Source organism: Ipomoea nil, unplaced genomic scaffold, assembly GCF_001879475.1.
Source record: "Ipomoea nil cultivar Tokyo-kokei standard unplaced genomic scaffold, Asagao_1.1 scaffold2510, whole genome shotgun sequence".
Lineage (NCBI taxonomy): Eukaryota > Viridiplantae > Streptophyta > Magnoliopsida > Solanales > Convolvulaceae > Ipomoea > Ipomoea nil.
Genome location: NW_017618938.1, coordinates 513,352 through 585,440, shown reverse-complemented (window position 1 = coordinate 585,440; position 72,089 = coordinate 513,352). Strand labels below are relative to the sequence as shown.

Here is a 72,089-nt window from a genome sequence, read left to right as displayed (position 1 = left end):
TCTGATCCATCTCAGCTTTAACAGAAGTCGATGACGGGCTGCTCTAAACACGAATGTTCTCATGAAGCGTGCAGCGATTCACCAACTTTTTATTAGCTATGACAATAGAATGTTTTCCAAGCAAAGCAATACTCTCCATGTCATTTGACCAAACAACATACCTAACAAAAGATGCTTGAAGATCTCCAAGTACAATCCGCTGCTGGAGATCAAATATCACAACCCTGTCCTCTGCCCGGCACAGTACATTTCTAGTCCCAGCATAAAATATTGCATCAGTAGCAATTGGAAGAATACTTTTGTTGACTACAACTTGATTGGTACTCTTCTCAAGCACCGCAAACCTCTGTCGAGCAATAAACACGGTTGATCCTCCACTTCCTCTCTTTGCATCTTGAACTATACCACCCCTCCCATAACTGTTTTTGGGCACAACATATAGTTCATAAGAACCACCATCCACATCTGAACATATTAGGACAGCATTTTGAGTAGCACTGTATGAAAGGGTTCGGGGACCTTGATTTAAGCTGTTTGAACCAGGCCTACGAATTGGTATCAACTGTGTGTCTTTCTGAGTTGAATACTCATAGATACGAAGGAACCGGTCTTTAACATAAAACAGAGAATCTCCACTCATAGAAAATGCAGGGCGCTATCTCTCTAGCTTGAACACTATCATCCCACTGTCATACCCAGTTGCTTGAACACTATTCTCTGAAACCTACCTTGGTCTTTTCCTCTTCGAAGCTGAAATTATTACCAAAACAAAACAAAAAAGAAGAAATCAGAGAAAAAGAAAGGAATGGAAAAATGAAAGACTGTTTTGCTAAGCTCACCAACAGCAGAAAAGGGAGCTGCCGACGAGGGGTTCGGCACCGTAGGAAAAATCACCGGCTACGGAGAGCCAGAAACCGGCGATGAGACACGGGATTTAGCATCTCCACAGTGGAGAGCCAGAAACCATCGATGAGATGGCGACAATGGGGTGCCGGCGAAGGCGTCGAAGTTGAAACAGGACCCTGTCTCGCTGGCGAAGTCGAAGCCTGAAAATTAGTGAAATGTCTATAATCCCCTCGCATTAAACCGCTCAAATGGGAAACACTAACGGCAGGACTATTGCAAGTCATTTTTTAAACTTGGAGGATCAGGTAGGGTTGAGTTGAAAGCTTAGAATTATAGATGGCGGAACCACTATACTCAAGGGGCCTTGGCTGGTATTATATATATATAGTTGCGTTCACACGAGGACAATAATATATAGAGGACTGTGCGGACAGATAATGGACACACGACAAATTAGTATTATGCACACAATTTCTAAATTTTATTTTATAAATTCCAAAATAGCTATTTTCACTCTTTCAAAAATTTTATTTCGAAAATGGTGTTGAATTAAATATTTTAAATTGAGTTTTTAAATAAATTCGACACGGGAGTATTCTATTTCAAAAATCCTAAGTTTTGGGTACACTTATGTACCAAGTTTTGACCCAAAAAGTCAATCTGAGTGAAACCGGAAAGGAACCTTGTGAAACCTGAACCAAGTGTTTTAACTAGAAACTATTTTCAGAAAATCTATTTTGACCCCAAGTTATCCAAACTCACTTTTTAGACTATGGTCCATGATGCAAGGTGAACCATGTGATTTCTACACCTTTGTTTGATCTTTTAGAAATCAAGCCAAAATTCCTTCTTTACCCTCAACCAATCATTGAAGATCATCCTAGGGTTTTGAACCCATATAAATAGAATAGTGAATCCTTTGTTTCTCCTGATCCCATTCTTTGCCTCTCAATCTCTTGAGCTCTCTGTAGAAGGAAGAAGAACAACACGGTAAGATTTCTAAGTTTTATTCTCATCCATTCATTCCATTTTCCTTCTAGTTTTCGTTTGTTGTCTCCAATCTCTGGGAATATCTCCTTAAGCTATGTTTGTATTGCTTATTAGAGGTGTTTAGGTGGTGAAGGTGGTAGTGGTTGAGTAGAGAGGATGAAGGGATCCACACAAGAAGAAGAAGAAGCTAAGGTATAACTCATGGACTCCCAACTACATTTTGACTCTGTTAAAATACTAGAATGAGAAATAGATTCTTAGAAATGTTAGATAAATGCTTCTTTGTTGAGCTATTGGTGTGTTGTTGTTGATCTATGATTGATTTATTGAGGTTTGGGAGTGTTGGATTGCACTGGTTTTGTGTACAGGTGAAGAAGAAGGTGTCTGGTGCACACAGATGGTGCACCAGATCATCCAACAGAGCCAACCAACGGATCCTGGCATGGTCCGTTGGTCAGCCCCGTTGAGTGGCGGACCAAGGCAACGGTCCTTGGCATGAATTGTTGCCTTGCACCGTAGCTTGGCGGAGCCAAGTGGCGGGGCTTCCCAAGCCCCGTCTCCAAGCTCTACTAAGCCAAAGTTAGTTCAGGTCGGGCCCTCTGTAGCTCAGGTACACATTGTTTGGACTGGGACTCATGAGCCCTTGAGACTCAGACACTCGGGCTCGTTACGACGAACTAGTAGAAGTTAGTTTCGTTGAATTTGGAGTTAGAAAACATGTTTTACAGTTAGAATTGTGAGAATTGAGTTCTCTATTGTTGTTGTCTATGAAGTATTTCAGTAAATGAATTGAAGCATCTGAGTATTACTATTTGATTTGAGAAGCATGTATGAATACTTGATAGTATTTGTTGAGATGTTTTGCAAAGTATTTGAGAAAATGGGCATGAGCAGTGCATGATTTGGTTTCACAGTGAATGAGAATGAAATGTATATTTTCAAAGCAAAGAGCATGTTAGTAGATTTCATTGCCTAAAGTGCATTATTGGCTCTGAGTAAGCCTAAGATCTATTTCAGAAAACCTATATTTATTTTGGAAAATCATTATCTAGTTGCATTGAGAAGATTGCATGATATTTGATTTCCAAAATGTGAGAAAGAGAAGTTGAGAATTATGTGCATAAGCTTGCATAAGTTAGAATTGTTGCATGAGGTATATATGTATGCTATCTGTTGTGAGAAAATAGTATTTTCTAGGCCCGTTGGACTACGTCCTTTCGAAAGAAAAAGAGAAAGAAAGAAAGTTTTAAAAGGAAAGAAACGGACATTGCGAACTGACAGATTATATGAAGTAACGAGGTCGATATTCCCGAGTTACTAGGTTGGATACTACCCGCCGGGCTTGGAATCCTGGTTAGGAGGTGTGCACACTGACAAGTACGATACCTGATTCCACAGAGATTGAGATAAGAACTAAGAGAGTGGTTATGTTGGCTAGATGAGTATTAGGCCAGCTACATGCCGAGCCCGGATAGGTTCGTTCACACTTTGGTGAAGTTCCTACCTCGCCCACGAGTAAAGAAAGAAATAAAGAAAGAAAGAAAGAAAGAAAGCGAGTCAAGAGACTCAAGAGAAAGAAGAGAAAAGCGAGTCAATGTGACTCAACAGAAACCTCCACAGAATAGGTTGTGTTAAGTTGATTACTTGCGAAAGCTTGATTATATGTTGAATAGGTTGCAAGCATATAGAATTTGTTGATGAGCATGTTTTGAGAATGTTGTTTAAGTGTGAAAGTACTTGAGCTTAACTGTGCTTGCCAAATGATTTTTAAAATTTATATCAATAATACTTTACAGGGTTGAGTGGCTTTATACTTAGCATTCGTGCTAACGGGTTAGTTTCTACATGTTTTCTTAACCCCTTTCAGGTGGGCCCAGTGTTTGAGCGCGCACGAGTTAGATTAGTGCGTAGATATTGAGATAATAGATTCTAGATTAGTTTCTAGTTTAGATTATACTTTGATGATTGACTGTTAAATACTTAGATTGATCTTTTGTTGGTGCTGAACATCGAGGTTTGTTCCTCAAGTGTTAAGGTTGTTTTGATAACTGTGGTGGTAACACCCGTTGTTGGTTTTGGATAAATTTAAGTTATTTAATCTTACTTTTTATATTGTTTAGTTTATCTTTTGAAGTTAAGTATTTGGGATTTAGTTTAAGAAAAGTGGGGTGTTACACTAGCATACATGTAAACATCAGGTTTCGAACTAAGACTGTAACACCCCCCCAAACAAGACCTATATAAAAGCCTTAACACATGCAGATTAAACGACAAAACTAGCACAGCGGAAGATAAAACGAAACTGGATAAACGAAATCCAACGGGGTGTCACGCCACGTCTACCAAACACGGTAAACGCTACGGCAAACAATCTGCAAGTGTATACATCTATCCCAAAACATCAGTCTAACTACATCGGCGCACAGGCCACAAAAGCAAGGGTAAAGGTGCTAAGCTACCAGGCTCTAGACATCGTGCTCGTCTAAACATCACCTGAAAGATACAAAGATAAACAATGGGACGACGCCCGGTCAGCGAATAATGCTGGTAACCCACCAATACCGTTAAGTATCATATATAGATAGATATAAGTCATAAAAACCATTTTCGAAACGAAATACATATATATAAGTCAAAAACCAAGATCAACAGTCAACACAAGACTCATCGCTCTCAAAGATAACACGGGAACACATCCCAAACCACAAAGGTTAACCACACGCAAAGAATAAAGACTCGCCCAACGGCAACACATGCCAAAACAACACAAGCCTCCGTGACTACACACGTCACGAGAGAAGATCACACAACGCCGGCTTTACAAGCCCTCGCAACATCACCCATCACGAGTTGGTATGCCTTCCTTATGCCCTGTTCCAACCTTATGGCTACCCCCAACCTTGTACCTTCTTTCCAACCATTACCTCCAGGACCCCTGTACTTCTTAGTCCAACCTTATTCCCCCGGGACCGTCGTCCCCCACCAACGACCACCAACGAAAACCACCAATCACGGCAACACATGCCCAGATAACACATGTTATCTCCCAAAAACGTGGACCCATCACTCAGGCCACAACACCATAATCACGTCACGGCCACCACGAGGACCGCTGCAATACCTTGGTGAGTAATGTCTCATACCACTAATCGTGCAATCCAGGTAAAGCCACACACGCACCACAACTCAACAAGAGTCAAACAACGGATCACAACGAAGGTATGAAACATACTCAATCAAGGAACGGGTCACAGCCCAACAACAACAACGATGGATAACACAAGTTATCATCAACCAAACGGAAGGTACAAACCACACACACGCTAGCATTTAGACAACAAACTAGCATGCTTATCAACGGGGAAACTCAAGATAGTTCCGAGGAACACACAAGACACCTCTTGGTCCAACGAAACACAATGTTGAACACTTAGCACGATTCAAGACACCAAAGTCCTACATGGTTACCTACCATATGGTTCTAGACGTACGAAACATCAAGAAGACACTAAAATAGTTCCACAAAAGAACAACGGGAAGTCAAAAGACCAAATACAGAGTCAAACAAATCACGGGGAACAAATCCCGATTCAACTCCACTCGTGTACCCACGGGTGGACCCACGGGTAGTGCCCCACCCGTGGTTCCGCCCGTGGGAACACATTCCCACAGGGCCTTGTACCCGCGGGTAGGCCGGCGCGTGGTGCCCCGCCCGCCGTTCCGCCTGTGGGAACATTCCTGTTCCAAAACAAATCCCTTTGGGGATTTTCTTCTCCAAACACAAATTCAAGTCCAAAACATGCCAAATCTCACCAAACACAACAAAATGACTTGAACCATGGAAAATGCCAAGCAATGGCACAAAGGAACCCTAAACACAAGCTCTAGATATGCAATATCAGAAGACAAATGCATAAACCCTCACATTTCATAGCAAAGCACAAGTAGAATCCAAGAAATCACATATAGGCAAGCAAAATAGGTTTTGTAGAGCATGAGTTACCTCTTGAAGACCAAAAGACTTCACTTTACACCACAACAAGTTCTCCACAAGGCTTACTTTCCAAACCCACTTCAAGATTAAACCAAAAGATCATAAAGATCCTACCTTTAAGAAAAAGACAACTAAGATGGAACCAAAAACACAAGATGAACTTAGATCTTACCCTCCTAGATGCCCAAATAGGTGAAAGGTTGAATCTTGGAAGCAAATCTTGGAATCTTGACAAGGGTCTCAACTTGTCTTGGAGAATAAGCTACATTTCTTTTCTAGAGAGAAGGTAGAACTAATTTCTAAGAATTGTAGGGAATGAAATGAAGAAGTCTTCTAGGTTAGGTTACAATACTAACTCTTGGTGAAAAGACAAGGATACCCTTACTAACCCTTAGAAAGTGTAAGGAACAAGGGAACTCCCCTCAAAGCACAAGGTACAAGCACAACTTTAAGGTTGACTAGTCAAATACTAGTCCTTGAGTATTAAAAATCAGGATTTTAGAAATTAATTCCTCAAATAAAATAGGATTAATTACTCAATTAATCCATGGATTGAATGTGGACTTTTGGGGTGTCACAAAGACCCTATTAATTAACAAACCTATGCACACGACATACAAATTGTGGCGCACGACTACATTCGGCCACGCACACGACCTACAGACTAATGGCACACAACTACTTCTATCCTCACAGTCCTCTATAATATAGTTGTCCTTATTTGAATACACTTATATATATATATATATATATATATATATATATATATATATATATATATATATATATATATATATATATGGGTGCACTCTCATGCGAACGCCCCTCCAAGAGTGAACTAAGAACCATCCCGCACGCGCCACGTGTCCTTATGTGCATGTAAATGTGTTATATGTGCAAGTAGTTGGTGCACATTTACAAGTAAAAAAGAGCATGCAAAATCATTTACAAGTGCACCTACTTTCACCTACAAGTGCATGTAATTTTGCATTGTTAACATTCATTGATCTAAGTTCATTCTGTTTGGCATTGTTTTTGTTCTTGCGGAGGAGTTCAGCGGGTATTTAGTACCCATGAAAACCACCCGCAAACATTCATGAACCTAGGTGAACCTACTTATAACTATGGGTGAACCTAGTTATAACGTCAGGTGCACTTAGATCTGGACACGTGGCGCGCACTGGATGGTTCTCAGTTCTCTCCTGGGCAGGCAGCTCGCACCTGAACGCGATCCTATATATAAATATTGCCATGGCAACAAAGCATGACGGTTTTGCCATGCTTTGTTGTCATGGCTGCTTGCATGCTAAGTTCGCCCATGTGACAACCCAAAAATAATTTTTCTAATTCTATTTTATAAATTCCAAAATAGCTATTTTCACTCTTTCAAAAAAAAATTATTTCGAAAACGGTGTTTGAATTAAATAATTTAAATCGAGTTTTTAAATAAATTCAACACCGGGAATATTCTATTTCGAAAATCTTAAGTTTCGGGTACATTTATGTATTAAGTTTTGACCCAAAAAGTCAATCTCAGTGAAACCGGAGAGGAACCTGTGAAACCTAAACCAAGTGTTTTAATTAGAAACTATCTGTTAGAAAATCTAATTTTGACCCCAAGTTGTCTAAAATTATTTTAAGACCATGGTTCATAATATAAGGTGAACCTTGATATTCCTACAAGGCAAAGCATTTGTTGAGATATTTTAGAGCAAGCAATTACCCTTCTACCTTCAAACCCTAGCTACACTTATATATTATCTCCTTGTAGAATGCTTTGTTCATTCCTCTAAAAGAAAAATCAGCAGCACAATATTTTTCATTCCTCTCGTGAAGCTCTCTCTCATATTTCTTCCTCTTCATTGAAGCTTCATCTCCTAAACCCTAGGTCCAAGACTTGGTAAGATTCCATCTCTTCTTCTTCCATTTTCCTTTGTTGGCTTGTTTTTAAGATGAGGTTTTCTAAGCTAAACGCTTATATTTGGGTTGTTGTAGTTGCTTGAGAGATGGAGATGGTGGAAGAATATGAAGCTAAGGAGATGAGCTTAGAAATGGTTTTGACCTAAGCTATGTGATTTAGTTGTTCATGTGTGTAGATATTTATATATTGGATATTTATGTAACACCCCCCAAAAATAAGACCTAAAAACAAGTCTTAACACATGCAGATTAACAACAAAACTAGCACAGAGGAAGATAAAAGGAAACTGGATAAAAGAAATCCAAACAGGGGTGTTATGCCACGTATACCACACTAGGTAACGCTAAGGCGACAATCTGCAAGTGTATCATACTAACCCAAAACATCAGTCTAAAAACAATCTAAAACCATTGGCGCGCAGGCCACAAAAACACAACGGTGCTAAAGATACAGGTGCTAAGCTACCAGGCTCTAGACATCGCGCTCGACTACTCAACACCTGAAAGATACAAAGATAAACATCGGGGCGACGCCCGGTCAGCGAATAATGCTGGTAACCCACCAATACCGTTAAGTATCATAAATAGGTAGATATAAGATATAAAAATCATTTTCGAAACGGAATACATATATATAAGTCAAAAGCCAAGATCAAAAGACAACACAAGACTCACCACTCACAAGGATAACACCGGGAACACATCCCAACCACAAAGGTTAACCACACACAAGGATAAAGACTCACCCAACGGCAACACATGCCAAAACACCACAAGCCTCCGTGACTACACACGTCACGAGAGAAGATCACACAAAAACCGGCTTTAAAAGCCCTCGCAACATCACCCATCGCGAGTTGGTATGCCTTCCTTATGCCCTGTTCCAACCTTATGGCTACCCCCAACCTTGCATCTTCTTTCCAACCATTACCTCCAGAATCCCCTGTACAACCAAGTCCAACCTTATTCCGCCGGGACCGTCGTCCCCCACCAACAGACCACCAACGAACCACCACCAATCACGGCAACACATGCCCGGATAACACAATGTTATCCCCCAATCACGTGAACCTTTCTCGAAGGAACACAACTCCATAATCACGTCACGGCCACCACGAGGACTGCTGCAATACCTTGGTGACTAGCGTCCCATACCACTAATCGTGCAATCCAGGTAGAGCCACACACGCACCACCACTCACACGAATCAATCAACAGATTGCAAAGAACGTATGAAACACACTCAATCAAGGAACGGGTCACAGCCCAACGACAACAACGATGAATAACACAAGTTATCATCAACCAAACGGAAGGTACGAACAACACCCACGCTAGCATTAAGACAACGAACTAGCATGCTTAACAACGGGGAAACTCAAGATAGTTCCGAGGAACACACAAGACACCTCTTGGTTCAACGAAACACAATGTTGAACACTTAGCACGATTCAAGACACCAAAGATCCTACATGGATACCTACCATATAGCTCTAGACCTACGAAACATCAAGAAGACACTCAAATAGTTCCACAAAAGAACAACGGGAAGTCAAAAGATCAAATACCGAGACAACCGAATCACGGGGAACAAATCCCGAACCAAACGCCACCGCGTACCCCGCGGGTGGACCCACGGGTAGGCCCCTACCCGTGGTTCTGCCCGCGGGTACACAACCCACATTCCCATGTACCTGCGGGTGGGTGGCGGGTAGGGCTCTCCCCGCCGTTCCGCCCGCGGGTACATGCTCCTGTGTAAAACAATCCCTTCGGGGATTTTCTTCTCCAAATACAAATTCAAGTCCAAAACATGCCAAATCTCACCAAACACAACAAAATGACTTGAACCAAGGAACATGCCAAGCAATGGCACAAAGGAATCCTAAACACAAGCTCTAGATATGCAATATCACAAGATAAATGCATAAACCCTCACATTTCATAGCAAAACACATGTAGAATCCAAGAAATCACATATAGGTAAGAAAAATAGGTTTTGTAGAGCATGGGTTACCTCTTGAAGACCAAAAGACTTCTCTTACACCACAACAAGCTCTCCACTAAGCTCACTTGCCAAACCCACTTCAAGATCAAACCAAAAGATCATAAAGATCCTACCTTTAAGAAAAAGACAATTAAGATGGAACCAAAAAGACTAGACAAGCTTAGATCTTACCCTTCTAGATGCCCAAATAGATGAAAGATTGAATCTTGGAAGCAAAACTTGGAATCTTGACAAAGGTCTCACTTGGCTTGAAGAACAAGCTACTCTTCTTTTCTAGAGAGAAGGTAGAGATATTTTTCTAGGAATTGTAAGGAATGAAATGAAGAAGTCTTCTAGGTTTAGATTACAACACTAGCTCTTCGTGAAAAGACAAAGATACCCTTACTAACTCTTAGAAAGTGTAAGGAACAAGGGAACTCCTCTCTAAGCACAAGGTACAACACAACTTAAAGATTGACTAGTCAAATTCTAGTCCTTGAGTATTAAAAATCAGGATTTTAGGAATCAATTCCTCAAGAGAAATAGAATTAATTACTCAATTAATTCATGAATTGGAGTGTGGATTTTTGGGGTGTCACAATTTAGAATGGTGAAATGTATATTGTTTGATGCTTAAAATGATGAATTTTGGTGTTGTGATACTATGTATTTTAGTATGGATTTTTGGTGTTTTTCTGAAACCAAACAAACCAAACTTCATTAAGAACTCAAAAGAGCAGAGATACTCAAGGGCGGGTGAGTAAACAACGACCCCAGGACAGACGAGGAACCAGTTGCCCGTGCAAGCACATGAGCGACGTGATTCGTTGACCTCTTGACATGGTGAACTTTGGCGTTCCCAATGTCACTAGCAAACTGCAAACATTGCTTTACAACCGATCCTACGTAAGAAAAATCGCAATAACGGGAATTAAAAGCCGTAGAAACACTCAAACAATCAGTTTCTACGATTACATTATTTAGACCAAGACTCTTGAGCCAACTCAATGTTCTAGCAACGGCCGTCGCTTCTGCCAAAAGAGGATCACGCACATGCCCCAATTCTCCGCTATGCGCCGCGACAAAAAGGCCTGCATGGTCGCGAACCACTGCACCAAAACCCGCACCATCACTGAATAAAGCAGCATCGACGTTGCACTTGACCCAACTCTGCGGTGGAGCCTTCCAGAGAGTAGCGGTCACACCTGGTGATGATGTCTTCCTAGGATTCGTGTGAACAGCAGCCCAGGTCTCTTGCGCCGCTTGAACTTGATTGCGGAGATTTTCTGGAGATTTCGTCTCCTCCCTCCAAACTCGATCGTTACGCGCATTCCACAAGACCCAGAACACGGCAGCCATGCAGATAGCTGGCTTTGCATGATCGCTTCCCAGCGTAGCCTCCATGAAACCTTGCAACGCTCGCCCTCTCAGAATGTCGTCAACTTCCCACACTTGCCTCGCGGTAGCGCACTCGCATAACAGGTGCTCCATGGTTTCTACCGGATGGTTACAAAGTGGGCAGCCTCCTCCAATCCACACTCTTCGAATATTCAAGATCTCCTTTACTGGGAGGATACCACGAGCACATCTCCACAGCAAACTTTTCACCTTAGGTGGCACCGGTAGACCCCATAGTCGCTTCCACTCCGTGAAACCGTCGACCGGACCCAAATCAGTGATGGATTCCGTGAGCAGCTGGTAGCCGTGACTAACCATATACATGCCTCGGATGTCGCCCTTCCACCTCCAGGAATCTTGATGGGTAATGGACAAGGGTGTTTCCATGATTCTGGTAATATCACTTTCAAGAATGAGATCACGCAAGATGTCCACGTCCCAGGTTCCATGCGATGTGACCAGTCCATCTACAGTTACCTCCTTCAAAGCTTCGATGCATGGAGTATTAAGAGCCGGGGCCACCGAGTCTGACAACCACGACTAACCCCAAATCTTAGAGTCCATGTCGTTACCAATGCGTCGGGCAGCACCTTGCTTTAAGAGAGATTGACCTGCCATGATGCTACGCCAAATGTAGCTCGGATTGCCGCCTAGCTATGCCTCGAGAAAGTTGCAGTGCGGATAATATTTGGCCTTCAAAAGTGTACCCACCAGAGAATTTGGATAAATCATCAAGCGCCAATGTAACACCCCCATTTTCCATTAACCAAAATAACTTATAAAAATGAATTTATTTTATTAAAAACCATTTTTAGTTGCGGAAGCTAAACAAAACAAAAGGAAAAAGGGATGCTACCGCCACGTTTAGATAACAACCTATATCCAAACGCACAGGCTAAAAACAACACTACTAAAAACAACCCATAATTTGTTCTATTACAACGCATTAAATACAATTGTCTAAGAATTCACTTCTAGATTTTTATAAAATAATATAAAACTTCAAAGTTCTAAAAGATGAATCGCTCTCATGCTCCAGATACTCGTGCCACATTACCTGCAAAATAACTAAAGGGGGAACAAATTCAGCATACAACCGCTGGTAAGACTTACTCCACCCTGTAAAACATTTTACACATAACACATAACACCTTGGAGCATATAATTCCACATTAACCCCTTAATCATATTATACTTGCAACATTCCCTAATACCACTTCTTCACATTTAATTACCAATTAACAAATCAACCACATAATAAATATAATTTATAATTTCATATAAAATTTCACAACTTCCACATTTTACCACTTTTCTCAACATTAGGATTTAATCCTTTATTAACCACCAAGTCAATGAGGAGGAAAAATACAAGGCAAGGACCATTACTTCGGCCCCAGTGACCAAAACCAACCAACCAGAGACCAACCCAGTTGGCACGAGATCAATCCCTTAAGTATGCATACCCCCATTGAGAGACCAACCCCAATGGGTAGAATGAACTCGATTGTGAGAGACCAACCCCACAAGGTATATAATAATAATTCAGAACCAATGTGAGAGACCAACCCCACAAGATCCATAACCAAATGTGAGAGACCAACCCCACAATAAAAATCCAAGTACAAATCCTCCATGACCAAAGTTAATTAAATATAATTTCTAACCAAATAATTTCCATCTTTTCACCGTTCAAAACATAATAGGTCTTTCACCACTCATCCAAGTATACACAATGAATATAAAATTACCCCAAATTCATCACTTAGCATACCATGTATCAAAATCCAAATACATGCTCAATATACCATATACTATTATCTTATAGCCATCTATCCAGTAGACATACTAAATACATAATCTGTATATATATAGTACGAGAATTGTGACTTAATACAACAATTCAAAAAACACAAATGCTGATGGCACTATATTACGTACACAATGTATATATAATTATATAAAAAGACTACAAAACCAAATAATTTTTTTTAATCATTCTCTTATACAGTGTAGTCACGCACAATTAAAACATATATAATTAATCCTTTAAAATTGACATATTAAACATAATATTCACCAAAATCAAGAATCATATAAGAAATTTCCACATAAATATCGAATAATAAATTTAGCACATAAACACTTAGCAAAACAATTTTTATTTTAATTTGGGGTAAATAAATTTTAGATAGACATAAATCTTACCTGGATTCCAATGAATTGCAGAGAAGAATAAATTTTGCTACTGACGCCGAATTGAGAAAATAGAAGAGTTTATGGCGTCGGCTGTGAAGATGATGATGACGACTAAGTTTTCTCCACTTTTTTTAATAGAAGCAGCGTGTGGTTTAACTAGGTTTAGGAACTAGTTATTAAATTCATTTAGGCATTAGTATTGGATTTAGGAATATATATATATATACACGTAATACCCTAGAAGAGATTAGGAATATATTTTTACACATGAGGACGTAAGGGTTTAGTAATTACCACTTTTACCAGCACATATATATACGTACGTAATATATAATTAGGGAAAATATATATATTAGGATTATGACATTATTAGGCTCAAGTAATAATAGAGCTCAAAGAATTAAATAAATTACAAAATAAGGATTATGAAATATACATACATGTCCAAAAATATGGGGTATCACAGCCAACCTTGCTTAGCCACAAGCGCTACATTAAATTCGTGTAGACGTTTAAAACCCAAACCGCCAAGCTTCTTTGGAACACAAAGTCTTGACCAACTCAACCAGTGAATACCTCTGTGACCCGATCCACCCCCTCCCCACCAATACCGATTAAACAATTTTTCGATGGTGGAGCACAAACGATCAGGCAAAAGGAAAACGGACATAGTGAAGATGGGAAGAGCCTGTGCAATGCTTTTCAGAAGTACCTCTTTGCCCGCTTTGGATAGGAGCTTCTGGTGCCATCCTCCAATTCTCTCCCGGACCTTCTGTTCAATGTAACAAAACGTCGCTATTTTATTGCGACCCAGTGCCGAAGGCAGGCCTAAATAGCGACCCAAATCAATGGTTTCCCTAACCCCCACACAATCTTCCACTAAGTCTCGCGTATCCCGGGCAGTATTCATGTTAAACATAGCATTAGACTTCTCGTAGTTAGTTACCTGCCCCGAGGCGGCGCTGTAGATCTCTAGACACTCTCTTATCTTCTACGCTTCCCCGCGAGTGGCTCTGAAAAACAATAGGTTGTCGTCCGCGAAGAAGAGGTGTGATACAGATGGAGCTCCCCTCGCGATTCTGACCCATGGATATCCCCTCGTGCCTCAGCCTGTTGTAATAGGATGGACAGACCTTGAGCACACAAGATAAACAGATAGGGGGACAGCGGATCTCCTTGCCGGATGCCACCGGTAGGACAAATCGAGCCCACCGAATCACCATTAACCTGAATGTTGTATGTCACGGTCGTAACACACATCATTAGCAGTTTTATCCATCCACGATCAAAACCCAGTGCCGCCAACATTCCTTCCAAAAAACCCCATTCCATCCGATCGTAGGCCTTGGCCATGTCGAGTTTAAGAGCAGTCCAACCCATTGCCCCGCTTGTTTTCCTTCTCAGAAAGTGGCCCACTTCCCCAGCAACAATGATGTTATCGGATAAAAGTCTGTCAGGCACAAACGCGCTTTGAGATGCCGATACAACTCTCTAAAGTACTTCCTTGAGCCGGTTAGCCAAAGTTTTCGCCCAAACTTTGTAAGCCACGTTGCACAAAGGAATTGGGCGTAAATCAGAAACCTTCTCCGGGACCTTTTTTTTTTTGGATCAATACAATGTTGGATTCGTTGAGGCCCTGTGGCAGTCTACGGTTTGAGATACAATTCATAATGAACAGAGAGAGATCATCCCCAATTATAGACCAGTAATGTTGGTAAAAAGCGGGTGACATCCCGTCCGGACCCGGCGCTTTCTCCGGGGCCATTGTAAACAACGCAGCCTTGACTTCATCCATAGTGACCGGTAGTAACAACACCGCATTCATGTTTGCTGTGACTCGACATGCCACTCTACTTAAAAAACCGGTCGTGGTGCCCGACGACTCAAAAATGGCATTGTAATATCTGAGAATCTCTGTATTCAACCTCAGACCCTCCACCTAGTGGTCGTCCGTGTCCTTAACCCAAAGCAGCAGATTCCTACGCCGCCGTGATGAAGCCGCCTTATGGAAGTATTTCGTGTTCATATCGCCGTGTTGCAACCAGAGTTATTTCGACCGTTGTTTCAAAAAAATCTCTTCTTGTCGTAACAGTGCTAGTACCTCCCTTTCCACCGCCAAATATTCTTGCACTGCCTGTGGTTCCCTAGAATCCCTGAGAATGTCCAACCTGGCACGAAGCTGTTTCATGTGTGTGCCAAAACGTCTGAAGAACTCCTCTCCCTAGCGACCCAACCGACGGCCACATTCATAAATACGCTTTTGGAATTACATACCGGCGGACTGCCTCCACAATTGCTCAATGACCCTACCGCATCCCTCCTTCGAAGAGTAACATGGGTTGCGGATGCAGCCCACGTTTTTCAGATTGACAAGCAACGTCATTGAAATCACCAAGGACGACCCAGGGAAGATCTTAGTGACCCTTGAGCGCTCAGAGTTGATCTCAAGACATGTATCTTCGTGACTAATCAGGATTACCATAAAAACACGTAAGCCTCCATTCTGGTTTGCCCGGCAGTGAGACACTCACGTCAATGTGGCTTGAAGAGTAGCTAATCAACGACGCCATACCTGAATCTCTCCACAGAAGTGCTAATCCCCCACTTAGTCCTATTTGATCCACACATAACAGGCCTTCGTACCCCAACTTCACCCTAACTCGCTCCACTTGACTTTGAATAGCTTTCGTTTCCATTAAAAACACAAAACTGGGTTGCTTTCTGGACACTAAGGCCAGTAATTCTTGAACTGTTCGGTCGCTACCCAACCCCCGGCAGTTCCAGCTCAAAGTACTCATAGGGCAGGGCGAGTCTGAAGCACCAGACCCGCCGTAGATGAGTTTTTTGAATTGTTAGCCATAACAACGTCGATTCCCTCCGTACTTCCACCCCTACATCTCTTCAGATCCCCTTGCAAACCACCCCCTTCCTCCACTGCCACCACATCCCAAGACACAGCCCCCGAACTAGAGACCATGTGATCGCGCTGGAGCCTGTGGGAGCTCAGCTAATAACCACTTTGCCCCTACTGGTCGAGCCTGTCTTCGAGCACCCGCCATCATCCAGGAACCATAAGGAAACGCTTCACGCTCAATCCCCTCTTCATACACTCTTTTGCAAAACTTATCAGAGTGTCCAAGCACCCCACAACAGAAACAGAAAGTGCCAAGACGTTCATATTTAAAACTTACCCAGTGCACTGAGCCATCTTTTCGACTAAGCTTCATGCGCCTCTTCAGTGGAACATTCACATCAAGCCGCACCCTGATTCTGAAAAAGCTTCTCTAAGCACCCCCAAAATTATTGGGATCGGTTGCAAGGAAGACACCGACGTAGTCGCCGATGTGATTGATGAATTCAGGTGAAGCATAAACTGTGGGCAGATCGTGGATCTGCACCCAAAAGGAGACGTCATTGAGTGGTACTTCCTCCGGATTACCTCCGATCGGAACTTGTCCGCAAACGAGGATATGGTTTTCGAAGGACCAAGGACCATCGTCCATTACCCGTTGCATGTCTTTCAAGTGCGGAAACTGGAACAGGAATAGGTTGTTGTCGATCGGCAGGACACGCATCCCCATCACCGGAAGCCAGACTGAGGCCAACACATATTGCATGTGATCGAACTTGATCGATCGATCGGTTAGAATGTTAGGAGCGTCCAATCCCCCCGTCTCCTCCGCCGCCAAGGATAACACCGCAGAGCCTTCCTCGATCACACTGATCTCCATTGGATAATGATCGGATGTGTGGTCGCACAATAGATCCGACGTGACAAGAGTGTAGATGATCTTACCCACACAGAGATCGTAAAAGAGATCGCACGTTAGGTTGATACAGAGGAGAACGTACGTGAGGTGATCGTTGATAATACCCTTTGCCCAAGAATCGCATATTGTAATACCCATGCACAGATCGCATGTATAAACACAAAACCATAAGACGTGGAGGAAAGAAAATTGTAGTAGTGGGATAAAACCGCCATAGTGGGGTAGAGGAACCCTAGAATGCAAGGGAGATACTCTATAAGCATAACTCAGAGAGAGGCCACAATTTTTGGTGTTTTTATATGTGTTGTTTAGGGGAAACGCTTCGCAGCAGCTCATTAGGCCTGGGTGTGACACCCCGTAAATCCGAATTCTATTTAGGGATTAATTAAGTAATTAATCCTGATGATGAGACCCAAAGACAACAAGCAAATGATCCCATCAAAGTCTATAGTGGCCCGACAACAAGATCCAAGTCAAAAAAAGATTCAAGAGGCTTTTAACACTTTTGTGCAAGCAAATTGGAGTACAACAACTATTTATGAAGAAGGAGATCAATCTGGAGAAACAAATCTATTCAATTGCCTTCACATCAAGACTTTCAAAGAGAGCTACTAGCTTAAGGAGTATGCTTCACCTACTAGCTTGGTGAATCACTTACTTGCTTAGTGATTCACCTACTTGGTTTGCAACTTCTTCACTACCTAGCTGCTTACTCACCTACTTGTTTGTGCAACTTCTTCGCTACCTAGCTGCTCACTCGCCTCCTTGCTTGTCATCAACCAAGTAGCTCAAGCAAGCACCTCAAGCAACTAGCTTACTCAAGGAGACAAAGTATTAAATGCTTTGACAAACCCATGTGAAAGATAGCAAGTTGTGGAAGAAAATTCAGCCTACTACAAATCTGATTTCATACGTAAAAGGGGGGGAGGGGAGGTTTATTTTGCAACTTGTAATTTTTAATTATTTACTTAATAGTTAAGGATGAAACCTGGAATATTTTATACATTTAAATCCCTGATTTTTCCTTATAAAAACCCCATCACCATTGGGTTCAAATGAGCTTGTAATATTTGGAATGAAATGAGAATTTCTCTCTTTTTCTTTGCATGAGAATTGCATTGAGTGTTTAGGTTGTTTGTGAGATGCATTCAATCTAAGTAAGCTAGTGAGATGCTAGTTTACAAGCCGAGAAGGCATATCCCACTATCTTGTTTTTTACATTCATACACATACCCGAAAAATCCCAAAAAAGAATAGAACTACTACTTATATTACATAGTTAAGTTTGTTCTTATTTCTTATCTCAAGTGCTAGATTCCCAAGTCTAGTTCTTAGCCTTGTTTAATCATCCAAGGGTTGAGAAGGTCATTGGAAGTTTTGGCGAGGCAATTGTAGAGTTCGGGATCTCAAAATCCAAGAGTCTACAAGGTAAGATCCTTTATAGAACACGAAAGGTTCTGGAGTGATTCCTTGGGTGTGCACTTGTTGTGAGAAGCAACCCGTGAGCGCGTCAGTTTGGTATCAGAGCCAAGTTCCTTTTTGCATCATTCTATCATTCCTATCTTAAATTTCATATTCACCGTTGTTTTATATTTCTTTTCCCTTATTCTTGTTTAGCCTTAATTCTATCCTTACTATCTTTACTGTTGTTCTATTTCCTTTTCCCTTGTTCCTTGCATTTGTTTATGCTTCTTGTTTTTCCTATAAGGAGTCTTGTTTCGGTTACACCATCAATTTTGTTAAGAGTATTATATTGATTGGACTACCGTCGACTCTTAAACAATTCTGATTTTGGTTAAACCACCAGCTCCTATTTATATCCTTTGATTTGGTGACCTTATAAAAGGTAGATACCATCAAGCATATTATATTTATTATTTATAGCCTTTGATTTGGTGACCTTATAAAAGGTAGATACCATCAGGCATATTATATGTATTACTTATAGCCTTTGATTTGGTAACCATATAAAAGGTAGATACCATCATGCTTGTTTTATCTTCTACTATTGTGTTTTTACTTGATCACTAATTTGCCTTACTTTAAGGGGGATTAAAAGAAAGAAAAAAATCAAAAAAAAAAAGAAAAGAAAAGAAAAAAAAAAAGATAAGGTTGGTTTGATATTTTAGTTTAAATTGCATTACTTGAAATCTCTTATGCATTATTTCTTTCTATCATCTTTTTTTCTAATTCACAAAAAGCCACCTGTGTCAGTTTCAAACACACTCTGTGTCAGTTTCTACATCACTCCATAGATATTATTTCCCACCTTCGTGCTTACTAGACTCAAACTATACAGCTGTTGGGTTTGCTATTTGTGGTGGATACAACCCTTGCGAGTTCTAAGCTTTGTTAAGGACCAAGACGACAAGAACTAGCACTTTTGGAAAAGGGCTAGTGAGGTTGCCAACGAGTGCCACACGAGAAGAGAGACATAAAATTTTGAGAGGGTGTGCATATTCCTTTTATTTACTAACATCTTATTTTTAGTATTTTCTACTTGAAAGAATTGCAGGTATGGCTAGTACTAGTGAACAAAGTAATATTTGTGCCCAAATAGAAGCAATGATGAACATGATGAAAGACCTTAGCGCTAGGTTGCAAAACATTGAAAATGAAAATCAAAGGGTGAGATTTGAAAATGAGGGAGTACAAAATCATGAGGGAAGAAACCAAGAAGAAAGGAGGGGTAGGGAAGTAGCTAGACATAATAGTTTACCCCGCATGCTCCCTAGAAGATATGTGGAAGAAAGAGTAGATAATAATCTTAGCTCATTAAAAATGGAAATGCCTACTTTTAATGGAGATGATGAACCAGAAGTTTTCTTAAATTGGGTAGATGAAGTGGAGGATATTTTTGGACTACATAACTTTGGGGAGGAAAAGAAGTTTAAGACAGTCATAGCATCCCTAAAAGATTTTGCAAAATTGTGGTGGAAACAACTTAGCCGTAGGCGCCTAGAAGACCATGATGACCCTATAAAGACATGGGGAGAGCTTAAGAGGGAGATGAGGAAGAAGTTTGTGCCTAGTAATTTCTATCGTGATATGTGTAGGAAATTACAAGAACTCAAACAAGGCAACAAGCTTGTTCGTGAGTTCTACAAGGAGATGCAGGGATTAAAGGCACGAGCAAACATCCAAGAAGATGACGAGACCACCATAGCTCGTATTCTTGAAGGGCTCAACCGTGATATTCAAAGAGAACTCCGCAACCAAGAATTTGATGATGTAGACAAGTTGGTTCGAGTTGCTTCGAAAGTTGAAGAGGAACTAAGATCTGAAAGGGGAAGCAAAACATCTATGTCTTCTCGATGGGATCAACCAAGGAGAGCCACAAACAACTCTTATCAACCGAGGACACAAAAGGAGTACTCTCGACCATCCCACACTCGAGAGGAAAAGAAAAATGACCAAAAAGATAAGGGGAAGTTCCAAGAAAGCTCAAAAGAAAAGGTTAGTAGTGTGACATGTTATAGGTGTCAAGGTCGAGGACATTACGCTCGAGAATGCCCCAACACCAAAAAGATTCTCACCACTGGCAAAGATGAACGAGAATACATGTCCACAAGTGAATTTGAAGACGAAGAGTTGGAGCCAATAGAATAAAGACAAAAAGTTGAACATTCTGAAGAAGAAGTGCAAGAAGATGATACTCTACATTTCAACTGTGTAGTCCACAAAGCCTTGAGCACTCTTGTTGTCCTAGATCAAGAAGAACAACGAGAGAACATCTTCTATGGCAAATGCAAGATTCCTGGTGCTACATGTAGTTTCATCATTGATGGAGGGAGTTGTACCAATGTGGTCAGCGAGGATGTAGTGAATGCAATGAGAATACCAACAATCCAACATCCTCAACCATATAAGCTACAATGGCTTAATGATGATGGTGAACTCAAGGTAGACAAGCAAGCCCTCATTTCTATTTCCATTGGGAAATATCAAGATGATGTGTTGTGTGATATAATCCCAATGCATGCTTGTCACATCTTACTGGGTCGACCATGGCAATATAATCGAGACACCTTACACCATGGTAAGACAAACAAGTACACCATTCATAAGGGAGGTAAGAAGTACACTTTGGCGCCACTAGCACCAAAGGAAGTGTACAACATCCAAGTACAATCTAAAAAGTTGAGAGAAGAACTTGCCCAGAAGGCAAAACAGGCCATGTCCATGAAGGAAACCACTAGTGGAAAACAAAAGGCCTTAGCTCATGAGAAGAAGGAAAGGAAAGAATGGATGAAAAAGGACACTACACAATCATCTCGTAACTTGCTCATGACAAGAGGAGAAGTTGAGCAAGCCTTAAGAGGGGAGAGGGAGTTTTCTTGCTTTACCCTATTGAGTTTTGTCTAAGTGTTATTAAAAATGAGACTATCCCTTCTGATGTTTCTGTCCTGCTTTCTAAATTTGCAGATGTTTTTCCTGAAGAATTACCAAAGGGGTTACCTCCAATTCGTGGGATTGAGCATCAAATTGATCTCATACCTGGAGCTAGTTTGCCTAATAGATCAGCCTATCGCACCAATCCTGATGAGGCTAAGGAGATTCAACGTCAAGTTGATGAGTTATTGCAAGTTGGATTCATCCAAGAAAGCCTAAGCCCATGTGTTGTGCCCGTACTACTTGTACCAAAGAAAGATAGCACGTGGCGAATGTGTGTTGATTGTCGCGTAATCAATAACATCACAGTGAAGTATCACTATCCTATTCCTAGGTTAGATGATATGCTTGATGAATTGCATGGAGCTAAAATTTTTAGTAAAATAGATCTAAGAAGAGGCTATCATCAAATCAGAATGCAAAAGGGTGATGAATGGAAAACTGCCTTCAAGACAAAAAATGGTCTATATGAATGGTTAGTTATGCCATTTGGGTTAACAAATGCCCCTAGCACATTCATGAGATTGATGAATCATGTTCTTAGAAATTTTATTGAAAAATTTGTTGTTGTATATTTTGATGATATTCTCATTTACAGTAGGGACCCTCAAGAGCATATAATACATCTTAAAGAAGTCTTTCTTGTTTTGAGAAGAGAAAAATTGTATGCTAATCTTGAGAAGTGTTATTTTGGTGTGGAAAGTGTTGTTTTTCTTGGTTTTATAGTAAGTTCTAAAGGCATTGAAGTGGATGAGACCAAGATACAAGCAATTCGAGATTGGCCAACAACAAAAACAGCAACTGAAGTCCGTAGTTTCCATGGCCTTGCCAGTTTCTATCGGAGATTTGTTAAGGACTTTAGTTCGATTGCAGCCCCGTTGAATGAACTTGTAAAAAAGGATGTTAAATTTGAATGGGGTCCTAAACAAGAACAAGCCTTTCAAAGCCTTAAGGAAAAATTGTGTTCTGCTCAGGTACTTGCATTACCTAACTTTGATAAAACTTTTGAAATCAAGTGTGATGCATCTGGGATAGGTATTGGAGTCGTTCTTATGCAAGAAGGGCACCCTATTGCCTACTTTAGTGAGAAATTAGGTGGTCCTACACTTAATTACTATACTTATGACAAGGAGTTATATGCACTTGTAAGAACTCTTGAAACATGGGAGCATTATCTGTGGTTTAAAGAGTTTGTTATACACTCCGACCATGAGGCACTCAAACACCTTAGGGGGCAAGGTAAGTTAAACAAGAGACATGCAAAATGGCTTGAGTTTATTGAAGAATTCCCCTATGTTATCAAGTATAAAAAAGGTAAGGAAAACCAAGTGGCCGATGCTCTATCTCGAAGGTATGTTTTACTTTCATCGTTACAAGCCAAATTACTTGGTTTTGAATTTCTCAAAGGATTGTATAGTAATGATGTTGATTTTGCAGAAAAATACACAGCATGCTCTACAACTCCAATTGGAAAATACTATCTACTTGATGGATATTTGTTCAAAGAAAACAGATTGTGTGTGCTAAATTTTTCTTTAAGGGAAATGTTCATTAAGGAAGCACATAGTGGTGGATTAATGGGTCACTTTGGTGTGACTAAAACTTATGTAATCCTAAATGAACACTTCTTTTGGCCCAAGCTGAGAAGGGATGTGGAAATGTTTGTTAGCAAATGTGTTACTTGCAAACAAGCTAAATCACGATCTCTGCCACAAGGGTTATACACACCATTACCTGTTCCGAAGGAACCATGGACTGATTTATCTATGGATTTTATAGTAGGGTTACCTAGAAGCAAAAGGGGCCATGACTCAATCTATGTTGTTGTTGATCGATTTAGTAAAATGGCTCATTTTATTGGTTGTCACAAAACTAACGATGCCTCTCATATTGCAGATTTATTCTTCAAGGAGGTAGTGCGTTTACATGGGATTCCACGTACCATCGTATCTGATCGCAGTTCCAAGTTTCTAAGCCATTTTTGGCGAATACTTTGGGGAAAGCTTGGTACAAAACTTCTGTACTCTACTGCTTGTCATCCACAGACAGATGGCCAAACCGAAGTTGTGAATAGAACTCTAACACAACTTCTAAGGGTAGTAATTAAAAAGAACCTCAAGTCATGGGAAGAAAGCTTACCATATGTGGAGTTTGCTTATAACCGAGCTATACATTCCACTACAAACATGTCACCGTTTGAGGTTGCTTATGGTTTTTATCCATTAACTCCCTTAGATTTGATTCCCTTACATGTGAATGATAGGGAATGTGTGGATGCTGCTAAGAGAGCTCAAGGGATTCGTGACTTTCACTCCAAGGTTCGAGCTCAAATTGAAAAGAAAAATGAGCAATACGCTCAAAAGGCCAACAAAGGACGCAAGGCTACAATTTTTAAACCCGGAGATTGGGTTTGGATACACTACAACAAAAATAGGTTTCCAAACCAACGCAAGTCCAAGTTGATGCCTCGAGGAGATGGACCTTTCCAAGTGCTTGAAAGAATCAATGAAAATGCATACAAATTAGATCTTCGAGGCGAGCATAATATTTCTTCTACCTTCAACGTTGCTGATTTATCTCCATTTGAATTTTCAGATTCGGGAACGAATCTTTTTCAAGAGGGGGAGGATGATGAGACCCAAAGTCAACAAGAAAATGATCCCATCAAAGTCTATAGAGGCCCGACAACAAGATCCAAGTCAAAAAAAAAAAGATTCAAGAGGCTTTTAACACTTTTGTGCAAGCAAATTGGAGTACAACAACTATTTATGAAGAAGGAGATCAATCTGGAGAAACAAATCTATTCAATTGCCTTCACATCAAGACTTTCGAAGAAAGTTACTAGCTTAAGGAGTATGCTTCACCTACTAGCTTGATGAATCACCTACTTGCTTAGTGATTCACCTACTTGTTTGTGCAACTTCTTCACTACCTAGCTGCTCACTCACCTACTTGTTTTTGCAACTTCTTCACTACCTAGCTGCTCACTCACCTCCTTGCTTATCATCAACCAAGTAGCTCAAGCAAGCACCTCAAGCAACTAGCTTACTCAAGGAGACAAAGTATTAAATGCTTATGACAAACCCATGTGAAAGATAGCAAGTTGTGGAAGAAAATTCAGCCTACTACAAATCTGATTTCATACGTAAAAAGGGGGGAGGGGAGGTTTATTTTGCAACTTGTAATTTTTAATTATTTACTTCATAGTTAAGGATGAAACCTAGAATATTTTATACATTTAAATCCCTGATTTGCCCTATAAAAACCCCATCACCATTGGGTTCAAATGAGCTTGTAATATTTGGAATGAAATGAGAATTTCTCTCTTTTTCTTTGCATGAGAATTGCATTGAGTGTTTAGGTTGTTTGTGAGATGCATTCAATCTAAGTAAGCTAGTGAGAAGCTAGTTTACAAGCCGAGAAGGCATATCCCACTATCTCGTTCTTTACATTCATACACATACCCGAAAAATCCCAAAAAAACAATAGAACTACTACTTATATTACATAGTTAAGTTTGTTCTTATTTCTTATCTCAAGTGCTAGATTCCCAAGTCTAGTTCTTAGCCTTGTTTAATCATCCAAGGGTTGAGAAGGTCATTGGAAGTTTCGGCGAGGCAATTGTAGAGTTCGGGATCTCAAAATCCAAGAGTCTACAAGGTAAGATCCTTTATAGAACACGAAAGGTTCTGGAGTGATTCCTTTGGTGTGCACTTGTTGTGAGAAGCAACCCGTGTGCGCGTCACCTAATCCAATTGATAATTTAATTCTTTAAATTCCTGAAAATTCAATAGTCGGGGACTAGTAATTGACTAGTCAACCCATGTCAAGGTGTTGTACCTAAATCTTTGTGAATAGTTCCCTTGTCCCCTTACACTTTTTCATCTTAGTAAGGGTAAAGAGGACATTTCCCTTATGATTGTATTCCAAGCTAACCTAGAAGACACCTTTCATTCCTTCCCTTACACTTTCAAAACATAAGCTCTTCCTTCTCTCTAAAAATTTAGCTAGCTTTCTCTCCAAGCTAAATTTAGGCTTTCCAAGATCTTCAAAGTTTGTCTCCAAGATTCCACCTTTCCTACTCTTGAGCATCTAGGAGGGTAAGATCTATGTTCCTTTTGTGTTTTTAGTTCTTTCTAAGGTATCTTTTTCTAAAGATGAAATCTTTATAGTCTTTTGGTGTGTTCTTGAAGTGGGTGTTGAAGGTGAACCTTGTTAGGGGCTTTGAGAAGTGTTATAAGTGAAGGTTGAGTCTTCAAGAGGTAACCCATGCTTTACAAAATCTATTTTACTTACCTATATGATGATTTCTTAACTTCTACATGTGATTTTGCTATGAAATGTGAGTGTTGATGCATTGTCTTATGAGAATGCATATCTAGAGCTTGTTATTAAGGTTCTTGTATGCCATTGCTTGGCTATTCCTTAATTCAAGTCATTTTGTTGTATTTGGTGAGATTTTGGATGTTTTGGACTTGAATTTGAGCTTGGTGTTGAAAATCCCCGAAGGGATGTTTTGGTACAGGGTATTGTACTCGCGGGCGGAACGGCGGGTAGAGCTCCACCCACCACCCCACCTGCAGGGTACACACCTCGTGGGACTTGGTTCCTGCGGGCAGAACCATGGGCGGGGGTCCACCCGCGGGTACAGTATGGTGGTTGTGTGGGAATTTGTTCGCCGTGATTCTTTTGACTCGGTATTTGGTGTTTTGACTTCCCGATGTTCTTTTGTGGAACTATTTGAGTGTCTTCTTGATGTTTCGTATGTCTAGAACTATATGGTAGGATTCCTTGTAGGTTTTGGTGTCTTGAATAGTGCTAAGTGTTCAACCTTGTGATTCGTTGAACCATGATGAGTCTTGTGTGTTCTTCGGAACTATGTTTAGTTTACCCGTTTGATAAGCATGCTAGTTCGGTGTTTAAATGCTAGCGTGTGTGGTTTGTTCTTTCCTATTGTGGATGATGACTTGTGTTGATCATCGTTGTTGTCGGATTGTGATCCTTTCCTTGTTGAGTATGGTTTCATATCTTCGTTGTGATCCGTTGATTGATTCCTATGATGGTGTCGTGTGTGTGGCTGTACTTGGATTGCACGATTAATGGTATGGGACATTAGTCACCAAGGTACGGCAGTGGTCCTCGTGGTGGCCATGACGCGAATACGGAGTTTGTGACCTGTGTGATGGGTTCACGTATTTCTTGGGAGGCATGTGTTGCCATGTGTGTGATCGGTACCCTCGTGTACTATGAATTGGTGGAAATTGTTGGTGGTTTGTTGGTGGATGGGGACGACGGTCCTTGAAGGAATAAGGTTGGACTCAGAATGATAGGAATATTTTTTTGTAATAAAGTTTTGATGAGCCAAATGTAATTTAGATCCCCTTAGTATTTAGGTCTTTAGTACAAGCATCATAATTCAGAATATCAAGTCAGTATGCAAAGGAAAGTCTACTACATGAAGAACAAAATTAATTGGGAGAATTAATTTTGGTCCTACAAGTATTCATTCGGAACTGAAGAACTAAACAATGGCGTTGCAAAGAAAAATCGGATGAGCCTAATGGCGAAATGGTAGAAGTCCGAAAAATCGGATGAGCCTAATGGCGAAATGGTAGAAGTCCTTACACACAATGATCACACCCGAGATTGATCACACCCGAGATTGATCCCCCCCAAGGACTTAATATTTATAAGCCGGATTTCAAAGAAGGAGCACAATGTTTCAAAAAGAAGCACAATCCCTCAAGTCAAACAAGCACAATGTGCCAAAGTCAAAGAAGTGAGATGAAAAAAGAACACAATCCTCCAAATCAGAAAAGCACAATGTTCAAGTCAAAGAAGCAAGAAGTGTCAAGTCAAACAAGCAAGAATTTATATTGATACATCTCACATGTCACAAGAATCCAAATTGCCTAAGATATGGTCAGAACGGTGAAAATTTTATGAAGGCATGGATAAAAGATCTTATCCTAGAAATAAATTCTATCAGAAGAACTTATTGCAAAAGAGACGTTGGAACTTCAAAATAGACAAGGAAAATAATATTTTAGAAGCAACTTAAAAATCAAGTTGAAATAAAATATTATCTTGTCAGGCAAGTTGACAATCAAATCATATTGAAGACCTACCATTGTCAACAATATCAGGCTATGAAGATTCAAAATTCAAATATCAAATTATCTCACTCCAACGGATATATTTGATTATCTATAAAAAGGCCATGAAGACTTGAAGAAAATATAGAGGTGAATACAAAAAAGGAGACGTGAATACACACGAGATAAAAAAGTGCAAGTGCTCAAATATTCTTTAGAGACTTAGTCTGAATAGTCTCAAAAATAGTTGGAGAGAGATACAATTACCTTTGTATTTGTAATTGTTAGAAGAGTATAGCTGTGTGCAAAATACTCTAGTGAGTGTAGCTGTGTGCGAAACACTCGGAGTTGCTAAGTGTAGTTGTGTGCAAAATACTTGGTTGGCGTTGAGTATAGCTGTGTGTGAAATACTCGTAGTTGAGTGTAGCTGTGTGCGACACACTCGGAGTTGGGTGTAGCTGTGTGCAACACATCCGGAAGAAGTGCTTGTGTAGCACTTATTCACTATTGTAACTGTGTGTGGAAAATAGTGAATTACTCCTAGAAGTGAATGGAGTAAAGTGGACTAGGAAGATTACGCCACTTCCGAACCACTATAAAAAACCTCTCTCATTTACATACTGCACTTACATAATCTATCTATCTATCTATCTTACCTGACTAACTCGTTTACTATTCACTGTTAATCTTAATCTTTCGGGTTTAGCATGTTTTCACGTATGCATGTCACTCAAACTTTCCGAGCTTAACCTTTGAATTATTCTAAGCAAGTTTGACGTATTGCATGTGACGTTCGTCATACGGTCGACGTGATACGATATCTTATTTATAATCTTGAATATTATTGTTAAATATTGAGTGAACCATCTCCCTTAAATATTCAAGATATTCATGTCATCCTCACACTTCCTCTAAGCTTATCATACACGTGCATGTGATTCAATTTATTAATTGGGCATAACTCTTTACATACATTTATTCCGCTGTGCAGTTCAAGCTTACTCTATTTACTTGTTACTTAGAGTTGAAGTTACCAAAGAGTTATTTAATTGTGAAAAAGCTTGAAAGTCTATTCACCCCCCCCCCCCGCCCCCCCCCCCCCCTCTAGACTTTCACCACCCTATCGGGACCAACACAGAAGTACAGGGGTCCTGGAGGTAAAGGTTGGTACTAGCTATAAGGTTGGGGGTAGCCATAAGTTTGGAACCGGGCATAAGGAAGGATTATGATTCGTGATGTGTGATGTCACGAAGGCATGTGTGCCCTTGTGTATTCCTCTATTCGTGATGAGTGATGTCACGAAGGCATGTTTTGCCAATATGTGTCTTTATTCTCTTGTGTTGAGCATGTCAGGTGATATTCTACTGAGTGATGGTAGAATATACCTTGAGCCTTACTTATGTTGTCGTTGTTTACTTCTTGTTGTCTTGGGATGTGTTCCCTTATTCTTATTGAGAGTGGTATAGAGTCTTGTGGTTGACTTCTATCTTTGGCTTTAAACTTATATATATTGTATCCCGTTTCAAAAATGATTTTGTATATACTATCTATGTAATACTTAACATGTATTGGTGGGTTACCAGCATTATTCGCTGACCGGGCGTCGTCCCATTTATTTATGTGTTTTTCTGGTCCCGAGTAGTGGCGAGCGCGATCTAATGTTGGATAGTGTAGTTCCCCGGACTTTACTAGCTTTGTTTTGGGCCTGTGAGCCTTTTATGTCAAACAGTAGATTGTTGTTGTTTCAACCTTGTCCCTTGTTAGACTGTTATGTGGATGTTGTTCTCGCCTGTGTGTTCACCTTAGCGTGGACGTGGAATAACATTCCTCGTTTTCCAGTTTATATAGTTAGACTTCCGTTGTGTATGCTTATATTGTGGTTAGATTATCTGCATATTTAAGTTTAAATTGACATGGAAATAGGGGGTGTTACACTGGGATCGATTACCATGGTTGAGAAACCCCCTTAGGCTTGGGATCGATTCTTATAGTCCAGAAACCGCCTTTTTTAGTTTTAGTTATTGTTGTTATGATTTGGAAAAATCGTTTAAGGTGAAATTTTAATTTCTAATCTCATAGTTAATAATTATAATCTCTTCCAATTGAGCAACTTCATCCTTTGAGAAATTATCTTGGATTATATAAAATATTATTTGGGCTTGAAGGGTTATTTATATTTAAAAGTATTTTTATAGAAAATCATAAATATGTTGAGAAGGGTTTAAACTACCAAAAGCTATGATTTACCAAGAAAGCTCTATTCCTAGAATTACATATATGTACTTATATGTTTTGGGAAATGTTAAACTTGATTTTGGGAATATGTACATATATAACTATGTATGAGGTATATATTTGATCATATAGATATTTGAAGCTTATTCTATCATTTCCTTAAAACTACTCAGTTATTAACATCTTATATTTTGGAAAATACTATGTACCTCTAGAAAGATTTTACTAAGAACTTTTGATCTATAAAGTGTATAACCCTTGGACTCCCACCTCTTTATTTATGACTCTGTAAAGTCAAAATGTTAGTGAAAATGCTTAGAAATGCTAGACTATTGATATTGTTGAGTTATTAGTGATCTATGTTTGTGTTATTGAGGTGGATTGCTCTGAGTTTTGTTACAGGTGAAGAGAAACCGCACTGGTGCACAGACAGTGTGCACCAGGTTGAGTCACGAAGCTAGTCAACGGTCCTAGGCTAGGACCGTTGGCAAGCCCCGTGAAGGAACGGCCCTAGGGCACGGTTCTCAGCTAGAACCGTGGCCCTAGGCCGCTGCTTGGCGGGGCTCCTCAAGCCCCGCCGCAAGCTCCGCCAGGCCAATCCAGTGCAGTGGCCGGGCCCTTTGTAGCTCAGCTACGTGTCGTTCGGACCGGGACTCGCGGGCCCTTGAGGCTCGTACACTCGGGATCATTACGACGAATTAGTAGAATTTGACTTCATTGAATTTGGAGTTGAAATGAGTAATTTACAGTAGAATTTGTGTTGATTTATGCTATAGAAGTAATCTGTGTATTACTTACAGAGAAGGAAAATGTGAAGTATTTAGACTTAGCTATTTTTTTTTTGAAGGTCAATCTTGCGATTGTATTAATGAATCAAAGCCGAAATAGTGTCAGGTGGGATAGCATCCCAATACATAGCTTGATCCTGAGTAAATGCTAACGTAGCTAAAGCATGTGCATGTAAATTAACCTGTCTAGAAATATAATCCAAAGTAATACGATTAAAAAACGACATAAACGTCCTGCACTGGTCAACTGTGACCCCAACGTACGAATGTATCGGCATGTGATGGTGCCTGAATATCGCTGCCAAGTTCCATGCAATCCGTGAGTAAACTTACTGATGTGGTGTCCCGTTCAAGTAGCCAGGACAAAGCCTCCTTGTATGCCTGAGCCTCCGCCATAAGTGGTGAAAAACAAACTGGTAATTTGCCATTCCTTGCTGCCACAAACGAGCCATCTAGCGCTATAATTACCATGCCGTAAGTAGCCTCGCCCGTGTCGTGCCGGAAACCCGCGTCCACATAACATCGTAGACCACCCCCTCCTGGACCATTCACGTGGTCCGTCGCTGGTGTCGGGTTGGTTCGGCCAACATGAGCAGTGCCGTACGCCTGTAGTGCCACGGTGGCTGCTTTGACCAACTGGGTAGGCCGCATCATTGATCCCTTCCAGACAGCTGAATTCCGGGTTCTCCAAATATAATATAATACTGCTACCATTAACCGGATCTGCTCCTCCGTCAAGACTGTCATAACCCCTTTGAGCCATGTTGTAAACGAGTCTGCAATAATATTAATAATAGGTAACTGTGTTATATTCCAAACAAGTCTAGAATATTCACAGAGCACTAAAGCATGCAACACATCTTCATGATCTAAACCACACATAGGGCAAGTTGGGTCCACCTCCACCCTTTTAAATATCAAGTTAAGGGTTGTTGGCAAAATATCACATATGGCTCTCCACAAAAAAGTTTTCCATTTCGGAGGTACTTTTATTTTCCACATTGCGATCCACTTATCAAAATTCGCTGGATTATTCTCATAATCTCCCACAATATGCCTGTAGGCATTCTTTACTGTATATGTCCCCTTTGGGTCACTCATCCAATACCATGAATCCTCATACTCAGGACTAACAGGGATCATATTTATTCGCTTCACATCTTCAGGAATAAATAAATCAGACAGAATATGCGGATCCCAGGTATGAGTCTGTGAATCAATTAGTCCTGCAACTCGCGCCTCTCTCAATTGTTGTGGTATTTCTGTTTGAATCAATGGGCTAGGATTATCTCGTAACCACGGGTGTCCCCATATTAGGGTTGTCTGTCCATTCCCAATCCTCCTTCGCACCCCTGAGACTACCATTGCATGGGCCGCCATTATACTTTTCCAACAATAACTCGGGCAATTACCAATAGTTGCATCTGTAAAACTGGTTGTGGGATAATACCTTGCCTTATAGATTTTGGCTACGAGTGTTTCCGGGTCTGTTAAAAACCGCCATGCCTGTTTACCTAGCATTGCTATATTAAAAGCCCTCAGCTCTTTAAAACCCATACCGCCATACTTTTTTGGTATGCACAACCTGTCCCATGCCTTCCAATGTATTCCCCTTTCTCTTCCATTGCCCCACCAATATTTATTCATTGTTCGCTCAATTGACTGACAAACTGTCTCAGGCAACAAAAAAACACTCATTGAAAAGGTAGGCATAGATTGTGCTACACTTTTCAATAATACTTCCTTACCAGCCTGGGAGAGTAGCTTTTTACTCCACGAACCAATTCGTTGCCTGATTTTTTCCTCCACATACGAAAAAACAGCTATCTTATTTCTCCCTACAAAAGATGGTAGGCCCAGATATTTCCCAAAATTGGGTGCTTGCACCACCCCCAGACAATTCGCCACCTGTATCCTGTCAGCCTCCTGGGTATTTCTGCTAAAACATATATTTGATTTACTATAATTCACTACCTGGCCTGACAATTTCTCATACCTTACAAGGCACTGCCTTATAACTCCTGCCTCCTGGATATTTGCTTTAAAAAATAGGAGACTATCATCCGCAAAAAATAGGTGTGATACACGCGGTGCCCCCCTTGCTACTCTGCACCCATGTATTAAACCTGCCAACTGTTCATACTGTAATATCATCGAGAGAGCCTCTGCACAAATAATAAATAAATATGGAGAGAGCGGGTCTCCCTGCCTGAGTCCCCGGTTGGTTTTACGTGCCCCCCTTCTATACCATTAATCATTACAGTATAATTAACAGTCGTTACACACATCATAATGAGCTTCACCCACTTCTCACTAAAACCCATAACAGTCAGCATTCTTTCCAGAAAGTTCCACTCTATTCTATCGTAGGCCTTTGACATATCTAGCTTTAATGCACTCCATCCCACTATACCACATTGCTTTCTATTCAGATAATGCCCCACCTCCGCTGCGACCAGGATATTATCCGTGATTAGCCTTCCCGGGATAAAAGCACTCTGGGATTCTAAGATCAATCCCCCCATCAATGTTTTCATCCTGTTTGCTATCATCTTAGCCATAATTCTGTAAATGACATTACTCAGCGCGATCGGCCTTAAATCTGCTACTGTCTCAGGCATCTCTTTCTTCGGTATCAAGACAATGTTAGTATCATTCAATCCTTTAGGGAATACACAGGAATTCAAGGCATTAATTATACAACCAGATACATCTCCTCCCACTATCCCCCAAAACTGCTGGTAGAAACCCGGATTCATCCCATCCGGCCCCGGTGCCTTATCCGGATACATTGAAAAAAGAGCCTCTTTAACCTCATTAGTTTCAAAAGGGCGGTCTAGCATCATATTCTGGTCCAACGTTACACGTGGGGTTAGGCTCCAAAAAGTGGATCATTACAACTCAGTCCATTTGAGGCAAAAATATTTTCAAAATAATTCTGTATAACAGCATGCATATCATCCCCCTCCACCCAGTTACCAGCATCACATTTAATAGTAGAAATAAAATTCTTTTTCCGGCGTGCAGAAGCATACCTGTGATAAAATTTTGTATTCGCATCAGCCCCGCGTAGCCAGTGTTGCTTGGCCCGCTGCCTCCAAAACACATCATCCTGGGCCTCTACTCGTTTCATGGTATTCTCAATCTGTTGGTACTCAGCGAGAGCTACCAAATCCCGTCTATTCCGTATGGCATCTTGCCTCTGTTGCAGGTGGTTAATGCGCTTTCCAAATTTATGGAACTGATCCCCACCCCACCGCATCAACTTTTCTCCACACAACTGCTGGCAATGCAGCAATCCCTCCGTTCTCCCCTCTTGCCAGGCCGTTTCTACTACTCCTTTGCACCCCTCATCTAATAGCCAAGCCATTTCAAATCTGAACTTCCGCGGTCCCCTTCTCCTTGGTATGCAAATCGCATTAATACTGAGGAATAGGATCGAATGATCCGATGCCCGAGTTCAAATATTTTCCAGCATTGCATTCTCATTGAGCAGCCCCCAATCATTCGTTATTAAAGCCTTATCCAATCTTTCTTCTATCCAATTCGGCGTCCCCTTCCCCTTCTGCCACGTATACTGATGGCCCCTCATTGGCATTTGCATCAAACCACAGTCATCCACAGCATCTCCGAAACCCCGTAACAGACTATTAGGATACGGATTTCCCCCCTTCTTCTCATGCTGATATAGTAGATTATTAAAATCCCCTATCACCACCCAGGGCAATATGGATCTAGTCTTGAGAGTACCAAGTAACTTCCATGTCTCCTCCCGCCTACTACGCTCGGGGATACCATAAATGCATGTCATGCGCCATAACTTATTAAACAAGCTTACCTCCACATCAATATGACTTTGCGAATAGCTTAAAAATCTCACCGTATTATTCTTCTTCCACAAAAGCGCCATTCCCCACTCAAACCATCGTTATCAACATAAAACAAACCTTCATAGCCAAGCGTAACCCGGATCCGTTCTGCATGTATCCATGGTACATTGGTCTCCATCAAAAATACAAAATCAGGCTTCTTACTGGACGCAAGGCCCACAATCTGTCGAACTGTGCGTGGATTGCCCAAGCCACGACAGTTCCAGCTCAAAGTACTCATGATGATGGGCGGGGTTGGACACCAGCTCCCGCCATGGACAAGTTTTTTGAACCAGCTATGACTGTTACCTCCTCGTTTCCACTTTCCTCCTCCCCCTCCGTCCCATGCCTACGACGCTTTGCCGTAGCTACCACTACCTCATCTTCAGACATACTCGTGGGTGCGATATCCCCACCTCCCTAACCCCCATCCACCGTCCCAATCACACGTGGCCTGGCTCCTAGTGGTCGTGGTTTCCCGCCGACCGGAACAAGCCAGTTATCCCCAACCGCTCTAGGAGCGCTCCGGGATCCACCAGCTCGCATATCCGGACCGTACAGGTACCTTTCTACCGAAATTCCAGCGTCCCTAGCGTGTATGCAGAAAGTATGCAAATGACCCATACACCCACAGAAATAGCAAAACTTATGCAGTCGTTCATATCTAAAATTTACCCATGCTGTGGTCCCATCTCTCTTCATCAACCTCATCCTCCTTCTAAGCGGCCTATCAACCGAGATTGAGACCCGAATACGGTGAAACGTAAGCCATGGCGCCCCCTCAAATCGGTCATCATGTTTGACAAAAGTGCCCAAGAAATTCCCCGCCTGTTCAAGAATTGCATGCGACGTGTATCCCTTTGGCATATCATGCAACTGTACCCACATGGCATAGACTTAGCTATTTGAATGAGAAGCATGACAATTATTTGATTGTTGGATTAAGAAGCATGATCATTATTTGCTAAGTTTGCTTGATTAACATGTTTAAATAACCATTGTGAGTTATTTAGATTATTGTCAAGAATTTGAGATATTTGGTTGTACAGTGCATGAACTTATTTGTCCAGTAGAGTGAAATATTAGAGCATGATGTCTATTTTGAATTCAAGAGCATGATCAATACTTGATGAGTATTTGCTAAGAAGTTTTGACATCTATGAAGTGATAAGCATGAAATAGCACATTGTTGGCTTAAAGTGTAGTCAAAGAGAATTTGAGATATTCTTTATAGTAAAAGAGCATGTTTAGTATATCATGAACTTAAGTGCATTAGCGGCTCTAAGTAAGCCTAAGTATTCTTTCAAAACCTATATCTATTTTGGAAAATCATTATCTAGCTGCATTATATTGAGAAGTTGCATGATATCTGATTTTCATTTTGTAAGAAAAGAGAAGTTGTTGAGAAGCTATGTGCATAAATTTACATAAGTAAAGTTGTTGCATGAGAATAAAATAATTTCTATATGTACCTAAAGTGAGTAATCTGAAACGAGAAAATAAATAATCCAGGAAATATCTTTTAGCTAAAAATGTAATACCAAAATAAATATTATGACTTCCAGAAGTGTTAAACGGCATCAAATCATAATATTGGCAAATAATCGAACTCTTACTTGGAATTGTCAAAAATAACAAATTGGCATAGCCGTTGATTGTAGTTTTCTTTAAAGTATCGCTGACTTTATGTATAGTATTTGAGTAGATGTTGTTGGGTTGACGCTTTGAGGATTGAGTCTAACATCTTATTATTAAAATAAAAATATCTTTATTATTAGATATAACTTTTGACATAATTGTTTGGGCTTATCTACACAATTGGTATCGTAGCAGGTAAGAAATTAGGGTGGGAAACCGTAGATCATAACACCATCATTTTTTTTTTTTTTTTTTGAATGCTACTGACTCTATAACACCATCATTCTAATCATTCTTTTAGTTATCAATTAATTTATTATAATTTGGTATACCTTCATCTTATTCAAATTTAAAAAAGAAATAAAACGTTAATTATACTCTTGAAAATATATACTTTAACGTGCTAACAATCTATATTGACTGATCAGAATAAAACAAGTAAAAAAAAAAAAATTTTGAATTAATAATTAGTGAAACACTCAAACACTTAAAAATATAAAATAAATGACCAAAACTTGTGTAGTTGTGTGACCATGCGACCATGTCGGATTGTAGTCAATTGAGTGTGTATCTATTACAATTTCAATTATAAATATAACAATATTTATCGTTAATAACAATCAAAATTTTACCCTACAATAGTACAAAATTGTTAATCAACAACTCTTGTACAAGAGTATTCGCGCATATGATGGGGTTAGAAAAGCCAAAACCTACTTTTAAAAAAATTAATTTAAAAGCAAATACATAATTTTTCAAAACTAACACAACAAAACCAACATAACAATATACTCTTCACAATAACACAATAATATACTCTTTTTTTTTTTTTTGAATGCTACTAGCTCTATTACATTGTAGTATCTGTTCATATACTTTCTCAACCTACTGAAACACAAAGAGCTAATAACGCCTCCACTGAGGCTCGAACTTACAATCTTCCAAATGGAAGTCCAACCCGGGTACCATTGGACCACATAGTCCTGGTCAATAATATACTCTTAATTTCACAATTATAAAAAAACCTAACACAATATATTATCACAATACTTACTATCAACACAATATATCATCACAATACTTACTATCGACACAATAATCAGAATCAACACACATTTAAAATTAAAATCAAGATAATTGCTCAATATGACATTATATATCAATTAGTAACGTACAATACTTGACTAATTAAGATAAAAGATACTATTTAATAATAATAATAATAATAATAATAATAATAATAAAAATAAAAAGTTACACGCACTCTTCTAAATAAAAAGTTACACGCACTCTTCTAAAAAGTGTTTTGCCCACAAGTCTCGAATCTCATCTACTTCGTCGAAAGAGTACGGATTTTGTTCAAATACCTACAAAATAATTTAATTTAATTAAATTATTAAATATGTTGATTAATAAATTATAATTTATTTATAAATAGTTCTATTTAATTTCACTTACCTCATCTAAACAATTGATCGATGAATATTTTGTCACCATCTCATACATGTATCGCAATACATAATATCCACACTCAACACCTCCCGGTTGTTGCGGACACTACAAAATGTATATATATATTTTAGTAGTTGAAACAATAAATAAAAAATTAAAATATCATTTTAAAACTTTAATTTTCATACTTTGCATTGCTTCCAATTGACAGCCCTAGGCCCTCGTCCGTTTGTAGGAAGAGATCGAAATGCCCTATATTAATTATAAATATGTATAAGAATTTATAAATAATATAATAAAATTTAAAATACTTATATTAATGATAAAATATTTACTTACATATTCACACAAGGTTTAACTTCAATGGTGCGATTACAAGCCTTGGGATCAAACACATATACGGTTCTTGAGCATACGCAAATCACAAGAAGTAACCAATGGTGTCTACATAAAAAACACACATATTAAAAGTTTAATATCACAAATATTTCAAATAAAGTTATTAAGTTATATTAATAAAGTAAAAGAACCATTTTTCCTTACTTTTGATGATATGGTGCTAAAATGAATTGTTCATTCTTGTGCTGGTCCATGACATGAATGAGATATGTCGTAACGGCAGCACAATTTAAGTTAACCATATCCTCTGAAATCTGAGTTGGACACGCAAATCCGATTGACGTGACTCCAAACTCATTACATAATCGATTAAGAAATCTGAAAATTAACAAAATAAGAAACTTTAATAAACACAAAAAATTAAATGTATATAAAACACAAGAATAAATACAAACTTACAATATAAACACTTGTATAATTGAGACGTCAAGCCAATTCATCGTCAATAAATCCTGTATATCCTCCATCATCACATAAATATAACCCATGTTTCTATGATGGAAGATTATTTGATCTATCTCCAAATCAATGTAGTCTTTACCAAAAGGTAAAAATGCCAATAAATTGACTAACTGCTTGCAATTGTCTCCCAAGAATTGTAAAACATCATCGCCAACAATTGGAGGTCGTGTACCAATAGTTCGTTCACCACTTTGATTTTCATTTTTTTTTATTTTGCCTTGGTGAACTTATTTTGATATTTTCCTACAAATATAAAAGTACAGTTAGTAATTATTTAAAATATAAACAACAAAAACTAACTTAATAAATAAATATAAAAATGCATACATCATTTAAAATAACTAAATGCATACGCCATTGTGCAAAACTTGCCATGATTTCTCCCACAATGGCATAATACTGAGTTGGCACGAGGAGTTTAAATTCCTCTGCACAACCAACTACCTCACCACCCAAAACTTTGACACAACCAACTACCTCACCACCCAAAACTTTGACACAATTAGGTATCAACAGCTAATGATGAACCACAATCTCATCTATAGTCGAGTGAACCACACCCTTTGCAACAACAATTGGTGTATCACCAGGGCATATTGCAAGACGAAAAGAAAATGATATTTTGATTATTAAAAAACTTTTAATATTACCTTAATTGTAGTAATTGGATATGCATCAATTGAATGAGAACTGCTACGGATAGGAGATGGATCAAAAGGCACATGGACACTTTGAGGAGTGCCAACCATAGCATCTTGTGGAAGTAGATGATTCGTCGACATGTTCCTCATCAAAATATTGAGTTGCTGGTTGAGGATATCGATCTTGGATTGCACATTTGCCACTGTATCTTGCTTGCATTTCTCTATCAATTTTTTGGCATCATCAACCGTAATAACTTGTTTTCGCTCTGGTTTACCAAACACAGCCCGTATGGTGGTGTATGAACCAACTCCTCTTACAGAACCCGTATAATCTTCCTTACCAAGAGCTGCTGACAATATATCATGATGTCTTTTCGGTTGAAATGACCCGTGACTAACTTCTTCACATTTGTCTACCTGTTCCAACAAATAAGATAAGTCAAGTATTAATATATGAATATTATGTATTATTATGACAATTTTTTAAAAATAGTACTTACAATTTTATGAAACACTTCCTTTGTTTTTTCATTCGGAATGTAATAACTTCCATCTTTTGATTTTTTGACTCTTGCTCGTACCCAATCAAAACTACGATCCTCACACACCAAGGAAGAGCTAATAGATGCACACGAAGGTTGTGAAGATAGAGGATCTGATATCATCCACTCTAGCCGTTTACCTGCATATCCAGCAGAACCTAAGAAGTGTGGATGCTCATTTAACGCCCGTCGTTCCCTCGCCTTCTGACTTTTTTCCTATAATTTCATCGATATGTTAATATAAATAAAACACTTGAACTACTTATAATTAAATGAGCTAAATATACCTTAAATTGCTCGCTTTCCCGTTCTGCAACAAATCTTGCCCATTGCTCTTCAGTCAAGTAGTCATAAACCTGTACGGGTGATTCATAATTTGGGTGCTTATTGATAACATATTCACGTAGCAATCTACTTTTGAAATCTTTCCACCTCGATGATGCAATTTTCAACACCACATTCTTCTTGGAATCATCTTGAATAGCAAACTCTTTCTAAATAACAAAATACACATATGCAATGAGTATAGATAATTATACTTATATCAATAATTGACAATTAATATAAAGTTATTCAATACCTTAACCTCTTTCCAAATCGTATCCTTAATGCATTGATCTACACTACGCCAATTATTGACGTTGATATCTACTTGAGAACGAACCGAAATCCCAATATAAGACACAAATTGTTTCGAATATGGTCCGATTGGCCTATTGTACTCATCAAATTCAATTGAAACATCTTCTGTCTTCTTCTTCTTCTTCAAATTTTTGCAAGCGTTGGGGCCTCTAGTGTTGGGGCCTCTTCTTTTAGGCGCAGACACAGATGTAGGGTCTGAAGCAGGGATAGATGCAGATGTAGGGTCTGAAGCAGGGGTAGATGCAGATGTAGGGTCTAAAGCAGGGGTAGATGCAGATGTAGGGTCTGAAGCAGGGGTAGATGCAGACTGATCAGACATTGTTGTCTTTGCTTTGTAGATTGAATTAGAAAGTTCATTATCACTAGGAAGCATGTCTTTTAGTAATTCTAATAATCCAGTGAAACTCTTATCGCTCCATCCATTCTTTGTTTTTAAATAATACAATTTAAGCGCAGCAGATAACTCAGTAAATTTAGTACATCCAGAGTACAAAGGTTTTTCAACATTGTCAAACAATCTTTTAAATTCCGGAGGCATTTCACTAAAATCTCCTTGCACATCATGCATCATTTCATCCATTCGGTCATTATCTTCATCATTCTCATCACTGCTAGCACGATTTTCATCATTCTCTTTATTATTTGCATTAGTTTGACTATTTGCATGAGTGTCACTTTCTTCATGAGATCCACTGTTTACATGATCTTCATTCTCGGTAGCACTTATACTAGGAAGTAAGTTTTCACCATGCCATACCCATCGACTATACCCTTTCTTAAAACCACGGCGTATCAAATGACTCTTCACTTGCTCAGAAGTACGAAATCCTCTCAAATTTTTACAATCACAACACGGGCAGACTATAAATTCTTCCACTTTATTACTTTTATTTTTTTCAGCATATTGTATAAACTCTTGAACCCCTTGCATATATTTAAGTGTAGTGCGTTTCTCATACATCCAACTTCGATCCATATCTGTTAATTGATAAAATGCTAATCTGAGTACTGTAGAGATATGAAAATTCGATGATGGACGCATTTAGAAACGATATTAGATAATTTGAATTGAAATCAAAGTACCTAATTCGTAATCAAAGAACCTAATCCGTCCACTTGATACTTGCTCAAGATCGAAAATATAATGTCAAGAAATATATTATATTGGAGATTATATATATAGGCCTTTTCGAAAAATCAAAATTCAGCTGGTCTTGATTGAGAAGCCTTTAACTTTATGTGAACAAAATTAAAGATCGATCTTAGCAAGTTAGAGAAAATTAAAATTAAGACTTAAGACTGTTAAAAAAAATTACCATCCCTTAAACAAGCTAAGGTATTAATTAAATTAAAGAATGAAAATATAATTCCATCTGCCAAGAAGCTAGATCCATGATAGATATTCTCACATCTTCCAGAAGCCAAATGTTTTCAAAGTTTGATCTAAATTACAGGCTGGATTCTGACAGGTTGAATATAATTTAGGCACACCAGATCAGATACAAAACTGAATTTTGTATTCTAAATAGATCAGATATATTAACAATGGATGATAAAGGCTTTAATTTTGGGCTCAAAATGTAAGTACGGGTTTTAGTCAATTGCAAATGGCTATGAATATTGAATAGAATCCTTGAACAACTATTGCTCAACACCATAAATAAATTGAACTGAACTGTTCGAATAATTTGAAGACTTTGAGGTAATCAACATAAGTTAGGCTATCTTTCATGCTTCCATAAATAAATAAAAAAATTAAAAAAAAATAGCAGATTATGATGCAACTGATTGAGGTAATCAACATAACGGGAAGGCGAAGACAGATCAGAGGAAGCGATTCATGCACAAAAAACGGGAATTCAACATACAGATTACAGAAGTGGAGGAATATAATACCTTAAGAGAGAAGGAGAGAAGCAGATCTGAAGGCGTAGCGACGTACGGGGACGGCAACGGCGACGGAGACAGATCTGAAGGCGCAGACAGATCAGAGGAGGCGACGGAGACGGTGGTGTTGTCCGACGACGGAGACAGATGGACGGCGACAGATCTGTGTGGTAGCTGTAGGCCGGAAAGTATGTAAGCGACGGCGACGGCGACGGCGACGGCGACGGCGACGGCGACGGCGGAGTATGTAAGCGAGAGATCTGTATTACGCTAGGGCTTAGGGGGTTAGATACTTAGATGTGTTTTTACGCGACTATCCGCGACTACTTGGCTGAAACGGTAGCGCAAGTTTTTTTTTTTCTTTTTAAATTAATATTTTTGCGACCCTTTCTTCCAAAAAAAGAAGTAAGGGTAGTGGAAAAAATATTTAATAATTTTTTATTGAAAATATTAATTTTTGGTCCCTTGACTATTATAGCTGAAACACAATTAATTTTTGACTATTACTTTTTTCAAATTAGGTGTGGCTTTCTAATTAGTATCAGATTTGGTCTCCTGGTCTAATTTTTCAACCAAATATTACTGGAATTCTACCGAAAAATAATATGTTGTAATTAGAAGGGTATTTTGGTCCTTTCAATTTTTTTAGGTAAAAGGCACAAATGTGCCATTTAACTATTTGGGAGATAGCACCTGAGCCACCGAACTCGAATAAGCTCTAAATTCATCCATGAACTTGAAAAAAAAAAGTACAATTAGCATTTTTAGCAGGCTAATAATAGGTTTGGATTACCATGTGTATATTTTATTTTATATTTTATTATTTTTATTATCCTACTAAGCATTTGACCCTCTTTTGTAATGTCATGTTTTCTTAATTTTATTTCCTGACGTGTCGGATACTATATTTAAAAATAATTTTTTAAATTTATTTTAATAATTTCAAATAAAATAATTATTTTTAACAAAAAAATAATAATTCAATGACCTATTTGGGTGGCTTAATTGCTATCTCTAAATAATTCAATGAGTAAATACTCAAAATGGTCTCTCGACTATAGCTAAATTCACAAATTGGTCCTCAGCTTTCAATTTCACCCAATTAAGTCCTTAACTTTGCAAATTTGACATGATTTGGTCCTCCATCTAATTGACCGCTTGTTGACCGTGATCGACGATCTCCAGAAGAACCTTCAACTCTCGTCGGAGCACGTGGAGGCCTCCAGGATGACGTTGCACCAGTTCGGAAACACGTCGTCTTCTTCGCTCTGGTACGAATTCAACTACATTGAATCCAAAGGGAGGATGAAGAAGGTGACCGGGTTTGGTAGATTGCTTTCGACAGTGGATTCAAATGTAATAGTGCGGTCTGGAAATGCAACCGGAACCTTAAAAAACCGACGATGGACCATGAAATTACTTATATATCCTCAAAAATCACAGTCAACAAACGGTCAAATAAACAGAGGACCAAATTGTGTTAAAATTACAAAGTTAAGGACTTAATTGGGTGAAATTGAAAGTTGAGGACCAATTTGTGAATTTAGCTATAGTCGAGAGACAATTTTGAGTATTTACTCTAATTCAATGGCCTATTTGTACTTTTTACATTTATTTTATTTTCCTCTTTTATTTTTCTTCTTCTTCCCCTTTCTTCCTTTGTCGTTTCTTCTTCTCCCTTTATTCTTCTTCCTTCTCTAGTGGCGTCTGTGTTGCAAGGAGACTTGCCGGGCATGGGAAAGGCGCTTTCATCAAGATAAGATCATGGAGCTGAGAAATGCTCTATACTATCTTATTCTCGATATCCATGCATAACTCGAATCTTTCACTGTTACCCCACAAAATTCCTTTATGCTTCCAACAAACTTACAAAAGGACCTTCAGGCATATCAACTCTAATCACCCTAATACACCATAGTATGAAGACGTCTTTTTCGAACAAGAACAAGCTAAGCTCCAAAATTTGTACTTTTCAAGTGTACACAACTCCAAATAAATAATTAAAACTAAGACCAAAGCACCAAATAAGGAAATTCCTGGTCTAGGAAATCTGATCTGCCCAATAAACTTCTTCTTCCATGCACCTAGCTTAGCACCAACCTTATCAAGCCTCTTCACCATAACCAATTAAGGCCTTGAGATTCCCTTCTTGGATAAAGGCTTCTACCAATCTCCATTCCGCTTTCCTCATCATCCGTAACCGCGACTGTAGTGGGTCCCGCACCGCTGATGGTGCACCCGAAGGCTCCGACCTGAATAGCTGCCTTCTTCACGGCCTCCATCCCAGGAATCAATGGAGCTCTTCTCGGCTCCACGATCTTATTTGATGAAAGCGCATTTTCCCAGGCCCGGCAAGTCTCCTTGCAACACAGACGCCACCAGAGAAGGGAGAAGAAGAAACGGGACAGGAAGAAGAAGAAAAATAAAAGAGAAAATAAAATAAATTTGAAAGGATCAAAATATCCTTCTACTTACAACACTTTATTTTTCTGGTTGAAATTTCGATAATAGGTGGCCGAAAAATTAAACTCCAGAATTAAATCTAATGCTAATTAGAAAGTCATGCACCTAATTTGAAAAAAAAAAAAACCAATAGTCAAGGGACCAAAAATGATATTTTCTCTTTTTTTATATAATCATTTTTTCGTGACTCTTTTTGGGAAGAAAAGGTCACGAAAAGTAATTTTTTTAATCGAGTTTTCGCTATCTTTTTTTCTAGAAAGAGTTACTAAAACTTGAGACGTCTTTTAAATCGCATTCCTATTTTTGTAAAGGGTCATGGTTTCTTATTAATTTATTTATAATTTTGCGATTGCACATTTTTTAAACCAAACACCGCCCTTTAAAAAAAAAAAAAAGGTGACAAAAAGTCTAATATTATGCTCTTTTTGTACTAAAGATTTTTACATAAAAACTACAAAATATATTCGAACCAATAACCTACTAAGTTTACCTAAAATTTAGTTTAGATAATATTAATATTTTTGAGTTAATATTTAAAATATTTTTTTGGATATATTCATTTGAATAGCATGTATATAAATATTTAATTTTTACTTTGAATTAAAAAATATGTGAGATTTCAATATCCAATATCTGGATCAAACATGTATTACAATATAACATAACTAAAAATATCCGAACTAATAATCTATTGAGTTCAATCGAAATCTAAAACATTGTATAGAGTTCAATTCTTAATTTTAATAATGTACGTAATGTCTAACTTTAAAGTGTAATTAAGCAAATAAGTTATGTTTAAATAAGTAAAGTAGAAAAGATAAGGTAGGAGATGGTGATAAGTAAAAGAAGATGATAATGAATGTAATCTTAGTAATGTGGTTATAGTGACATATAACCAAATAGATGATAGATGATTCTGTTTTTCATTTAGAAAACAGTTTTTAAAAGTGTTCCAGCTGTTAAACATGTTTTCTGTTTTCTATTCTCCAATTCTCCAATTTTCCAAAAAATTGCAGAAAATTTCCTCTTAGTAACCGGGCCCTATGGTTTTTAAAATGTGATTCATATTGGCAATTAATATCGTGCACCAGGGCGCGCATTACATTGTGCGCCCTGATTCAAAACGACGTCGTTTCAGATTTTTATTTTTTTGAAATTTCGCTACCTTGTGTTAGTTGGCGGTTATTTTTTTTTTTTATTTTTTTTTTAAATCTCATGTTAAAAAATGTACATAATTTTATACTAGAATACACATAATTGTATACATGAATGTACATAATTGTATAAGAAAATATACATACTTTTTTTAAAAGATAATATACATAATCTAACATAATACATAATACACATAAATTTTTAACACAATACACATAAATTTCCTGTTTCGGATGTACATAATTGTATAAAAAAATGTACATAATTGTATAAAAATGTAAATAATTGTATAAAAAAAATACATATAATTGTATAAAAAAATACACATAATCACATCAACTCCCTACATAACTTACCTAAACGACGTCGTTTTGGGAGGCATGTGCGCCGTAGTGCAGGGTATAACGATTGATTCATATGTTCCGTAAAAACATACTTTATCGATTTGTAATATATTGTCGTAATTTATGAAAATTTTCACGGTATTAAAAGTCAATGTAGAATTCGGTTAACATGTTAGTATATGGTTGATTAAGTAAACTGTGACTATACATTGATGTTGTTGTAGACAAAACCTTGAGCATGCATGTGTATTCTTGCGGGTGCATTTTCGTGGGCTTTGTGTGTACGAACAAGAATTCGGGTCGGGCTCTAGTCAGTTTTTGTCATGCACTCATGTGGCAGAATATAAACACAAGCGTTATATCGTGGATCGCGGTGCATGTAAAGGCACCGTTTCTTTAAGTTAAGAAATGGTAAAGAACAGTCGTTATATCGTGGACCGCGGTGCATAATCGATTATGCACCGCGCATCAAAATGGAGTGACACTACAGTGTATCTAAACCGACACTGCCTCACGTATTATTTTTTATATTATCAAATGAAACTGCAGTTATATCAAAATGATACTGTAGTTGTGGTGAGATGAAACTGCAGTATATATAAAATGAAACTGAATAACATTTCACATATTTGAGTGTATATTGTACAATGAAGCTGTAATTATATCGAAATGATCATGTAGTTGTGCTTTAATGAAACTATAGTCTATATAAAATAAAATTAAATAACCTTTTCACATATTTCAGTGTATAAATATTGAATGAAACTGTAGTTGTGTTGAACTGAAACTGAAGTGTATACAAAATGAAACTGAAGAACAGAGTTATTTTTTGCGCAACGGTGCGGAATGACGCGAAATGGATTCTGTTTCTTTTCATTAAATAAAACGACATCGTTTTGATGCGCGGTGCGTAATCGATTATGCACCACGGTGCACGATATAATTTGCCGTTAGTCGTTATATCGTGCACCGCGGTGCATAATCGATTATGCACCGCGCGTCAAAACGGCTGCGTTTCTACAGTTATAACGGAGTGACACTACAGTGTGTCTAAACCGACACTATCTCACGTATTTTTTTTTATATTATCAAATGAAATTGCAGTTATATAAAAATGATACTGTAGTTGTGGTAAAATCTACAGTATATATAAAATGAAACTGAATAACATTTTACATATTTGAGTGTATATTGTACAATGAAGCTGTAATTATATTGAAATGATCATGTAGTTGCGTTTTAATGAAACTATAGTGTATATAAAATAACACTACAAAAAAATTGGTCATTAGTGAGAGGTAAAACCGTCACTAGAACATCAAAAACCATCATAAAAGACCTTTAATGACGAGAAATTTACCGTCACCACCCGTCGTTATTTCTTCCGTGAATAAAAATAAATAGTGACGGGATATGATACCATCATCAATAAGCATATAATGTATATAAAATAACACTACAAGAAAATTGGTCATTAGTGAGAGGTAAAACCGTCACTAAAACATCAAAAACCATCATAAAAGACTTTTAATGACGAGAAATTTACCATCACCACCCGTCGTTATTTCTTCCGTGAATATTACAAATAGTGACGGGATATGATACCATCATCAATAAGCATATAGTGATAGTATATTTACCGTCACTAAAACGTTCTTTTTACGACAAAAAATCCCGTCGCTAATACAACTACTCAATAACATAATTATATTCTTGTAGTGATAGAAAATCCCGTCACTAAAAATTATAATTTAGTCTCAAATTTCATTTTTCTAATTTTTATATATTATTAATTCTCATTAAATATTAATTTTTCTAATACATTTTTGTCGCACTAATCGATATTATGTTATGTTGTAACTATAGATATTGTATTGGTAAATTTACCATAATGCAATTAAAATAGACTCGATCAATATATTAAAAGATTTCATCATCACTATGAAAATGAAATTTCTCATACAACTTTGTAACAACTAAAGACAAAGAAACTAATTATAACAAATAGTCATAGGAATGTATCTGTTGGCTATTTTGCCTCAAGTATTTGAACTAATTTTGCTCAAGTCTTGCCAGAACAGTGGTGAGCTCAAACCCCTGCTTATCGTCTCACTTCCAGCTTCGAAATCACAAACCTTTGTCAATAAAACCCCAAAATGTTTTAGTATAATCTTAAGACATACAACTTCCAGGCTGAGAATCCATCAAATGATCTATCAATATTTGTAACACAACAAGGAGAAGGGTGACATCTACTATGGCATACGATTAAACAAAAATTTTATGTTAAGAATAATAATAATCATATAATGATAATACAGATTGCAATAGAACTATTCTGTGTGCACATCGCCCTATTCTTTTTCGAAGAAAGGAAGTACAAAATCTGTATGTACAAAGAAGAGCTGTGTGTCCAGGAAGAGCTGTTTCACGCCATACAAATTAAAGACAAATACATTGGCAATTGATTCATTATGTTCGGTTTGAAGCATTCACAGAAGGCAAACTAAAGATTTTGTAATGTTCAGAGCAAAGCATTTGTTGATTATTTCAACAGTTTAGTGACATTATATACATATCTCAGGAAAGAAAGTCAAATATGAATTGAATGGTCCATGATCTTAGTTCACAAGACAGAAAAAGAACCGTTAATATATAACACTGAGCATTAGAAACATACCTTCATAAAAGGTTGATCCCGATAGGGAAAAGATTCGATGAAACTGTCCTTCAAAAGCAATGATACCTATATTAAACATAAAGTCCTGAGTCATACCATCATGCCTCCTCACATACCAGGGATATCAGTGACCTAAAGACAAAAAATATTGTAAGTGAAATTGTAGAAGAAATCATGGAAATATGGGTAAATTTTACTAGCATGGGAGACAATTGCAAACCTGAAAATTTTGGTAGCTCAATGTAATATGGCCCATTAAACTGTTATACACTCAAAATTATTCTGTTGTATAGAATTTAGAATAGAATAGTATACTGTTATACACTTAATTCTTGAAACTACAACAATTTAGTGTATGCATGTTTTGGTGAGCAATCTTGAACAACAAAAATCAAAATCTTTATCATCACCACAATCTAATTAAATTTTAAATATGTGTACCAATTAATTAGTAATAGGACAAAGAGAACGCAATAATTTAATCTTATCCTTAGTTTATAATGAAACCATAAAATGAAAAGCAAATATACCTCATCAATCCAGTCCCACCACCGGGAATTCCGCCGAAATCCGGTTCCTAACAACATTATACATCAAAGGCTCCTGTCGTTCACCTAAAACGCAAGAAAAGATTAAGCAAACAATTCTTTAACTGCTCTCGGCCTCCAGTTTCTGCAGTATTTTGCTTTCAAAAAAAATTCTGAAATAATCAATAACGTATTGATAACAATGATGACCAGGTGAGTGGTGGGATGTAAACTCCATTGATGTCATAAGACAAGCTCAGAAAACTGGATGTCTGAAATAGGAGACTAAGGCCAGCCATGAAACAGTGGTAATTTCATGAGTACTTCTAGTCTCCTATGTGAAATAGTGGTATCAACATGACATAGCTCTATGTGAAACAGTGGTATCAACATGAAATAGGAGACTAAGGCCAAATGCCAGCCTAGAAACTGAATGTCTGAAAGTGATTTTTATACAGAATAGTACTTGATCTGCCAAAAAAGCACAATACCCTCATAATCCCTAAACCAACAATTCTTTAATATTGAGAATACTAAAGAAGTGCCTTCAGGCATTAGTCAAGTCCATGAAACAGCACAAGTGTTAAAGAGCACTCTTGCCAAGCATCAAGAGTACATAAGGAGAAAACTAAAGAATCAAAACTTCAAAATCCATACATGTCTACGCCGTCTTATTGTACACAAGATGTCACTAACTGTTTGGTCCTTTATTAAAAGATTTGCAGACTTGTTGGAGCCAACAGAGAAATTTGACATTGTGATTGACATAGTAGAGTTCTGCTGTAAATTCACATATTACATCAAAACAAAATACTCATAATCAACAAATGCAAGTATAATGGAACACAAAAATAGATCCCCAAGAGGGAAAACTAATAACAGGCAGCTCTAGTTCAACTAAAGAAGTGGAAATTCAAAACAAATCTACTAAAAACAATAGGGAATCCAAGTAGTAGAGATAGAGAAAAACAGAGTAAAGCATTCGAGTTATCAATCTGCAAATGGGCCATCTGACAGAAGAGAAATGCAGAGCTTATTGTTAACTTCTAAACATAGATACTCAAAAGGTTCTTGATCTGACCCTTTTCTTTCATCAAGAAATGGTTACCTTGCCATAATTCGAATGTGAAAGGGGGTTCCCTTTTCAAGGCTTGAATTGAAGTATTCTCCACAGCAAATACTATTCTAAGTATTCATATTCATCCACAACACACATATACATACATAAACAAATATAGAAAACTTCAACTGTAAAAAAAATAGCAAATATAGATAACAAGAAACACTTACCGGTGGTGGGCGAACTGGTCGGCGGCTATCGCAGGGGAGGTAGATCCCTCGTCGGCAGCTATCGCGGGGGAGGCGGAGCCCTCGTCGATGGCATCAGCTTCGTCGCCTTTGTCGGATTGTCGATAGAAACACAACAAAAAAAATAGAAAATAAGATAACAATAAACACTTACTAGTAGTGGGCGAACTGGTCGGCGGTATCGCAGGGGAGGCAGAGCCCTCGTCCACGACTACCGCAGGGAAGGCGGTGCCCTCATCACCTTCGTCGTCGGTTGCAGCTTTGCTTGGAATCTTGGAGGCTAGAGGAAGCGAGGAGGGAGACTTGGATAAGTTAGGGTTTCAAATTTCTTTTTGAAATGACAAAGCAATCAGCAGCCGCTGTGGCGATGGAGGCGGTGGTGGAGGTTCACGGTAGAGCTAGATAGTGAGAAGGGAGAGTGTGGACTGGAGGTTGTGCGTCATATGAGTGAGAGGGGGTTGCGGTGGTGAGAGCTAGTGAGATGCAAGCACCCAAAAACAAAGTTTTGGTGGGAATAGATTTTATTTTGGTGGGAACAGATTTTAGTGAAATAATGTTTACACATCATTAATTCATTAGTGAGATTAATAACATTTTTTTGTACCAATAGTGAGAGCATATCTTTTAAATAAGTATAGAATTAAAATTTTGTCACCAAAGGATTTTTCTTTCCGTCACTAATTTTTTGTCACTAAAATTGATTTTTCTTGTAGTGTAAAATTAAATAACATTTTAACATATTTGAGTGTATAAATATTGAATGAAACTGTAGCTATATCGAAATGAAATTGTAGTTGTGTTGAATTGAAACTGCAGTGTATACAAAATGAAACTGATGAACAGAGTTATTTTTTTGCAAAGGTTCTGTTTCTTTTCATTAAACAAAACGATTTCGTTTTGATGCGTGGTGCATGATCGATCATGCACCGCGGTGCACGATATAATTTGCGATAAAGAAACGGCGCGCCGTTACTGTTAACGGAGCGCGTATTTTCTGGTGTGTTAATTACCAACTGAAACTACAGTGTATCTAAACCGACACTGCCTCACATATTATTTTATATATTATCAAATAAAACTGCAGTTATATCAAAATGATACTGTAGTTGTGGTGAAATGAAACTGCTGCCGTGTATATAAAATGAAACTGAATAACATTTCACATATTTGAGTGTATATTGTGCAATGAAGTTGTAGTTATAACGAAATGATCACGTAGTTGTATTTTAATGAAACTATAGTGTATATAAAATAAAATTAAATAACATTTTCAAATATTTGAGTGTATAAATAATTAAATATCGAATGAAACTATAGTTATATCGAAATGAAACTGTAATTGTGTTGAACTGAAACTGCAGTGTATACAAAACGAAACTGAATAACAGAGGTACTTGAAACAACGCGAAACGGGTGCCGTTTCTTTTCATTAAACAAAATGACGTCGTTTTGAAGTTCGGTGCATAATCGATTATGCACAGCGGTGCACGATATAATTTGCCATATAAACATGAAGCAAATTTTACTCTGAACCGTGGCCTACATAGCATCGTGGACTAAGTAAAAAAGCTATGTCGTTTGAAGTTTTTCGCATTAACATTAGTGGTAGACAGCAAATTCTGTTATGGTCGTTATAGCAACCTCTCTCATTATTCAATTTCATTTTATATACATTGTAGTTCAACTACAATTTCATTTGACAATATAAATAAATTCGATATGTAAAACATACTATTTAGTTTAATTTTATACAATAGTTTCTTTACTGTAAAAAAAAAAAAAGTACAAGTCACAGAACATAATAAACTAACGACTATCATTTTTTTTTTATTAAAAGATGCAGTGACGTTTTGGACCATGGTCAACCGCATAACGATAGTAAACATGAAGGCATGGGTTGGTTCATATGAGATTGAATTTTTTAAAACACGCACACATACTAATCTACAAATCTTCTACAAATCTAATAAGAGCGAATAATGTTAGGCCCTTAACTGGAACAAAAAAAATGTTGGTACTAATTGTTTCTTAAAATGTATGATTCATATTATTTCAATTTTAGTATCTTCTAATGATTTTCCTTATTTACCCTCTATTATATTATTTTATTCCCTTAAATAATCCTAAATTCCGTTAGTTTAAACTTTAGTAACGGAATATTCCGTTAACTATTTATTATTCTTAACATACTCTTAATTTATATAAGGTCTTAGATTCGAACCTCATCCCAAGTATAGTTGGCATAATTGTTAAACATATATTATGAATATGTTAAAATGTATTAAAAAAATACATAATATAAAATTTAACATAAACTTTGGTCAAATAATTAGCTCGACTAAATACATAGCATTCAAAATTGAGCATCAAATATTATAAATCAGGAACTACTTTAAAATCATTTGAGTTTCTTGAATTTTTTATTAAAAAAAAAAAATTTAGGTTAAGTTTTTTTTTTTTTAATTAATCTTCTTCTGATTATTTAGAACAAAACTTAATATTTCAATTATGCTTTTGCATTATTGGAATGATTTAGGCCATTATGGTATTAATATTTTTTGTATTTTTTTATAATGGTACAATTGTACATTACTTTACTAATATTATACTATTATTTTTTTATCGGACAAAATTATTCTTACATCATTGTCAGACCTGCGCGGCCTAACTACACAGTTGTTGATCATAAATACAATTACACATTAACTCTAAAACGGTAGGATCATTTTCGAAATGATTGACAATGTTAACATCCTACTAGCTCCAATTGAACAAGTTTACACATCAAAATTTTATCAATGCATGAAAACTTCTAAAGAAATTTGTAAGTTAATTTTTACTATATCATTATATTAATATCTATTATAACCATATATTTTGAATTATTTATTATCATCCTCTATTGACAGCAATTGTAGCAATTGTTATGGACAAACTCTCAAAACAATTTGTCTCAACAAGGAATGGAAATTAAAAAAAAAATCATTGATTTCATTATTGTTGAAGAAAAGTATGTACGAAACTTTATTACTCTTATTAGTTAAATAAATTAGTAGCTACAACAAAAAATAATACATATGCATTTAATTAATTTAGAATTAGATGTCTATAATGCTTTATTTAAAAAAAAATTATTCATTATAAAAAAATTTAAAAGAAATATAATTTCATTAGTTATATTATCTTTATTTTCTACAATTCAAAGATTCCTTACCTTCAAATTTATTATATTCACTACATTGTTCATTGTCTTCTTTTTTACATTATCTTATAATTAAATATCAAAGTTATAATACAAAACATATTATATATATATATATATATATATATATATATATATTTATTTATTTATTTATTTATTTATTTATTTATTTATTTACCAAGCATTTTATACAAATATAATAAATATTAATATTTTGTTCAATACTTTCACATGATAACCTACGACACACATCTCACAACACATGAAACATGTAGGAAAAAAACTACGTTTACTAAATATCAATTGGTGCATGTTTGTACGCTAAATAGTTCATATTACAACTAAAATCGCAGTCATATACACAGCAAGGCAAATCTAAAACTTCCTACACCATAATCTCATTGCATGATGAATTTCTCGATGCTGCCACCAATAACCTAATTGCACATGACACACTATTAATTAAAAAAAAATGAAAAAAAAAGACATGTACTAAAGATGAAAACAATAACAATGCTACGCAAAAAAGAATTAAGAAGAATTAGAAAAATTTAAACCAAAAGTAGAATTTATTTAGACTATCACTTTAAGACTAAGTATTTAGACTAGCATTATTACAAAGTTGCAAACATTTATTTTAGTGACAATTATAATCCATCTCTCATATATTATCTTGCATTTATATACTTTAAATTACCGATTTAAATAAACAAATTCAACATTTATTTACCTATGCATGAACATCTCCTATATAATATTGCATTGATATACTTTGGAATATTTATTTAAAAATAATTATTGGGCATTATCTCATTCGCGCAAATCGCGTAAAAAAACTAGTACTAATCTAATAAGAGTCAATCAAGTTAAGCTTATAACATGAACTAAAAGATGTTGGTCCAATTATTTTTTGAAATGAATGATCGATATTATTTTGGTTTTAGTATTTTTTTTATTATTACTATTCTATACAATTTGTATTGCGTGATTAGGACCGAAAAAAATAAAAATAGATAAAATATTTTTGGAGTTTTTTTTTTTTTTTTTTTTTTTTTTTTTTTTTTTTTTTGACCTTCTGTTTGAAAGGCTAAAGTGATGCCATTAAACCACAAGGTAATTTGACATATTTTTAGAGTTAATAATCAGTCAAATACTTTAAAGACAACTATAATGTATATATATTGAGTTAATACCTCCAATGGTCCTCCGAGTATTAGCCATATACCAGCTGTGGTCATCCAACTTTTAAACGACCACGAGTCGTCCTCCATCTTTTAAAAAAGGGAAAATTGTAAAAAATATCCCTCTATAATATGTCAATTATCAATGTCACCCCTGAATTATGAGTGGTGTAAATGTTGCCCCTCAATTATCAAAACGATGCATATATAGCCCCTCTCGTAACGGATATGTGGTTCCCTGTTAGTGTACGACACTGTTAAGTTGGAGTAAATATGTAATTTAGTTGTTTTTTCCTCCCTCGATTCGAAGTACCAACGATGGACAGTGGTGGGGAACCACCGGTTCGTTACGGGAGGGGTTATATGTGCACCATTTTGATAATTGAGGGACAACATTTACACCACTCATAATTCAGGGGTGACATTGATAATTGGCATATTATAGAGGGGCATTTTTTTACAATTTTCCCTTTAAAAAATAACCACCCATGGTCCTCTGTTAGATTTACTGTCAAATGGGTCTTAAGTGTGAGGGCGAATTTATCATTTCACCTATATTATCCATGGTCTCCCTATCAGCTTCTCCGTTCGACGATGACGATGAAGACCTCAGTTTCCTCGAATCCGACGACGAGAACGATGGCGCAACGAAACACTCACCAATCGGATCCTCACCACTTCAGAAGCGACGATGAAACTGGATCGAAGAAACCATGGAAAGGTTGTGATCTCATATATTGATATATGAGAGAACAGTTGGTTCAGGTTCAAGGTTTTATATATTGTGAAAATTCTTGAAATATACGCGGGGAGGGTATAGTAGATGATTCGAGCTTGGGGAATGGTGGATGAAGAGGTTGATTTTGTAAGGTTTGCAACTTGCACTCATGCAAAGGCTGGGTGTTCTTGGTTGTAAGGCCTTTTTTGTCTTTGGGAGAAGCTTTAATGATCAGAAACTAGGTTGTTTAATTTAGCTCGCTGGATCAATATTGCCCGTTGTTATACGCAAGAATGCTATCGAGCCTTGTTGTATAAAGACACGAGGTGTGTTTAGACTTGGAAATGTTGAGACACAAAGTTGTGCAGTTAGGTCCTCCAGGATATGGAATGTAAACAATGATAATGTTGATGGCGGTGATGAGGAAAATGATGATGAGTTGTGCCCGGTTGAATACGTGAGAGAAATTAACTCGTATGAGGAATTCTCGAGAATAATGGAGAAGGCAAAGCAAACTGGCGCTCTGGTTGTGTTAAGACTTCTACCGCACGTCTTGTGGCAGCTGCAAGTACATAGAGCAGGAATTCGTAAAGCTCTGCAAGCTAAGGGATCTGGTGACCAAGAGGCACCCGTTGTTTTCTTGAAATACAATGTGAGTATTACTTTGATTGAATTTTTCCAACTTGGTCATGAAAAAAGATCTAAACTCGAACAAATGCTCTTGTGTAGTTCGTTTTCCTATCCTATCTGTCTTTACTACATTAAGGATCCCGACGCTAAATATGCCAATTTCTCATTAGGTGCTTGATGAATACGATGAACAATCCGAGGTTGCAGAACGCCTACGAATCAGGGTAAAACTATTACTGACTTACATCTCGTTCTATACGTGAGTTTGAGTAGATGGATTTAACACATATCAGAATGGTGAATTACTGTCAAGTTTCTCGCAAATGATGTCCCTTATCTGAAAGTAGATTCCATGGTTATGCTCAACAGTTCCACGCCGATAGATGGCATTAAAATCCCTCCCCATTTCTGGTGTACTTATCTTTGGCAGTCATGTTGGATCCGGTAATCATTGCTTCAGGCCAAACCTATGAGAGGATTTCGATTCAGAAATGGATGGATCATGGATTGACTACCTGCCCAAGAACACGCCAAAAACTCTCGCACTAAAATCTTATTCCCAGTATCACCTAATAACAAGCATTGAAAAAAGAAGAATTGTATATGTTTTTGATGATTTACAATGAAAGATGATATAGGAATTTATAGGTGAATACATTTGGTTATTCAAGGAAACAGAATAAATTTTAAGGCTGTAAATGAGCTGTAATATCTCAGCCTATCCCTGTAATTGCTCCTATGATTATTCTTTTTCCTTTTTAACACTCCCCCTCAAGTTGAGTAATGGGATTTCCGATACTTAACTTGACCAGACAGTTGCTGAAAATCCTGCCATTAACTGCTTTTGTCAATATATCTGCTAATTGGTCTTCAGATCGAACAAATGGTAACTCTGTTATCCCTGCTTCCAGCTTCTCTTTGATGAAGTCTCTATCAACCTCTACATGCTTTGTACGATCATGTTGTACTGGGTTATCTGAGATTTGGATTATTGCTGCCTCATTAGCACACATGATCTTGATAGTTTCGGTTGGGGGAAAACCGATCTCAGTTAGAATTTTCCGTATCCATAATATTTCTGCTAAGCCTCGTGCCACCCCACGGAACTCAGCTTCTGCACTAGATAGAGCAACCACTTTTTGTTTTTTTGCTTCTCTACGTAACCAGATTTCCACCCACCAGGGTAAAATATCCTGATGTTGATCTTCGATCTCCTTTATCTCCTGCCCAGTCTGCATCCGTATACCCTAGGATTTTCATATGCCCGGGCCAACTGTTCCCTTGAGATATCTAATAATCCTCCACACTGCTTCCATGTGTGTTACTTGGGGTTGATGCATGAATTGACTAACAACACCTACTGCGTATGCTTTGTCTGGGCGAGTATGTGAGAATCGTGTCTTTGGATTATAGCACCTGTAACCTTTTTGGTTCACTCCATAACTAACGAATACACACTTCTCAGCACAAGGGTCAAGTTTGGTTCGATTCATTTTAGGTATATGGACAAAAACAAAACCAAAGATTCGTGGTTGAAGAGTAAGAGCAGGGGGTACTTTGGTAAATTCTGATAGAGTTTGTAATGGAGTTTTTAGTTTGAGGATGTTGGTTGGGAGTCGATTGATAAGGTAAGTGGCTGTGCCGATAGCTTCAGGCCAAAAAGATTTAGGAACTCGTGACTCAATCAGTAGAGCCCGAGTTATTTCTAACAAAATACGATTTTTTCGTTCAACGACACCATTCTGTTTTGGAGTATGTGGGCAAGTAGTTTGATGAATTATCCCCTTGGTTTGAAAAAATTGTTGCATATGGGTGTTAACAAATTCCCCTCCATTATCAGATCGAAAAATCTGAATATTCTTTTGGAACTGGGTTTGAAGCATGGCATAGAACATGGTGAATTTATCAAAAACTTCTGACTTGTGTTTTAGGAAGTAAACCCAGGTCATTCGAGTGCAATCATCCACAAATATTAAGAAAAAACGAAAGTTTTGTCCCCCAATAATCGGAGCCGGACCCCAAACATCAGAGTGGATCAATGAAAAAGGTAAATCAACCCTTGTGTTATTTGGTTTAAAGGTTTGTCTATGGCTTTTAGCTAACACACGTCTCACATTTTGACATACTATTGGAGGGAAATAATTTTGGGAATAAAATATGTAAATACCCATTAGATGGATGTCCAAGTCTCCTATGCCATAACCAGGCCTCACGATCTATGGTTCCATGAGCCAGCATCACAGTACCTCGTTGAGTCACTTCGTCCACGTAGTACAACCCTTGGCGTTCAGTGCCACGCCCAATGATCACTCCCGTCCTGATATCCTGTAAGATACAAAAAGTAGGATGCATTAGAACCGTGCAGTTGAGCTCCTTTGTCACATGACTGATCGATAGCAATTTATGTGATAACGAGGGAACATAAAGACAGTTGGAAAGTTTCATGGTTGGTGAAATTTCAATAGTTCCTCCCCCTTCAACATGCATTATTTCTCCATTAGCCGCTTGGATGTGTGTTTTTTTTTTTTTTTTTTTTTTTGATAATATCCGACAATTCAAATGTCATTGTGTCGGTAGCTCCACAATCAAGAATCCATGATTTATCCTGCTTTCCACAATAATTTTGAGCCATATTTGCCTTCCCAACACATTTTGGGGCTGTTTTAATTGTTTTTAAATAGTCCCTCCCAATAAATTCATCAGTTGTGTTTTCAAGGGTATTTTCTACCAATTTTAAAAACCTTCGGAAAAAATATTTAGGATTCAAAAAGGAAGGGCTTGAGGAAAAATCCCCAAACCCTTTACCTGTTTCATCGTCCCTCTTTACCGCTGCCATACCACCGAATCCTCCTTCTCTGGTGTTTCCTTGGCCGTCACCAATGTTGATGGTAGCATCATTGTTTCCCACGGCGACGGCTGCCCTTCCCCCATTTGATCTAGTGGTTTTCCCACTTTGTTTGTGTCCGTCATTCCTCCATTCGGGGTACCTGACTATTTTGAAGCATTGTTCTTTAGTGTGTTTTGACATACCACAATAACTGCATTTTAACTATGAGTTATCTGGTCGGGATGATGACCCGTTCGTCCTCCCTGTCTGGTCTGACTGGCGTTGCCCCTTTGAGATGAGCCCTAAGCCTTCGGCTTCACTTGGCCCTGTTACCGTTAAACCGACCGCCACCCCTTGCTGTGATGAAGTAATAGCAGAGACTGCTCCAAAAATATTCTGGTGAGCAGTTTCTTTCCGAACATCGGCGTAGGCAGCTTCAGTTGAAGGCAGTGGATCCCACCAGAGTATTTCCCGTTTTATCGGGTCATACTGTCGGTCCATGACATTGAGAAACTGGAATAACTTTTGTTCTGCCCTCAATTTGTTGTAGGTTGCGATATCAGCTGCACATGTCATGGGGTTTGGGTCTCTTCGTTCGATCTCTCCCCAAATTCCTTGCATTAAAATCTAGAAATCTTCAAGGGGTGCACCATTCTGCTTGATTTCATTTGCCTTGACGTGTAAATCAAACGTCTGCAACTTGTCTTTTCCACTGCAATATGTAACTACGAGTGCATCCCATAGAGATTTCGCTGTGGGAAACTCAGTAAGGTTACTGGCTAAAGCCGGTTCGATGTTCTGTATAAGCCATGAGAACACCACTAAATCATCTTGTTCCCATTGCTCATATTTCTCATCTTTTGGATCTGGCGGGGCTGGATTTCCGGATAGGTGGCTTAGAAGTGTTTTTTATTCCCCCCCCCCCAATGGCAACTCAAATCATTCGAGCCCATATGGCATAATTTTGGCTGTTTAATTTGAGGCTATCAGAAAGGTTTTGTTTTTGGTTATGGGAATTGAGGCCATTTTTTATGAGGTTTGCAAGCTGGGTTGTCAGGTCATCACTGTTGATGCCTGTTGTATGTGTCAAGCTACCGTCTTCGGACATGGCGGCTTGACAACAGAATTTGAAGGACTATGAATGGGTAGATGATGAGTAGTATTGAGCAGTTTGGTCCTAGAACCATACACACTGCTCTGATACCATGATAACAAGCATTGAAAAAGAAGAATTGTATATGTTTTTGATGATTTACAATGAAAGATGATACATGAATTTATAGGTGAATACATTTGGTTATTCAAGGAAACAGAATAAATTTTAAGGCTGTAAATGAGCTGTAATATCTCATCTATTATTTACTATGATATGATGAATCAGCTGATCCCTGCAATTGCTCATATGATTATTCTTTTTCCTTTTTAACATCATCGTCAAGGCTATGATAGAAAATTGGTGCGAGGAGAACAAAGTAAAGCTTTTTGCTAACCCCGAGAATGCTAGCCTCATAATTGTTGAAAATAGTAATTCTTCTTACCAACACTGCAATTCAACATCGAGGTGGAAGGTTAATTCGACTCCTGGACTCAATGCAGAAGGATTCAATGGTTGCCATGTTAGGGAGGATCACTCATCCCGGGAACATTCGTCTGTTCAAAGTGGGCGGTGGCTTTGGCCAGAGACGGAGAAACTGATAGGGAGACCATAGGTAATATAGGTGAAATGACAAGTTTACCCTCACATTAACACCCATTTGACAGCAAATCTAACGGAGGACCATGGGTGGTCATTTTTTAAAAGAAGGAGGACGACTCATGGTCGTTTAAAAGTCGGATGCCCACAGCTGGAATATGGCTAATACTCGGAGGACCATTGGAGGTATTAACTCTATATACATTAAATAGAAGTTGGCATAAATGTAGGCTATAGATAACAAGATACAGAGTACTATATATACTATACGCGTGTTCATTTGTTAATCAAAAGGGATGTTTCAACTTGCAATGCAATTGAGGACAAAATCAAACCTCATTCACATGCAATGGTCTCCGGCCTCTTATATATATCTTATCTTATAGATGACCCCATCCCTCTACACTCTACACTGTTACTGATACTCTTCTGTATATATAGCCCACTCTAGCATAGTTATAGGCACCTCAGCTCAATTTAATTTTTTCTTCATTTACTACAAAAGAAACGAAAAGATCATGGCAAAGTTTGTTAAGCATGTCTATGGCTGACATCTTTTGTCTCTGTTTTAGTTCTACTTATGCTCCTGTTGACTAGCAGTGTTGGACTGGTTGTTACAACATCCTGCTAACTACCTGCTATCTTCTCTCCCTTGTATGCTATTTAAGTCTGATTGTTTTCATCAATAAACTTGTTTAGTTCATAACCTTTCATGGTATCAAGAGCCTAGTTTCTTCTACGAAGTTTTTTTTTTTTTTGTTCCCCACTTCTACCCAAATGGCTTCAACTACTACAACCACAAATGCAATAATCCAATTAAATGCCCCCACGCACTTCCCAATTAAACTCATTACCATGAACTTCCTGGTGTGGTGACATCAAGTTTATGCCACACTTGTTGGGGTTCAATCTTTTTGGCTATGTTGATGGTACAACCAAAGAACCAGCCAAGTTCACTGATCCTGCTCAAACTGTTGTCAACCCGGAACATTTAACTTGGTATCGTCAAGACCAAGTTATCGTCAGTGCTCTACTTGGAAGCTATACTGACACCATTCAACCCCTCATCTCCTCGGCTACAACCGCCCATGATGCGTGGCAACGCCTTGTTGCTAGTTACGCTAGTGCCCTCTCGAGGACGTATCATATCCCTCAAGGCCAAGCTCACGAAAAATCCGAGAGGGTCTCAGTCCATCACCACCTATCTCAACGACATGCGAGCCATAACTGATGATCTGGCGTTGGCTCAGTGTCTCGTGTCCGATGAAGATCTAACAGTTTATATCTTGACTCAGTTAGGGGAGGATTACAACTCCATCATATCAGTTGTTCGCGTTCGTGAGAAGCCTCTCTCTTTTGGCGAGTTGGCAGATGTGCTGACTGACCATGAACGTCAATTGAAGGACGCAAATGATTCGCGACAATCCTTATTGGCTACTGCCAATGCTACTCAACGCACCTCGTCACCCCCGCGGCACAACCAGCCGTCTAATTTCACCCGGAGGGCTCGCAACAATAACAATCATTACGGCTCCAATCCACAGAATTAGCAATAAGGGGATCACAATCGCTCCAGTATCATTTGTAAGTTCTGTCATCTTATAGGTCATGAAACGAGGGTGTGTCGCAAGCTAGCTCGATTTCTAAAGGAGCATAATGTTTCTCTCGTCCAATCCTCTACATCTCTTACAGCCAATTCGATGACTAGGGCTTTTCCTCCTTGAATGTTTGATAGTGGTGCGTCGCACCATGCGACACCAAGCCTCGCTCCTCTGCAGACTTTGTCCGAGTACAGTGGGCTGGATGAAATACGCCTGGGTGACGGTAATTCCTTACACATATCCCATGTTGGCTAGTCAGTCATTCCCACTCCCTCTAATGTCCTCACTCTAGACAATGTCTTGCGTATCCCTCAGTTACACACTAATTATGTTTCCATTTTCCAATTATGCAAGACTAATCGTGTGTCTGTTGAATTCTTTGATTCTCATTTTCTTGTCAAGGAACTTCGAACGGAGATTCTACTACTACAGGGGGGCGAACATTAATGGTGTCTACTTTGGACCAGTTGCCTCTCACCAACAATTCATGCTACGCAGTTGTCTCTTTTGTCTCAGTGGCACCAACCACTTGGTCATCCGTCTAATAAGGTGTTGCACCGCTGTAATGTTCCAGTTTCTATGTCGTCTCTACGTAAATTTTATTGTTCTTCATGCAATGTTCATAAAAGCTATAAACTGCCTTTTTTCAAAAACTTCACTTGTTAGCACTAAACCACGACAACTAATTTATACTGATGAATGGGGACCTACTGAGAACTCTATTGATGATTTGCACTATTATGTAATTTTTGTATACCACATCTCAAAATACATATGGTTGTACCCCATGAAACGTAAATCGAATGTATTTATGATTTTCACTCAGTTCAAACAGCTAGTGGAAAAATACTTTGGCCTATCCAGATCAAACGGGAAGAAAAGGAATGGCATGAACCTCAAGACAATAATGGTACAAATGTTCCAGAAGAGATTTTTAGCAGATCAGATGTCATCCCCGAATCATTTTGACGAGTTGGAGAAGTCCAAGGATGTGGCTAATGACGCTAAAGAAGGGCATTTCACGGTGATGGTGGTGGACAATACGAAGTTCAAGAGATTCATTGTTCCTTTAAGTTGTTTAACGCAACCTTCATTCTTAAGGCTGTTTGATATGAACCTAGTCCAAGGTTCAAATAAGATGAGTATTGTCCCAAGAATTGCTCTCAAAGTAAAGATAGAGATGGATCAAAATACCTTAAACCTCACGAGAAACCCTTTGTCTCGAATCCTCAAAGACTTGGAAGAATCCCATGTAGCTTCAAGTACCTCGATGTTGCAATCTTCAATCAACTAGAGTCGGATCTAGTTTCCTTCGATTCAAGAACGAGTCCACGAACCTAAATCTAAGGTTGAAGAAAGTAAGATTGATTCGAGTCCACGAATCAATTTGCTAGTCGAGTCCACAACTAGCCACTAATTGAGTCCACAATTAGCCATAAGGTTTCTTACACAAGTGTAAAGAAAAACTTAAGAATTTTATTGAAATAAAGCCTGTCTAAAACTGATATGGATGTGCCCTATTTATAGGTATAGGGCAGCATTGTAATCTAAATACAATGGGAAAAAGAGTCCTAAACCTAATCTAGAAAACAAGTAAATAGAGTTTTATTTAGAAAAGGATTTAAGGAATCCTTTCTAAATACAACTAGTGTTTTCTCTTTTATGCCAAACAATTTAAATTAATGATGACCAAAAATAATAGGGCTGATTTGGGCCTAATTTAATCACCAAAATCAGCACTTAAACAATTATAAAAAAGCCTTGAGTTATTCTTCATATTTTGCAAATGGGCTTGACTTGGATTTCCACCATCTTTGAACATCACCAATGAAGAGTTGCCTTAATTGTTTGGACTTGGGCCTTGTGATTGGCCCAATTAGTACTCTTAATGGATCTTCATATGTTGGGCCGCATCATCCTCCCCTTCTTGAAAATGATTCGACCTCGAATCTTGTAAGCATTGTCTTCGATCCATGATATCACTTGAAATTGGCCACTATAATATTTTCCTCTATCGAATGGACTTATTATTGGTCTTTGTTGTTTCTTCCACCAATGATGTTTTAAGGTCGTCGTTATGGGCCTTGTGATGAGCCCACTATTTACCCTTTCTGGATTCCATGTGTACTGGTTCCTATTATTCTCCCATTCTTGAAAAGGATTCGTCCTCGAATCCAAATCTTCAGTGAAAGACAAAGTAGCAAGCTCACTTTCTGTTTTATCACGCACATGGAACTTTTTCTTGGGATGCTTGACATGAGTCGCTCCAATCATCATCCTACAATCAACAAGTAAGGCAATTAAGTCTAATGACACATCAGGGAATTTAAACATTCTGGATGGTAATAATTCAACAAAATGAGACATATTAAATTTATGCATCTTGTTTGAATTGTCAATAAGCACAAAATCTTTCCTCCTAGAGCTTAAGGTACAATCAAACAGAAAATTCATGGAAATATCAAGTAATGATTTAAATGTATTATGGTGGTAAGTAGCACAATTCTGAACATAAGATTCTACATCTTTTTTCTTCTTTGGCCAATGAAAATATTCATGCAAAACATCATTACTCTTTAGAAAATCAAAATGTCCCTTATGTGAATCAACAATTAAATCATTGCCCAAAACAAAGCAAAAAGTGTCAATCCCATTGACTTTGAACCAAAACCCCTTGTGCAAGTGGTATTTGCCATAAGAAGTTTTCAAATGTGCCTTATAACTTCCAAGTGATTCCTTATCTCTGTCAAATAAAGTTTTAGTAAAATCAAAATTAAGGAATCTTGGATGTATGGAGGCAAACAAATTTCTAATACATCTGGCAAGTAGGTCATTAATAGAAACATGGCAAACAAATCTAGAGAATTTTAATGCATGCTTTTGAAATAAAAGTGAGTAAATAGTTACTCCCCTTCTTTTCTCTTGCTTATTATCCTTTTTTGTTAGCAAGCGAGGCTGCACTTTGATAGCTCTGGCTGGTTCTTTCCACTGTACCACTGATAGCGGTTCCTTTGTTTGGCTACAATCTAAGTTAGAGGACTGGAGTGGTGACTCCAATTCTGGAGGTTCCAGTTTGCTCTCTTTGATTTCTTCTTTCTTCAATGCTGGTTTGAGAACTTGCTTCGATCTCAATTGAATTTCTTCTACTTGTTTTGGGAGTAGAGGCTTAAGCACATGTATAAATCTATTATAGGTGACATTGCATGTGTTGTTGAGTGCATTATAATAAAAATGTCTATCATGTTGCCATGACCTTCCAAGTGAAACATGTGAAGTACGCATTGGCACAATATCGCATAGAACCTCATCATAATACTTGCCAATACAAAAAGGAATAAAAACTTGTTTAGTCACTCTCACATCCCCAGAATCAATAAGATTATATGGTTGGGGGTGATTGATAAGAGGTAACTTAAGGTAGTCCACCATGGCTGCACTAGCTAAATTCATACAGCGATCCGAATTGATAACGATAATGCATCCCTTTCCATGAATGTTTCCCCTAGTATAGAGTGGCAGTTGCACTCGCTTAGGGTGTTGCTCTAGATTAGTCATTCGAGTGCTTAAACCTTCCATGACAAAGGCTAGAGCATCTATTTTCTGCTCTAATCTCTTACGTGTGTTTGGAACCTCTTCAGCCATCTGTAGATGAGAAACAAAATCTAAAAACAAGAAGATATGTGAGTATTCATGTTAGTGAAACTAAAAAGTTGGCTCGCTCCCTCTCTATTCTCAGCTCGCAGGTAAGAGGTAGATTATATGGCTCTAGGGTGCACTACACACTCTTACAAACACACACTCCACTCGTGTATCGCTCAAGGTGGCAGATACTCTCACAAGCCTTTTTCCAAAAAGGAAAATTCTAGTCCGAAACTCAAGTTGATATGGATTCAACTTCAAAGTTCAAGAAAACGTACCTTGGAAAACTTCACAAGCCTTTGAGAGTAAGGGTGTATCGCGAGATAGGTAATAAAATTGAGAGCAAGAAGCAAAGAAAAAGGACAATACGAGCAAAGAAACTAAACAAGATTTGAAAGAAAAAGGAAACCAAAGAAGGAAGTATGGCAGAAAGATATGCAAGACCAATATCAAAAGATAGAGACAAATAGAATATAAAAGGGGTTCACGTGTACCACAGCCAATTAGGAATCTATCAAGAACTCCTTCCAACCTTATACTTTTCCCCTTCCTTTTCCCACCAAGATTCTCCTACCAACCTTATTCTTTCCCCAACCTTATTCTTCTTCTTCTTCTTTTGCTTTCTCTTTTTTTTTTTTTTTTTTTTTTTTTTTTTCAATAAGAAACCTCCAAATAACCACTGTAAATATCAACAAAAATTTCGGACCAAGAGGATCCACACAACCCCTTCAAAACAGAATCAAGAATTTCAAGAATCGCCTAGAAAAACAGAAACAATGCCCTGACTTTGAAGATCAATATCTCACTAACCAGAAGGAATTAGACAGTGTATAATATATCAAAAGAACGCCCCAGAAGAGATCTACAACATATCCAAATTTCAGATAAAAATAACCAGTGGATCTCGAGATATAGGTAATTCTTTGAAACTGGTCACAGCTCGCGGAAATCTGGACAGGGTGTGATTGAGACGTGATTGCGCGTAAATGCGCTTTGGATATAGGTAAGGGTAAGATGGAGTTGTTTTCTTGACAGAATATGTGGTAATATGGTGCTTAGGAGGTGTGAGGTCTCATTGATATTGGACGGGAAAAGGGAAAACACTTTCGGGATTGTTTTTCAAGAAACTGGAGAACATGTATCAAGATTCAAGAACACAATCAAGAATGCAAAAGAAAATTTTTTTTGGGGTTTTTTTAATGAATAAGACACGAATAAATGTAGTATGTAAGATAAGAACGAGATAAACCTAGGGAATCAAAGAAACCAAATTTCCAATGATAACGAGACAAACCTAGGCTCTGAATACCAAATTTCAAATGATAATGAGACAAACCTAGGCTCTGAATACCAAATTGATATGAACCTAGTCCAAGGTTCAAATAAGATGAGTATTGTCCCAAGAATTGCTCTCAAAGTAAAGATAGAGATGGATCAAAATACCTTAAACCTCACGAGAAACCCTTTGTCTCAAATCCTCAAAGACTTGGAAGAATCCCATGTAGCTTCAAGTACCTCGATGTTGCAATCTTCAATCAACTAGAGTCGGATCTAGTTTCCTTCGATTCAAGAACGAGTCCACGAACCTAAATCTAAGGTTGAAGAAAGTAAGATTGATTCGAGTCCACGAATCAATTTGCTAGTCGAGTCCACGACTAGCTACTAATTGAGTCCACAATTAGCCATAAGGTTTCTTACACAAGTGTAAAGAAAAACTTAAGAATTTTATTGAAATAAAGCCTGTCTAAAACTGATATGGATGTGCCCTATTTATAGGTATAGGGCAGCATTGTAATCTAAATACAATGGGAAAAAGAGTCCTAAACCTAATCTAGAAAACAAGTAAATAGAGTTTTATTTAGAAAAGGATTTAAGGAATCCTTTCTAAATACAACTAGTGTTTTCTCTTTTATGCCAAACAATTTAAATTAATGATGACCAAAAATAATAGGGCTGATTTGGGCCTAATTTAATCACCAAAATCAGCACTTAAACAATTATAAAAAAGCCTTGAGTTATTCTTCATATTTTGCAAATGGGCTTGACTTGGATTTCCACCATCTTTGAACATCACCAATGAAGAGTTGCCTTAATTGTTTGGACTTGGGCCTTGTGATTGGCCCAATTAGTATTCTTAATGGATCTTCATATGTTGGGCCGCATCATCCTCCCCTTCTTGAAAATGATTCGACCTCGAATCTTGTAAGCATTGTCTTCGATCCATGATATCACTTGAAATTGGCCACTATAATATTTTCCTCTATCGAATGGACTTATTATTGGTCTTTGTTGTTTCTTCCACCAATGATGTTTTAAGGTCGTCGTTATGGGCCTTGTGATGAGCCCACTATTTACCCTTTCTGGATTCCATGTGTACTGGTTCCTATTACTGTTGGAAAAAGCTGCAGAGGAGTATGGGTTCGAACATGAAGGCGCACTCCTTCTTCCTTGCAGGCCAATTGAGCTGGAGAGGATTCTTGCCAAGCAATATATTGAAAGATCAGCAGATTGGAGCTCTTGTACAACTCATCAAGAGCTTTTATGTTCAAATTAAACATAGAAGTAGTGAATAGATTGTCCAATTTCATTTGTTTTTTTATTAGTTAATACAATTATTCAAATTTAATAACATTCCAAAGTATTTTATTTGAAAATGTTTAATTGTGTTTCTCGATACTTATAATATAGCTACTCCACATAAATGTTTAATTTTGCTCTATTCAATAGTAATTAAATAAGTTTGCAAAAGGATAATCATGCTAATGAAGTTGTTGATGATATTTACCCAAAATACTTTTTGAATTGAGCTTGAGTTATAAGTCAATGGGGCTAGAATTGCATAGTTTATCTGTCATTCATTGACACTCAACCAAGGTTAATTCATAATTGGTTGAAACTTAAATGTGTCAATTGAGTAAATTAAATGTGTGCCAATTACCATGTTAAACATGTTTGGATTACTTAACATAGAAATTAAATGGAGGGAAGTTGAGAACATGGGGGATTGTGAACCCGCAATTATATTAAAGGAAATATAATTGTGATATCTCAACATTGGAATGCTATATATTTGTAACTATTGGAGTTATAGTATATTAGGATGAAACACTTACTGTTATGTTAACTGAACATTAACTAGTAAAAATAAAGACCCAATTTTTCATACTTCCCTAACATCTGATGATAAAATGCTGAATTTTGCCTTTCAAGCCAATGCCTAACAAAATACATCACTTTAATTTATTAATGGAAAGTTATGTACTCAATGTGCTCAAAACTAATTAAGAAATCTATTGCAAACATTTTTTGTCATTGTATAGCAAGAACTTAGAATCACTTCCCAAAAACATAAAATTTGACATACGTAACATCCATCGCATAAACTTTAACGTACGGTAGTAAAACTTTGATTGCAGTCACAAATTAAAACGCTTCAAAACTCCTCCTCTGTGGAATGTACGTACTACATCTCCTCTCCTCCCATCTCATCTCATCTCCATTGTCTTGGCAACCTTCTTAGAACTCATCACCTCATCCAATTATTGATATCCCTCGGAAACAATCAAAGAATGGTCTGGCCCTATACTAGCTAAGCCCTAGAGGTCTTAAATCAAATGAAGATTGAAAAATCTTGAACTACTCGCTCGGAGTGAGTTGTGAGTTAAAATGTGTTGTATATTATTGACTTGCAAACTCTTTTATAGTTCAAAGATATGATAAAGCATTTACATGGTGCAACTCTTAGCCAAGTTGACAAGTTCATTCCCTAAAACATGTTTTTTCATAAATCAAAAATAGAGAATAAGCTAGAAGTGATAGACTGTTTGGGGGAATTGAATGGCTAAGTTGAGTATGATTGTACACATTCCTAAGCACATTGAGTTAGACCCAATAAAGTATGGTAATAACTCTAACAATAACCATGTTTTTCTTAATGCTTTATTTTTCTTGTGTAAATTGAGAAGGATTTTTGACATATATATGTCATTATTGTTCGGTCTTATCAAAAGTTAATTAATTTATATAAGAGCAAATTACACTTTTGGTTCTATGACTCTAGGGGCGTGTTAATTTTGGTATGTGACTTTTAAAACAAACAATTTAGTCCTTTAACTGTGTTTTTCTTAGCAGATTTGGTCCTCTCAGCCAAATCGCCGGTGAAAATTAGTCAGAAAAACGTTTGCCATTTTAATTTGTTTAATTCGGGGGAAAATCGGTTCTTCCATCTTCTACCTTCTTCTTCTCCGTTCTTCTTCTTCGAAAATATACGCCAACGGTGAATTTTTCCTGGGAAAACACGATGATCACCCACAGTAGGAATATTCTATTCCAAGTCCATCTTGGGTTCAATATCTCAAAATAAGTTATTACAAATGTTTTTCTTAAATTTGTCTCATTTCCATAAAAGAACTCGGCCAAATTGATTCTCACCATGAATCCACTGCTCATTTATTTATTGCACTAATCTATGCAACTGGTTCCCAACTTCCCATCAACATATTAGAATACCATTATTGCTACTAATTCAATGTCCAGAGTCAAATCAAAAAGCATAATTAAGCTGCGGCTTACCACTTACCAGTTGTCAGGTGGATGAACTTCCGGCGTCATCGTCCAATTGCCGCGTGCCGTGCCGGTATCAATTCAGCTTCGACCAGTGTCCTGAAGAGGAGGTTTTGGGTCAATTCGAAGCTTGGAAGTCGAAACCCACTTCAATGTCCTGCATGCCGTAGAGGACCGAGAGCTCGCCGTCATTCTTGGATATTCCAGACCAGCGTTTCAAGAATGTCACTTTCCGGCTGGCATGGTTGTCGATTCCATCAACATGACGTTGTTTCCCTCATCCAAAATCAATCTTTCTCACAGGAAACTACTGCCCTGATGACACCACCACCGTTGGCCGTCGCTGCTGGCGTATTTTTTGGAAGAAGAAGAACGTAGAAGAAGAATGAAGGAGAAGAACGAAGAAGATGAAATGACTAATATGCCCCGAATTAAAAAATTAAAATGGCAAACAATTTTCTGTCAATTTCCACGGGTGATTTGACCGGGATGACCAAATCTGCTAAAAAAAGCATAGTTAAAGGACTAAATTGTTAGTTTTAAAAGTCACGTATCGAAATTTACACGCCCTCTATAGTTATAGGACCAAAAGTATAATTTGCTATTTATATAAAATTAAATGGTACAAATTTTTCCTTAAAAACTCTAGGAAAAATACGGTTATCCTGAATAATGAATCTATCAACCCAAGCACAAAAGAACGAAAATAGAATTTATGGGCCGTTTGGTTCACGGAATAGGCCTGGAATGGCATAGCATTCCCAGTAATAAGCATATTCCTCTGTTTGGTAACCACGTGTATTCCTAGGAACATTGTTCCCGAAAATGACCTATTCCCCTTGCAAGGGGAATAGAGATTCCTGGGGGGCCCCTGGTATTAGGCTATTCCTGAGTTCTCAGGAATAGCCTAAAGTTTCTATTTCCTATTTTACCCCAATTAAATTTATTTTCTATTTCACCACTGCCACCACCACCACCACCATCGCCACCGCCACCGCCACCATCACCCCACCACCATTGCCACCGCCACCACCATCGCCACTGCCACCAGCACCACCACTCCAGTAGCAGCACCGCCACCGCCACCGCTGCCACTACCACCATCGCCACCACCGCCGCCATCGCGTCCACTGCCACCACCACGACCACCGCCGCCACCATCACATATTTTTATAAGGGTATTTATGTCTTTTAAAACATATTTTAATTATATTCCTTAAATCAACCAAACACTGTAATATAATTCTTATAGTCTATTCCTTCCGCGAACCAAACAATAGAATACAATTCCTATTCTATTCCCTGCCTATTCCATTCCTTATGGAATAACATTCCTATTACCTCAAAATTCATTCCGTGAACCAAACGTGCTGTTAAAGATTAAAATAATAATTGTATAAGAATTGAAGTGT

At 37.9% G+C, this 72,089-nt stretch overlaps 1 protein-coding gene and 2 long non-coding RNA genes across 6 annotated transcripts; 1 reads left to right on the top strand and 2 right to left on the bottom strand.

The window, feature by feature from the left end:
* The first annotated feature begins 30,621 nt into the window (after positions 1-30,621).
* Positions 30,622-50,610, top strand: LOC109153606. Its single transcript, XR_002049549.1, has 3 exons — positions 30,622-30,634; positions 49,867-49,872; positions 50,338-50,610. It is a non-coding gene; the product is annotated as an uncharacterized LOC109153606 (long non-coding RNA).
* On the bottom strand, positions 37,924-42,490 carry LOC109153602. 4 transcript variants are annotated; one of them, XM_019301453.1, is made up of 8 exons: positions 42,156-42,490; positions 40,198-41,237; positions 39,905-40,111; positions 39,576-39,833; positions 39,082-39,492; positions 38,369-38,674; positions 38,114-38,287; positions 37,924-38,014 (listed from the first exon to the last, which is right to left on the bottom strand). In XM_019301453.1, exons 2-6 carry the CDS (start codon positions 41,233-41,235, stop codon positions 38,630-38,632), a joined length of 1,959 nt encoding a protein of 652 aa, XP_019156998.1. In that variant the 5' UTR covers positions 41,236-41,237; positions 42,156-42,490; the 3' UTR covers positions 37,924-38,014; positions 38,114-38,287; positions 38,369-38,629. The 4 variants fall into 4 exon arrangements, with proteins under 4 accessions (XP_019156998.1, XP_019156997.1, XP_019156995.1 ...); XM_019301452.1 differs by lacking the exon at positions 42,156-42,490 and having other exon boundaries at positions 40,198-40,447; positions 40,478-41,440; XM_019301450.1 differs by lacking the exon at positions 42,156-42,490 and having other exon boundaries at positions 40,198-41,440.
* On the bottom strand, positions 48,027-50,689 carry LOC109153605. Its single transcript, XR_002049548.1, has 4 exons — positions 50,606-50,689; positions 49,319-49,402; positions 48,789-48,920; positions 48,027-48,243 (listed from the first exon to the last, which is right to left on the bottom strand). It is a non-coding gene; the product is annotated as an uncharacterized LOC109153605 (long non-coding RNA).
* Positions 50,690-72,089: the final 21,400 nt, after the last annotated feature.

Coding starts and splice junctions, on each gene's coding strand:
- LOC109153602 (XM_019301450.1), bottom strand. CDS start 41,301: ATGCGTCCATCATCGAATTTTCATATCTCTACAGTACTCAGATTAGCA. Junction 40,112..40,197: donor CGATTTGGAAAGAGGTTAAG/GTATTGAATAAC, acceptor TTTGTTATTTAG/AAAGAGTTTGCTATTCAAGA. Junction 39,834..39,904: donor GGGAAAGCGAGCAATTTAAG/GTATATTTAGCT, acceptor ATGAAATTATAG/GAAAAAAGTCAGAAGGCGAG.